This window comes from Elgaria multicarinata, chromosome 19, assembly GCF_023053635.1.
Source record: "Elgaria multicarinata webbii isolate HBS135686 ecotype San Diego chromosome 19, rElgMul1.1.pri, whole genome shotgun sequence".
Classification (NCBI taxonomy): domain Eukaryota; kingdom Metazoa; phylum Chordata; class Lepidosauria; order Squamata; family Anguidae; genus Elgaria; species Elgaria multicarinata.
Genome location: NC_086189.1, coordinates 9,465,045 through 9,537,133, shown reverse-complemented (window position 1 = coordinate 9,537,133; position 72,089 = coordinate 9,465,045). Strand labels below are relative to the sequence as shown.

The window sequence follows — 72,089 nt, the reverse complement described above, 5'->3', positions numbered from 1 at the left end:
AATTGGTATTTATCCTCCTTACGGCAGCTCATTTAGAAATCGCTGAACATTGGAAGGATCCGAAGGGCCCTACACTCACTGGATGGAAAGGGAAAGTGTGGGATATAGCCTGCTCTGAAAAATTAACCTACCACCACAGAGTTTCGTTGGGCCAACTTAGCTATGACCCATTCGATGAAATATGGTCTCCTTTTCTCGATTACATCAATGGTACAGATGTGGCATCCAACTCTCGTTACTCTGACCACAGTAAATTGAAGGAAACAAGCTCAGTTCAGCATCTACAGAAATCGTGTTTGTGTATTTATTAGAAGCGCTGTCTGACTTGTATGTTTTTATATAAATATATAACTTTTTTAACCACTTTGTTAAATAGAGTTTAATAAATAAATTTATTTTAAAAAATCAGTATTTTATGTATTTTATACTTACTGCTGTTCCCCACCTAGATCAAAACGGAGAGGCGGGTAAGAAATAAATGTATTATTATTATTAGCATAAAAACTAATTTGCACAAATTTTGGTTACATTTTCTGAAATTTATGCAGTTTTCGGATGCAAATGACACAAACCATGGCAAAAAAAATTTGCAATACGTGTTGAAATCTGCACAAATTCCTTTTTACACAAAAACAAAACCAAGAAAAACAAACAACCCGGAAGAGTTGCCAGATTTCAGGAGAAACCAGACAGTTTGGCCTGCAAACACGAGCCAAGCTGGGTACTCAGTTGAAGTCTGATGAGCCCCAAAGGGGGCAGATTTCAAGCAATGGACATCCCTAATGGTAGCATATAGCCATTAGGACTAAGAGCCACTGAAAGCCTTCTCCTGCGTGAATTTGTCCAGTTCCCTGTTGAAGCTATTTCAGTTACGTGCGAGTAGCTGGGAAAAGCAGCGGACGGGCCTCAGCGCTCCCGCCACCGCTGAGTCCCTGGCCTCCATTTCCTGCCCCCCCATGTCGCCGGCCTGTGTTGGCCTCCGCCGCCAAGTGCCTGGCCGGGAAACAGAGGCCGGCGACATGGGGTGTGTGAAACGGAGGCCGGGGACATGGGGGTGGTGGGTGGGAAACGGAGGCTGGGGTCATCGGGGGGGGGGGAATTGTGGGCGGGGGACTGGACATCGCAGGGGGGAAGGAGAACGGGGCCGGGGGACATCGGGTGAGGGTCGGACATCACAGGGGGGCAGGGGGGAAGGAGAACGGGGCGTGGAGGGGAGAAAGAGACTTTTTTTAAAAAAAAAAAACCCCGACTTACCTGTCCTGGCTCCTGCGCTGCTGCTGCCTCTTTAAAAATAAAAAATGGCGGCCGCGACAGCTCTCCTCCAGAGCTCGTTGCGGCTCCCATCTGAATAAGGGCGAGATCTCACGTTATTCCTAACACGAGATCTCCCCTCCTGTCCTCCGGTTTATCACACAGGTCTAGCAAGGCCCTTAGTTGCAAGGACTAAATACTACGGGTGTTGTGAGCACCTGACTGGGACCGGAGTCCAGAGTACTCCCCCATGTCCACCCCCTGGACCAAGTTGGGTGCTCCTGGCACGAGAGTGGACCTTGCTTGACCACCCACAAGGCTCCTAGATGCTCTGTTCATGCAATTCTCCTTGCATAGAGGGGGCCTTTATTGCTGCCATTGATGCAGTGGGTTGGACTCCAACTCTACTATTCTACGACTCCATGAAGTGCACAATTTACGGAGGTGCCACAATTTGTGCAATTCCCTCTATTGTGGCAATGCCATTTATACAGGGGGCAGAAGTGCTCTCAGAAGAGGCCGCACAGAAGAGTGGGGGCAGCTATGGGTCAGGGACCTGGGGCATGCGCAGGTGAGCTCACTCCCCCCCCCCCTGCCAAGTGCATTCCAGAGACGAGACCTAGAACAAGCCCTGTTCCTTCACAACTCAGTTCAAAACACTCTCAATGAAAGGGCAAACCATGGAGGAAGACAAGCCTGGAAGAGAGCTTCGGCTATTGGGCGGTATAAAAATGTAATAAATAAATAAATAAATAAATAAATAAATAAATAAATAAATAAATAAGACGTTTCAGTCCCACCTCATTTCTCCTGCCTCCGTTTGCCTTGCCAGTCTACAGCTTGTTGCATCAATGCATTGTGTTTCTTTGGAAATATCTGCCTTTGGAATCTGAACTGCCACAGATCCTCACTTTCCTCTTTCCAAACACCCCTATCCCCATTTGCCGTCATCTAAACCTACGTCTCTGAGCTTGGCATAATGGAAGCGGTGCCTGGGAACAGTAGTCCCTCTTTCTGAAGTGTCATTCAGCAGCCAAAGACAACCACGGTTGGAGGATGTGACAGCTTCTCTCACATACACAAGCAGGCAGGCACTGACACAGCTGCAGGTAAAGATTGGAGGAGGGAAGGGAAAGAGAAAGAGAAAGAGAAAAAGAGAGAGAGAGAGAGAGAGAGAGACCCAAAGAAGAAAAGCTTCAAAAGGATAAGAAATGCACAGAATTGTTTCCCTCTCTTAGGCTGCCCACCTGCCTGCTAAATTGCCCCCCTTCTCCTGTGTCTGAACTTGTTCAGAAGGTAGCTGGTGGAGTAGTGTGATTTCTGCCCACACAGCAGCGCTCGCCTGTGCCTTTCCAGCAATGGCCTCCCCCTTCCCTGCCAAAACGAGTCGCCCTTTCATTCCCTAATGGGAGCGCAAGTGACACATGCGATTAGGAGGGACGAGCAGGAAGGACTGAGAAGGCTTTGGCGAGAGTCGCGCGGAAACAGCCGGTGATGTGTTGTGACAGATGCCTTTTGTGGCGGTGCTTGTTCGACACAATGCCTGCTTCCCTCGCAGTGTTTTCCAAACCTGCTCGGAGGCTTCGTAGACGACGGGAGGAGGCAGAGGCACAGTTGGTGATGCTCAGAGGGAGTGTTAGATGCACAATAGAAGGGCCACCCACAGCAGCTGGAACACCTGGGCCAGAGTGAGAGGATGGAGGCCATCTCTTCCTCCTCTCACCAATTCTTTCTGCCTCGTACGGGCATTGAGAAAGGAAAGAGCCAACAGCTGGAGGTTGGGCCTTGAACTGGTGGAAAAGAAGCTCCAACAGGAGATCTGAGCGGCAGGGCCATAGCTCAGTGGTAGAACACCTGCTTTGAAGGCAGAAGGTCCCATGTTCAATGCCTGGCATCTCCAGTTAGTGAAGTGGGGGATGAGAAAGACCTCTTCCTGAACAAGAGGGCTTTGCACTGCCTCGTGTCCGAGGCACCCCGAAGCAGATAGGAATGGTACTGAAAGCTTTGGGGCAGTGCTAGGGTGACCGTGTGGAAAGGAGGAGAGGGCTCCTGTATCTTTAACAGTTGTAGAGAAAAGGGGATTTCAGCTGGTGTCATTTGTATGCATGCAGCACCCAGTGAAATTCCCTTTTCATCCCACCTGTTAAAGCTGCAGGAGCTCTGTTGTCTTTTCTATACGGTTAAGAGGGCAAGGCTCCTGCAGCTTTCACTATTGTGATGAAGAGGGGATTTCACCAGGTTCCCCATATATACAAATGACCCCTGATGAAATCTCCTTTTCAATACAACTGATAAAGATACAGGAGCCCTGTCCTCCTTTCCATATGGTCACCCTGGGCACTGGTGAGCCATCCCCCTCACCTGCCATGAGGCCAACTGGGAGTTCACTGGACTCCCCACTTTCCCTCTCCCCCTCCACTCTCCCTATTCTCCCTCCCCACTTGCCCCCCCCCACCGAACCCAGAACTACTGCCCCCACCACCCACAGGACTTACCTTAACCTGGCTTCTTTGTTTAGAGCCACCATTTTACATGACAATCAGGGATCTCTAGTTTTTCTTGACTTAAAGCAAACTACAGTAGTCATAAAGAGCCATTTTTTTCCAAGCCACTTTGAGGGAGTCTGAAGCTCTCTTTGGAACCAAATTTGAATGGGATCAGCCTGGTCCTGAAGCACCCCGAGTCGAATTTGGGGGTAATTTGGAGCTTCTGAATCAGCCTCTGGGGTGAATCGGGGAAGGTGGGGCTGTGCACAGCTCTTCTGAAAGGGAAGCTTTGCTGACAGTCAGATGAGGTGTTACTGGACTAAATGAGTCAGTAGTTTGAGGCATCTTCCGATGGTCTACTGCTGCAATTGTCATCTACTGCCAAGTTTTCTGGGTGGCACTTTCTTGGAGGAAGACTGTGGGCTTTGAGGTTCATCCCCATTTTTATTCTTTGCCCTTTACCAGGAAGGGCTCCAGACTGCTCTGATTGGTGCACCTCTCCAGGGCAGAAGGAGGCCTTCCCCACTCTTCTTCCTGGGATGGTCCAAGTGGAGATGTTGAGGATTGAATGTTGGGCCTTATCTATGTTATCATGTTGAGCCTGGGGCCTTATCGATGCTGGGGATGTAACATCGGGGCCTGAACCTGCTGGACTCTTCCCCCCCCCCGCAGGGCAAACTGCCATCTTGGCCCTGTGGGGAAGAAGAAGGACCGAGGGGACAGGAGCAGGCAGAAGTAACATTGGGGCCTGCTCCTGCTGGACTCTTCCCCCCCCCCACAGGGCAAACTGCCATCTTGGCCCTGTGGGGAAGAAGAAGGACCGAGGGGACAGGAGCAGGCAGAAGTAACATCGGGGCCTGCTCCTGCTGGACTCTTCCCCCCCCCACAGGGCAAACTGCCATCTTGGCCCTGTGGGGAAGAAGAAGGACCGAGGGGACAGGAGCAGGCAGAAGTAACATTGGGGCCTGCTCCTGCTGGACTCTTCCCCCCCCCCCACAGGGCAAACTGCCATCTTGGCCCTGTGGGGAAGAAGAAGGACCGAGGGGACAGGAGCAGGCAGAAGTAACATCGGGGCCTGCTCCTGCTGAACTCTTCCCCCCGCCCCCACAGGGCAAACTGCCATCTTGGCCCTGTGGGGAAGAAGAAGGACCGAGGGGACAGGAGCAGGCAGAAGTAACATCGGGGCCTGCTCCTGCTGGACTCTTCCCCCCCCCCCCCACAGGGCAAACTGCCATCTTGGCCCTGTGGGGAAGAAGAAGGACCGAGGGGACAGGAGCAGGCAGAAGTAACATCGGGGCCTGCTCCTGCTGGACTCTTCCCCCCCCCCACAGGGCAAACTGCCATCTTGGCCCTGTGGGGAAGAAGAAGGACCGAGGGGACAGGAGCAGGCAGAAGTAACATCGGGGCCTGCTCCTGCTGGACTCTTCCCCCCCCCACAGGGCAAACTGCCATCTTGGCCCTGTGGGGAAGAAGAAGGACCGAGGGGACAGGAGCAGGCAGAAGTAACATCGGGGCCTGCTCCTGCTGGACACTCTCTCTCTTTCTCTCTCCTCCCTCCCTCCTTCCTTGACTCCTTTTCCTCGTGTGTCATGTCTTTATTAGATTGTAAGCCTGAGGGCAGGGACTGTCTTTTTTGCTAAGTGTAAGCCTCTCCGAGAGCCTTTTTTGGCTGAGGAGCGGGGTATAAGTATGATCAATAAATAAATAAATAAATAAATAAATGGCTGCCCAATAGGATATGGAGGACTCCCCCACGGACTCCCTGGCCTGGCCCCGATACACCACTCACTGAGCTGCAGGGTGGTTGCAAACATGCTTTCAAGCAGTTTGTGGTTTGGAAGGCACCAACGGAGCAATCTTCCCCTGCCGACCCACCATTGTTGTGCAAAATGGCAGCTGGGGGCGTTTCCTGTAAGGTCACGTTGCTTCAATGATGGTTGAAAAATGGCCTTCTATGGAACATTACAGGCGTGAATGGAACACAGTGCAGTGTTGCGTGAACAGCTCCTTTACAGACACTGTTTATGCAACATGACCGTACTGGAAATGCCCCAGCTGCCATTTTGCTCGACAATGGTGGCTCATGGCCCCAAGGCTTCATCAGAAATGGTCGATGAAGCTAGGAGGAGCTTGTGGGCACCGTGGGTTGGGGCTGGTAGCAGCGGGGGCTTGTTGAGCAATCGCTGAGACCGGACCCGGGTGAGTTTGTCCATTCCTAATCTATGTAGTGCATTGATTCTCCATTGAGCAATGACCCCTCCAAAGACATAACCAAAGAGGGTGCTGAAATTGACCGTTTTATCTCTTTCATGTGTAAGTGTCCCCAACCCAATGGCCAGAATTCAGAAATGCTTGATGGGTGGGGGTGGGGTGGGGGAATCCAGCCATGAGCACTAGGGCTGTGCTCTGCTCCATTTCGGATCCCCGAATCCGAAGCGGAGTGGGCCGATCTGGACCTCTGAAGCCCGGTTCTGAAGCAGATCGGGGGAGGTCCGGATCGGTGCGAAGCGGTTCGGGGTGGTGGTGCACAGCCCTAATGAGCACCACATGTGCAGTTCCTGATCCAGAAGGTGATCTTCATGTGGATTCCTGCTTCTCTGTGTAGATTGCCCTTGAGGCAATCATCTATTCATTGGACTTGGCTCACATGTTACACACATTATCCGTTAGTCAACTTTATTTTCTTTGCCTTGGAGACACCTCTCATTCCAAATACGGACTGAAGTGCCCCCAACCTTGACATCTAGCAAGGAGCAAAGACAATAAACCAGTGATGTGTCTCTTCTACCCCTCAGTCCCTTCTGCCTCCACTTCTCTGCCTTGGAGCATGCTGGGAACAAGCCCCCAGGGCGGATGAAAGCCAAGAATGGGCAGGATTGCAGGCACCATGGAACAGATGGCAGCAGTAAAACAAAGGGTGTTAATTGGTGCTATTATTTTGAGCAGAAACATATTGCATATGGTGTGTGGCCCAGCCCCCGTGGGGAGAATGTGAGCACTCTTAACTGAATGGGAATGAGAGCAGGCAGTTGCTGGGGTGATCAAAAGGCACAGTAGATATTGGGGATCTCAACTGGAACAGAAACATGGACTTGTAGCCCTGGAAGCCATTTACTTTGACCTCCAGACCTAAGGCAGACTCCTCCGTCACCTGGACTTTGCATAGAATGTGGCACTGGAAATAACTCACAGGGCATGTCTACACCAGCGCTGTATCCTGGGATCATCCTGGGATCGTTCCTGTGCATCCAAATGCCAAATCCCTCCATTTTCCTGGGATAACCCTTAGGTGTAGAAAGGGCCACAGTCTGAGGCCACACAGAGTGCACATGCTCAGGGCTGGGCTGAGGGCAGGATTCTGAGGTGAGCCAGGATTCAGGAGCATACTCCTTAAATAAAACTCTAGGCATCTTCAGATAATCAGTTACCTAGGGAGGCTGTGGGCTCTCCCACACTAGAGGCCTTCAAGAGGCAGCTGGACAACCATCTGTCAGGGATGCTTTAAGGTGGATTCCTGCATTGAGCAGGGGGCTGGACTCGATGGCCTTGTAGGCCCCTTCCAACTCTACTATTCTATGATTCTATAAACAAGTGAGAGCTTTTCAGGTCTGAGAACAAACAGTTATCAGTATGGAGTCAGGAGTCCTACCGAGAGATCAGAGCCAAAGCGCAAGCCTGACTACACCAGAGCCAGGAAGATGGTTATTGCTCAGGAAAACATCCCAGCCCAAACAGGAAATTCTTTTCAGGTCTTCCTGTGCAGGAGGACCAAGAGCCACCCACAGTAGGCAGGGCCAGTGCAAAGCGCAAAGATGCTTTATTCCCAGAGAGATGCTTCAAACTGTAGTCCTGGTGGCTCATCACGTGGGTGTCTGACCCAGAGCAGAAGTCTGAGGTGGACCAGGAGATAGAAGGTGGACCAGGAGTTATTAGTCAGGGCTAAAGAACAAACCAGAAGACAGGATCAAGGAACAAGACAAAAATTAGGCCTGAAGCACAAGACAGAACCCGAGGACAAATTAGGAGGTAACAGAGTACTACCTATATAAGAATATCATAGAATCATAGAATAGCAGAGTTGGAAGGGGCCTACAAGGCCATCGAGTAATAATGCTTATAACTAGAGATCCACTGGACTAATTCTGCTCATTTTTTTAAAAAAACTGAAGCTCGAGCAGTATAGGCATGCAGAAAATTTTAAAACTTCAAAAAAGTTCAAAGCTCAAGCTTTAACAGTTTAAATGAGTATGTGTATTTGCTCCATACCAAACAGTCTCATGTTGCTCTATGGGACAGTGCTGGTTTATTTCTTCTGCACCAAACAGTAGGGATGGACACAGACTCCTGTGCTGGACTTCATTGGGTGTTCAATGAGCTGCTTCTGCCATTCACCTCTGTCGCCTGCCCCTACCTGGAGATCCTGGGGGAGCTTTAGCAATCTAACACAAAACTATAGCTCCCCAGCTTGTGAGAGGACACATGAATGGATGTGCAACCTCATTGATTAAAGTATATTTGTCACATTTTCGAATGTACATGTGTGAAGGTTGCTGAACACATTTTTTTCCCCTTCTCGTAGGGTGCATTACAAACTTGGAAATATATATAATTCTGCTGTGATTTGTGCCCATTTCCTCATTCAGTTCTGCGAAGACTGTATCCATCAGAAAAAAACAACAACCCTGATGGGGCAAATTACTCAGCCATTTGCCACACAGGGCATCCATATTCAAATCCTGAAATCCATGGTCTGAATTTTACGGTGTCTGCATCAGGTGTAAATCACTGCTCATCTCTTTCTTTCATTTGCAGGAATTCCTTGTTCTCGTTTTCTTCATGTGAAGGGTTAAATTCTGGCAGGGTGGCTAGTTGGGTAGGTAAATCTCATCACTAGTTTGCATGCACAAAGATTAAAGGTCCCCTGTACTGTGCATTCTGCCATTTTCATGTGCCGGGAAGGCTGATCTTGAGTTGTGGATAACAGATCGTAGGGCAATTATCTTTTTTTATACCGCATCTCTAACCAAAAGAACAAAGATCCTTCTTGCTTTTAAAGCAGCACAGGGCCGGGCAATGAATACTGTAACATGAATTAATACAACAGATGGAAGATCATAGAATCATAGAATGGCAGAGTTGGAAGGGGCCTACAAGGCCATCAAGTCCAACCCCCTGCTCAATGCAGGAATCCACCCTAAAGCATCCCTGACAGATGGTTGTCCACCTGCCTCTTGAATGACTTTAGTGTGGGAGAGCCCACAACCTCCCTAGGTAACTGGTTCCATTGTCGCACTGCTCTAACAGTCAGGAAGTTTTTCCTGATGTCCAGCTGGAATCTGGCTTCCTTTAACTTGAGCCCGTTACTCCGTGTCCTGCACTCTGGGGGGATCGAAAAGAGATCCTGGCCCTCCTCTGTGTGACAACCTTTTAAGTATTTCAAGAGTGCTATCCTGTCTCCCCTCAATCTTCTCTTCTCCAAGCTAAACATGCCCAGTTCTTTCAGTCTCTCTTCACAGGGCTTTGTTTCCAGACCCCTGATCATCCTGGTTGCCTTCCTCTGAACACGCTCCAGCTTGTCTGTGTCCTTCTTGAATTGTGGAGCCCAGATATGAAGTAAAGCCTTCAGAAATATATAATCAGGGTAGGAGGATGGAGTTAAGTAGTAATTTTTGCTATGAGAACTGGCGTGTTGCAAGAAGGATATTCCGGTTCTGTTTTTAATCTGTGAAATTTTGGAAAGTGTTAGAATTAGGCTATGATGCCTAAGCCCACTGATTTGCATTAGACTGAACTAAATGTTTGCTAGTAAAGGGGTTTGCTTTTGCTGTGTTGTTTGTGGGAGGGGGAGATCAAAGCAGGGTTTTGGAGAGGAGAGAAACATTTCATGAAAACTAAACTTCCATCATATATTTTATGGTTGCCTTTTCCTGCTTTCTGGCTTGGGTCGACTCAGCCTTCCATCCTTCTGAGGTCGGTAAAATGAGTACCCAGCTAGCTGGGGGAAAGGTAATCATGGCTGGGGAAGGCAACGGCAAACCACCCCGCTATAAGGCCTGCCAAGAAAACGATAGCGAAAGCTGGCGTCCCTCCAAGAGTCAGTAATGACTCAGTGCTTGCACGAGAGGTTCCTTTCCTTCCTTTCCTGCTTGGTTGTGGTCCCAGCTGCGGTGGTACAGCAGGACATAGTTTTGGGTTAACCCACATAGTTTTGGGTTAAGCCAACAGTGCGATATGGCTGCAAGAAAGGCAAATGCTATTTTGGGCTGCATTAATAGAAGTATAGTTTCCAAATCACATGAGGTACTGGTTCCCCTCTATTCAGCCCTGGTTAGGCCTCATCTAGCGTATTGCATCCAGTTCTGGGCTCCACACTTCAAGAAGGACGCAGACAAGCTGGACCGTGTTCAGAGGAGGGCAACCAGGATGATCAGGGGTCTGGAAACAAAGCGCTATGAGGAGAGACTGAAAGAACTGGGCATGTTTAACCTGGAGAAGAGAAGATTGAGGGGAGACATGATAGCACTCTTCAAATACTTAAAAGTCACACAGAGGAGGGCCAGGATCTCTTCTCGATCCTCCCAGAGTGCAGGACATAGAATAATGGACTCAAGTGACAGGAAATCAAATTCCGGCTGGACCTCAGGAAAAACTTCCTGACTGTTAGAACAGTACGGCAATGGAACCAGTGACCGAGGGAGGTTGTGGGCTCTCCCACACTAGTGGCATTCAAGAGGCAGCTGGACAACCATCTGTCAGGGATGCTTTAGGGTGGATTCCTGCATTGAGCAGGGTATTGGACTCGATGGCCTTATAGGCCCCTTCAACTCTATGATTAACTCTATAATATTCTATGATTCTATGATCCCAGAGCTAGGGATGTTGGTCGCTGGGAAATCTGGCCCATTTTGGTCTCACTGGATTTCTGCGGGAAATACCGGGCCACAAGCAGTACCGGTTATCCTGGGCCAAGGGAGGGTTACCCCTGCCTGAGCCCAGGATCCCCTGTGCATCATCTGGATGCACAGGGGCGAGCCCAGGGCTTGTACCGGGCTAACCCATCATCTAGCAATGGCCTGGATGTCAATAGCAATGTGACCAAATTGAATCAACCAGCTAACCTATTTAATACTCCCAAGCTATCTTACACTGTGGAGTAGGCGAAAAACAAACAAACTCCTGCACAATCCAGTACATGAGCAAAAAAAAATCCTACTCAGCTCCTAATGGCAACCAGCAATCCCAAACTGCCTACAGGGAGGGAGGGAGCCGCGCAGCAAAGAGGAGGCTGGGAGGTGGGAGTTGTCTTTTATGGACTCGCAGTCCCCTCCCAGCCCCAGTGGCACCATGATGTGCCCAGCCAATGGCGGGTGAGCATGTCCTGCTCTCTCCCACACCCACAAAGGCCTCCCCATGCCCAGGCTAAGCCGGGCACGGCAGAACAGCACTTCTTTTAAACCTTCTACGTGCAAGTTGTGCGCTCTTCCACTGAGCTGTGACCTCTTCCTGGCATAGGAAGTTGCCTTATACCAGGGCCATGCTATTTGTCCTCCTCGCTCTGTCTTTCTTAGTGGAAGAAGCTTTCTAGAGTCTTGGGCAATGGTCTTTCTCATCTCCTGTTACTTGAGATACCTCTTAGCTGGACATGAAAAAGAATTCAACGGTGACATGCAGAGTAGATGCTTTATCACTGGGCTATCGGGTTGCCATATTCTGAATCCACAAAACTGGGACTGTGCTTTTTTTTTGAGGGGGGGCTTTTCTTTTATTTCTCCCCTCTCTCCATTCCTCTCCTTCACCCCCTCACCTCCCACTCACGCCGACAAAACTCTCTTTCTTCCCCCACAAATAACCCAGCCGCTCTGCCCGGCGCTTACCCTAAAGCTGTGACCACAACCAGCCAAGCTCAGCAAACTCTATTGCGTTGCACGGGCCTCAGGCAGCCTAAGGAGAGCATGTGCGCCTTTCCTTGCTGTTGTTCCTCTTCTATGCAGCTGCAGGTGCAGTAAGGTGCGTTGCGATGAGTGAGTGAGCTGAGCCTGTGGAGGAGCGGTGCTGCTCTGGAAAAGGCACCATAGAATCATAGAATAGCAGAGTTGGAAGGGGCCTACAAGGCCATCGAGTCCAACCCCTGCTCAATGCAGGAATCCACCCTAAAGCATCCCTGACAGATGGTTGCCCAGCTGCCTCTTGAAGGCCTCTAGTGTGGGAGAGGCCACCACCTCCCTAGGTCACTGGTTCCATTGTCATACTGCTCTAACAGTCATAGAATCATAGAATCATAGAATAGCAGAGTTGGAAGGGGCCTACAAGGCCATTGAGTCCAACCCCCTGCTCAATGCAGGAATCCACCCTAAAGCATCCCTGACAGATGGTTGCCCAGCTGCCTCTTGAAGGCCTCTAGTGTGGGAGAGCCCACCACCTCCCTAGGTCACTGGTTCCATTGTCGTACTGCTCTAACAGTCATAGAATCATAGAATCATAGAATAGCAGAGTTGGAAGGGGCCTACAAGGCCATCGAGTCCATCCCCCTGCTCAATGCAGTTATCCACCCTAAAGCATCCCTGACAGATGGTTGCCCAGCTGCCTCTTGAAGGCCTCTAGTGTGGGAGAGGCCACCACCTCACCAGGAAACTGATTCCATTGTCGTACAGATTGATCCAGATTGTCCAGATGGATGTGTCTTTTTCTCTGCTGCTGCCGCTCCACTGAGCAGGCTCAAGGCACCATTTCGGAGGCTGGAATTTCTCCGGCCAGCTAGACCAGGAATCTGGGATTCTTCACTGACCAGCCAGGACATTTTGGAAATGCTTGGAAACTGTGACATTCCTGGTTTTCCGGGACATATGGCAACCCCACTGGGCTACAGCCCTTCATACAACAAAGCAAGATCTAAGTAGCAGTTTGAAAGACCTTCACAAACTACTAGGAAGTGAGTGCTAGGACGCTACAGTAAAACATGGAGGGAAAACAGCCAGCTTGAAGTAAAAGCTATGCATGCACAAGACGTTCACTGAATTAATCAGAGTCGTCATGAACGGCTCCTGCAAAAAACATGATAATAAAATCATTGAGAATATTACTCAAAGCAACCTGAGTAATACATTCATCAAATTCTGCTCAATGAACTCTAGTGGTTGGACTTATTTCTGTTTTCTCATCTAATTTCCACAACAGGACGCCTGCCAAAAAATGGTAAATGATGCTATTAAATTTGTAAAAAAACCAAAAATAAATAGGGAGGTGTCAGTGGGGTGGGTGGGGGTGGGGAAATGTTTGAAGGATCTAGACAATGTAGTCACTTAGTAGCTAGTTAAGACCAGGTTTCTTTTTTCTTTTTAATCTATGAGGCGGTGGGTTTTGATTGGAATGGCAGAAAGGGGGTGGAGAGAGGTATTTGGCAAAGGGTGGGAATTGACTTGAAGGTGGTTTCATTAAGACGGATGGATGGGAGGTGGCAGCTCCTCTATGCTGAGCTATTCAAAGTGAAATGGGATAATTGCCACCGTTGCAACGAGGCTGATCAAGCTGAGAGAAACAAGGTTTAAATTGTACCAATCACTCCTAATCCGGCAGAGTTATTAACAGAGCTCTACCCTGGTGAGACTGCATCTGCTAACTTGAGATAATGATTTATATCACAATTTATGAAAGTTCCAATTTATCCTAATTCAATAAGTGAAGAGCCAGCAAGCTCTGGGGAGACACAGAGGAAGATTCCGTCTCAACGCCCACCCACCCCACCCCAAGACACTTTCTCCAGCTTAGGGGACGTGCTCTCATCACACAAGCTGTCCACTTGGTAAGCCCACCCACTAAGCGAGCCCTGGGAACGAGGATACATTTCTAAATTTTAGATTTTGTTTTGTTTGGTTTGGTTTAAATCCGCCATGTTTGACTACGTGGCTGATTGATCTAAAGACTACGACCTAGGCGGCTTGAAAAGGCTGAGGCCCTGCATTGTTTTCAAATGGGAGTGACACCCTCTATCACATAATTGTGGGAATTGTAAAGTCAGCCCAATTAAATCTCCAGGGTGCATACAGCAGCCTGCACTGGCCACTGACAAAGACTTCGTGTTGAAACGTGTTTGGCCTTTTTATTCAACGTTGTTTCTAGACATCTGTTTTTGTGCAATATACTATTGCACTTTTAATACAACATTACTGTTTATCTTAATTTTATTCTCGTATATTAAATACTATTGTTTTACTGTGTATATATCCTTAACTTTTTGTTTAGTATTAACTGGGAGGGAAGGAAAACCTCTGCTCTTAGAACAGCTAATGAGTCTGCTATGGATTTCCCTTTAAAAAGAAGAAGGTTTTAGCATATCAGGCTAGGCACCCATCATGCATGGGTACATTTCTCCCAATGTAGTTTTCCTTCCTAGCCCAGTCCAATATGACATATTCTGTTTGAGTAATATGCAACTCTTTCGAAACATAAATAGATAGTAATAACTTGGTAGATTGCCCTAATATGGATAGAACAGTTTAACTGCCTGCAATTGGCTCCTCCCTCTCTGCCCCGAACAGTAAAAAAGATCTAGGAGGAAGAAAGTAAGGAGTACACATCTGGCAACAGAACATCTGTCATCATTACTGAGCAGTTCAGCTCAGCACAATTCCTTCTTCTCTGCTTTAGACGTGTACAAATATAGGAGGATTTGCAATCTCAGAGCAATGCCCCATTGTAGAGGGGCTGGAAGCAGGGCCAATGCTATTTATTACCCGTACACTGCGCTCAACATCTAAGGTCCTCCTCTGAGTGCCTACTCCGAGGGAAGCTCGGAGGATGGCAACAAGGGAGAGGGCCTTCTCAGTGGTGGCCCCCCGACTGTGGAATGAACTCCCCAATGAGGCTCTCCTGGAGCCAACATTGTTATCTTTTCAGCACCAGATCAAGACTTTTCTCTACTCCCAGGCATTTTAACAGCATTTTAACAGCATTTAGCAACGTTAAGTTCATTTTTAATGGCCCCCAGAATTGTTGTTTTTAAATGGATACTGTTGTTTTTATACGGTTGTTTTTATGTTTCTGATGGTTTTTTTTAAAAAAAAATTGTATACTTTTTAATGTTTACCATTTTTAACTGTTGTAAACTGCCCAGAGAGCTTCAGCTATGGGGCAGTATATAAATATAATAAATAAATAAATAAATAAATAAAAGTCTTGTTACGCGGTGAGTTGAATGAATCCGTTCCCAGAGAGCAGCTGGTGGACATGTGCGCAGGCAACATTTAAATAAAGAGATTATTGGAAGAATGGCTTTTATCTCCCCACCCCCTCTAAATCATTATTTATTTATTTGTTTCATTTATATACCACCCCATAGCCGAAGCTCTCTGGGCAGGTTACAAAATCACCCATCACCAATCATTCAGGAGCGGGATATTAAAAGACTTGTTCACACAGCAAATAGTTGAACTAGCACAAGACTAGCACAAAACTTCCTGACTGTTAGAGCAGTACGACAATGGAACCAGTGACCTAGGGAGGTTGTGGGCTCTCCCACACTAGAAGCCTTCAAGAGGCAGCTGGACAACCCTCTGTCAGGGATGCTTTAGGGTGGATTCCTGCATTGAGCAGGGGGTTGGACTCAATGGCCTTGTAGGCCCCTTCCAACTCTGCTATTCTGTGATTCTAAGATGTAGCCATGGTTCAATGTGAGAAGTTCTAAAGCGGGACTGGACAAATACCTGGAGGAGATGGATGTCAATAGCTACCAGCCATGATGTCTTGATGTTTTAGGGACAGTATGCCTAAGAATGTCAGTTGTTGTGGAACATGAGTGGGTGCTATGGTTCACAGAGGGGCTCATGAATAATGCAAACGTGTCTCATGCAAAGCGAACCCCCCTCTCAAATTTGCATGCAGTTTGGCCTCTCCCCTTCCTTGTGCACTCTGATTGGCTGCCTCTGTCCTCTCCCTACTGGCGGCGACAGCCTAACCACATGGATGGGCTGGGGCCAGCCTTTGTGCCAAACTGATTGGCCATGCTGGGCTGTCTGTCACCCTGCTGGTGGAGGGCCTGCCCTGCCTGTCTGGCATAGGAGAAACTGATTGCTGAAGTTCTAAAACTCAAGTGTTAATTTTTTTCTGCACATCTACAATACTTAAGCTTCAATTTAAAGCAAAAATGAGCAAAATTGGTCTAAGAGATCTCTAGTAATAAGGCTTACAGTATCATATTCTTAGATGATGCCAGCATTTGCCAGCAGGTGGTGCTGTGTCAGCATCAGAGGTGCAGCATAAAACCAGCCGGTAGCTTCCTTAGGATGCTGTATGGTCTTTACTGACCGTAGCTAGCTACAATTACTTTCAGGTCTACCATGACCCTTGTTCCTTCTTCCTATAGACTTGGGCCTAATCTACACCAAGCAGGATATTGTACTTTGAAAGCGGTATATAAAAGGCAGGAGCCACACCAAGCAGGATATAGCGGTATGAAAGCAGTATACGGTATGTGTCAATGGGCCCCAACAGTTGTCAGTACACTTCAATACCACTATAAAGCAGTAGTGTGGCTCCTGCCTTTATACTGTATACCACTTTCATAGTGGAATATCCTGCTTGGTGTAGATTAGGCCTTGGACTTTTCTGGTCTTTATAATAGATTTCCCCCAATGGTTAGACATTGGCTCTGTCATACAGGACTGTCCTTGCTACTAGAGGTGAGCTGAAATTTATCAGAAGAGATCCCCCCACCTGAAAAAAATGTCTTGGATTTTACTTTTTCTCATCCTTCCCTCATTTAGGGTGACCATATGAAAAGGAGGACAGGGCTCCTGTATCTTTAACAGTTGTGATGAAGAGGGAATTTCAGCCAGTGTCATTTGTATACATACAGCACCTGGGGAAATTCCCTCTTCATCACAACATTTAAAGCTGCAGGAGCTATACTAGACTGACTAGATACAAAAGAGGACAGGGCTCCTGTAGCTTTGAGTATTGTAACGAAAAGGGAATTTCACCAGGTGCTGGATGCATACAAATGACACCTGCTGAAATTCCCTCTTCATCACAACTGTTAAAGATACAGGAGCCCTGTCCTCCTTTTCATATGGTCAGCCTACCCTCATTGAAACAGAATCTTCTCTCAATATTTGCCAGTGTGTGTGTGTGTGTGTGTGTGTGTGTGTGTGTGTGTGTATGTATGTATGTGTAATGTAGCAACTACCAGTTCTATCTCACAATACTAGAATAAGAACAAGGGAGGACATTGAGTTATGTAAAATTGTTATATGTTGAGGGGAGATTGTTTTGAGGAGGGCAACCAGGATGATCAGGGGTCTGGAAACAAAGCCCAATGAAGAGATGCCCAGAGCATGGGAAACAAACAGAATGAACTTGAACTCTTATTACATGAAGGCAAATACGACTTGATAGGTATAACTGAAACTGATGACTCCCATGACTGGAATATAGCAATTGAAGGATATAACTTGTTCAAAAAGAACAAGAAGAAATAGAAAGGGAGGTGGGAGTTGCACTATATGTTAAAAATACCTATCCCTGCACAGAAATACAGGTGGATGAGACCGGGAGCCCCGTCGAGAGCATCTGGATTAAAATAAATGGGGCAAGGAATAAAAAGAATATGATAATCGGAGTCTACTACCGACCACCCAATCAAGGAGAAGACGAGGACGAAACTTTTGAGAAACAAATTGCCAGTGTTTCAAGGAAGTGGGATGTAGTAGTGATGGGGGACTTCAATTACCCTGATATCTGTTGGGAGACCATTACTGCCAAAAGCGGCCCTTCCAAGAAATTCCTGACATGTATGGGTAATAACTTTCTCCTTCAGAAAGTGGAGGAAGGAACTAGAGGATCGGCAATCCTTGACTTGTTATTGACCAATAGGGATGACTTAGTGGATAAAGTGGCAGTTACGGGAACTCTGGGGGAAAGTGACCACGTCGTACTTGAATTCTTGATTATGAAGGAGACAAAAGTCAAGCATAGCCATACACGTACTCTGGATTTTAGGAAAGCTGATTTTAATAAACTCAGAACTATAATAAGTAAGGTCCCGTGGCAAGGGAGCCTAATGAGAAAAGGAGTGCAGGATGGGTGGGAGTATTTAAAAAATGAAATTTTAAAGGCACAGTTACAAACAATTCCAACAAGGAGAAAAGATAGAAGACAACAGAGGAAACCAATGTGGCTCCACAAAAAGCTTAGAGATGACCTGAAAACAAAAAGGGATACATATAGGAAGTGGAAGGAAGGCCAGGCTACAAAAGAAGAGTACAGACAAGTGGCACAGAAGTGCCGAAATGGTGTCAGGAAGGCTAAAGCTGTGAATGAGCTGAGATTAGCGAGGGATGCTAAAAGCAATAAAAAGGCTTTCTTCAGATACGTGAGTAGTAAAAGGCAGAGGAAAGAAATGGTGGTTCAACTGCTTAATGAGGATGGCAAATTGATAACAGACGACAAAGAAAAGGCTGAAGTGCTCAATTCCTACTTTGCCTCGGTCTTCTCCCAAAAGCGGGTCTATGACCCCCCTGGAAAAAGTGAAGCAGAAGTTGAGGGGGCAGGATTGCAGTTTGAGATTGATAAACAAATGGTCAAAGAACACCTAATTTCCTTGAATGGGTTTAAATCTCCAGGGCCCGATGAACTGCATCCTAGAGTAATGAAGGAGCTAGCAGAAGAACTCTCAGAACCTTTGTCTATTATCTTTGTAAAATCATGGAAGACGGGTGAGGTGCCGGACGACTGGAGGAGGGCTAATGTTGTCCCTATCTTCAAAAAGGGCAAAAAGGAGGAACCTGGGAACTACAGACCAATCAGTCTGACATCCATCCCTGGGGAAATTCTGGAGCAGATTATAAAGAAGTCAATCTGTTAACACCTTGAAATCAATGCAGTGATTACTAGAAGCCAACATGGATTTGTCAGGAATAAATCCTGTCAGACTAATCTGATCTCGTTTTTTGATAGGATAACCTCCCTTGTGGACTGTGGGAATGCTGTGGACGTCATATATCTTGACTTCAGCAAAGCTTTTGACAAAGTACCACATGACATTCTGATTAACAAACTAGCTAAAAGTGGGCTAGATGGAACAACTATTAGGTGGATCCACAGTTGGCTACAGAATCAGACTCAAAGAGTACTTCTCAATGGAACCTTCTCAAACTGGGGAGAGGCAACGAGTGGGGTGCCGCAGGGCTCAGTCCAGGGCCCAGTGCTCTTCAACATTTTTATTAATGATTTGGACGAGGAGGTGCAGGGAATGCTGATCAAATTTGCAGATGACACCAAATTGGGTGGGATAGCTAATACCCTGGAAGACAGAAACAAACTTCAAAGTGATCTTGATAGGCTGGAGTGCTGGGCTGAAAACAACAGAATGAAATTTAATAGGGATAAAGGCCAAGTTCTACATTTAGGGAATAGAAACCAAATGCACAGTTACAAGATGGGGGACACTTGGCTCAGCAATACTACAAACGAGAAAGAATTTGGAATTGTTGTAGATCACAAGCTGAATATGAGCCAACAGTGCGATATGGCTGCAAGAAAGGCAAATGCTATTTTGGGCTGCATTAATAGAAGTATAGCTTCCAAATCACATGAGGTACTGGTTCCTCTCTATTCGGCCCTGGTTAGGCCTCATCTAGAGTATTGTGTCCAGTTCTGGGCTCCACAATTCAAGAAGGATGCAGACAAGCTGGAGCGTGTTCAGAGGAGGGCAACCAGGATGATTAGGGTTCTAGAAACAAAGCCCTATGAAGAGAGACTGAAAGAACTGGGCATGTTTATCCTGGAGAAGAGAAGAGTGAGGAGAGACATGATAGCACTCTTCAAATACTTAAAGGGTTGACACAGAGAGGAGGGCCAGGATCTCTTCTCGATCCTCCCAGAGTGCAGGACACAGAATAATGGGCTCAAGTTACAGGAAGCCAGATTCCAGCTGGACATCAGGAAAAACTTCCTGACTGTTAGAGCAGTACAACAATGGAACCAATGACCTAGGGAGGTGGTGGGCTCTCCCACACTGGGGGCCTTCAAGAGGCAGCTGGATAGCCATCTGTCAGGGATGCTTTAGGGTGGATTCCTGCATTGAGTGGAGGGTTGGGCTCGATGGCCTTATAGGACCCTTCCAACTCTACTATTCTATGATTCTATGATAACATATATATTGGCTCAATGGCCTTATGGGCCCCTTCCAACTCTTCTTTCTCTGATTCCATGATTATATGCAAATTTAGAAATATTGTGAAATACAGTCCTTTGCAGTAGGAATGTCTGTCACTGGGGAATGCAGCACTTTGGGGGATTTCAGGATTTCTGTGCCCCCACTCAACTCTGTTTGCATCTGACTACCAAGCAATGAGCTTTCCCCAAAATCTGAGAACTTTTTTCCATTTTTTTTAAAAAAATACATAAATAGAAATTTGTGCAAATTGCAGCTGCAAATTATGCAAATTGAATCCAAAATTTGCTCCAATTATGAAAATTGTAATTTTCTGGAAATTCCTATTTACACTAATCCATCTAACCTGGGAAATCCAGATCAGGCCAGCTCATGGGGAAACTAATTGAAATGTGGGAGCCAAGCCAATGAGAGCTCGGTGATCTCCCCACTCCCAGACGGGTTCTTCTGTCATCCCTATGTTTCACCATGGTGCAGAATGTAACCAGGTGGGTGGCTTTTTACCTTTAAACTGGAACAGAGAGCAGTCCACCAGCAGCCCTTCAAATAGAAGACCATCCATTGTAAAATAGGAGACACAGCTGCCCTTCTGCATCTTACTGGGCATTGTAGAAGGTGCAAAATGGTGGCCAACACAGTTGCTGCTGCTTAGGGTGACCATATGAAAAGGAGGACCGGGCTCCTGTATCTTTAACATAGGGTGACCATATGAAAAGGAGGACAGGGCTCCTGTATCTTTAACATAGGGTGACCCTATGAAAAGGAGGACCGGGCTCCTGTATCTTTAACATAGGGTGACCCTATGAAAAGGAGGACAGGGCTCCTGTATCTTTAACATAGGGAGACCATATGAAAAGGAGGACTGGGCTCCTGTATCTTTAACAGTTGCATAGAAAAGGGAATTTCAGCACGTGTCATTTTTATATATGGAGAACCTGGTGAAATTTCCTCTTCATCACACCAGTTAAAGCTGCAGGAGCTATACTAGAATGACCAGATTTAAAAGAGGGCAGCTTTAACTGTGGTGATGAAGAGGGAATCCACCAGGTTCTCCATATATACAAATGACACCTGCAGAAATTCCCTTTTCAACACAACTGTTAAAGATACAGGAGCCCTCTCCTCCTTTTCATAGGGTCACCCTACTGTTGCTTGAAACAACAACAAACAAAAAAAGCAAAAGTAAATAAAATAAAGCAGAAGGAAGGTGCAGTCTCACTGCTAACGGTGTGCCTCTCTCCCAGAAACTATTGGATTCCTTCTTCTCCTGGACAAATGTGGTGCAAGCGACCTTACGCCCACCCCCATTTCTCTGTCCACAAACACGGTGAAGCATTTGGAACGGCTGTTTCGTGCACAAGCCTCCTTGCTGCTTGGCAGATTGCCTTAACTTCCTGGGGGTCGCGGGCGGTCCCCTGCTTTCCCCCCTCCTGGTGAGTGCCTGCCCCTCCTCTCCTCGTCTTTCTCCCACTTTCAATTCAAGGTTTCATGTAATTGCTTTCAGCTCCTCGTGTGCCAGATGTCATCACTGTTAGACATTCAATCTGTAACAATGAGGGAGACGTTAAATAAATAAATAAATAAATTGTGGAAAAAACCCCGGCGGCTATTAAATATTTATCAAGATTATCTCGCTGACCTTTATTTTTTTTTACAACTGTTTGCACACTGTCAAGGTGCAGGAAAAGAGAGAGAGAGAGAGAGAGAGAGAGAGAGAGAGAGAGAGAGAGAACAAGAGGAACTGAAAATGAACCTGTGCTTCTTTTCAACTCTCTGTGGTTCCTTCTCCCTTACCTGATTTCCATCATCCCCTGCCTTTTTTTATTTATTTTTATTTTATTATTTAACAACACATGATTAATTATATACATACATAACATAACATTCCTCTTATTTAGGGTGACCCTATGAAAAGGAGGACAGGGCTCCTGTATCTTTAACAGTTGTATTGAAAAGGGAATTTCAGCAGGTGTCATTTGTATATATGGAGAACCTGGTGAAATTCCCTCTTCATCACAACAGTTAAAGCTGCCCTCTTTTAAATCTGGTCACTCTAGTATAGCTCCTGCAGCTTTAACTGTTGTGATGAAGAGGGAATTTCCCCAGGTTCTTTATATATACAAATGACACCTGCTGAAATCCCCTTTTCTATGCAACTGTTAAAGATACAAGAGCCCTGTCCTCCTTTTCATTTGGTCACCCTATCTTATTTCTTATCTATACATCCTACTTCTTAACTAACTGACATTAATAAGTGCCCCACCCCCACCCTCGGGATCTTATTCTAGTTTTCAAAATTGCATTGTTTCTTCTGGAGGTGTTCTTCCTCTCCCTTTTAACAGTACATGTTCTAGGAACAATTTCCATATCTCTTCAAAATCATGGTTTCTTGTTATTCCCCTTCTAAATCCCTTGCTCGGCTCCGTCCATTTTCTTCTGCTGCCCCTTACGCCTGGAACGCTCTTCCAGAACATTTGAGAACTACAAGTTCATTCGCAGCTTTTAAAGCTCAACTAAAAACTTTTCTTTTTCCTAAAGCTTTTAAAACTTGATGTTGTGCAGACTTTATACTGTTAGTTTTACCCTACCCTGTGCCTGCTTACCCTACCCTGTGCCTGTTTGCATTCTCTTCCCCTCCTTATTGTTTTACTATGATTTTAGTAGATTGTAAGCCTATGAGGCAGGGTCTTGCTATTTACTGTTTTACTCTGTACAGCACCATGTACATTGATGGTGCTATATAAATAAATAAATAAATAATAATAATAATAATAATAATAATAATAATAATACATGTTAATTTATCATTTATAGCAATATCCCATATTTCTTTATACCAATCTTCTACGTCATTACTATTAACAATTCCAAATTTTCAAAATGGTATAGGCTTTATAAATTTGACCACCAAAGGGCTGTTGACCTGGTAAAGCTTACATCCCCAAAGCTTAGGTAAGCATTTACAGCCCTCCTTTACAAACTATGCCCACAGCTGTGACGGATGGCAGATATCAGCACACCACTTTGGCCCTCCGTCTGTGTATTTGTGGGGCCCCAGAAATTGAGGATCTGTCTCATTATTTGCTCTTCTATTCTTTATACTCTGAACCAATAACTAAATTTTTGGAATCTATTCTGTATCAACTACACTTCAATACCACTTCAGAAAAGATTTCCGATCTCCTGTCTGACACTGACTCTAGGGTAACGCACAAAGTATCTCTTTTTGCCCTGGCGGCAATGGAAATTCGGGCAAGATTTATTACTGAGATTGCAGTTGACTGTGCTGGAAATGCTCTTATTTAACTACAAATTTTATATTCAAATTATGCTTTTAATTGTATTGAATTTTATTCTTTTATTATGCATGATCTGTTTGTGATTATATGTAGTATTTTTGTATTGTTGTTTCTTCATAGGCCTTTGCTAGATGAGGAGTTAGCCCGGTGTGAGGCCCGGTCTCCCTCCTGTGCATCCAGATGACGCACAGGGGATACCGGGGTCAGGCCGGGCTAAGTCCGCCCTTGAACTGGGATAAGCGGATCCGCTTATGGACCAGCTTTTCCACAGCCCTGGGCTGAGGCCAGGGCTGCGGAAGGTCTAGCAGGGTCCGTGGCTTTTCCCGGCTGCTCGCTTACTCGCGAGTAGCTGGGAGAAGCCACGCACTGGGCTCAGCATTCCATAGGAGCGCTGTGCCCATCGGGCCGGGGGGGGGAATTACGGGGGGGGAGATGGGGGCCGGGGGAAAGTACGGACCTGGCAGGAGAGATTGGGGGGGAGAAGGATGGGGACGGGCATGGCGGACGGGGGACAGGCATGGCAAGTGGGGGCAGGGGACGGGCATGGCAGATGGGGGGGAAGAACGGGGACAGGGCATGGCGGACGGGGGGAAGAAGAACGGGGACTGACATGGCGGACGGGAGAGGACGGGCGAGCGAGCGGGCAGGGAGGCATCAAACATTGTGTGGGGGGGAAATCAGGGGCAGGGAGAGCGGGGAACCCTTTATTTTGTTAAAAAATGTGCTTACTTTTTCGTTGGTGCGCTCCTGCGCACATGGCCCTTTAAGAGAGAAAAAATCTGGAGCACGCGACGGGGCTTTCCCTTGCCCCGTCGCGTACGTCTAGCTAGGGGCGATGGTGCACGCTAGCTGCAGCACGGCCTCGCCCCGACTCCCGACCGGATTATCTGGTAGGTCTAGCAAGGCCCATAGTGTATCTATTTTGTATGCGAGTGGCCGATGGCCTAAGCATTAATAAATTACTACTACTACTATATCATTATCTCCTTGAACCTTCCAATTTCTGGATGTCATTAACCTTGCCACCCCCTGACTTTGGGGCATGGAAGAAACTGAACTGGCTGCCAATAAATTCCCCACGTTACCATCACCGCCATAGGTGGCAACGCCAGAACAGACGGTGCCCTAAGAACATTAGTTACTACTATTAATTTTAGTGGTAACGTATTAGAGGCACAAGGTGAAGAGACATCTGGGTGGGTGGGTGGAACGAGGGGCCTCGAACAGTTAAGAAGCAGGTGGTAGCTTCTAGCTGCTTCCAGATGTGTCTTTCCCTTGATGTGCCCTTGAAAAAGCACCTCCTCTTTCAGATGTGGGCTCCTGGGTTACTTAAATTAGGGTGCCCCCTCCCTTTCTCTGCTCATCAAGATTTCAACCGAGAGAGAACTGGACAGACTTCAATTGACCACCGCCCCCCACCCCAACCCAGTTTCTGTTTGACCGTCATACCTAATTGAATTGCCTTCAGTTGCTGCCAGACTTTGATGACTGCCTTAAGAATACAGCTGGCAAAGTAACAGAGGATGACAGCTGTTTTCTGCAGCTGGTTCTAAACTGCGGAACAGGTCAATGGGCAAGGATGAACTGGAGCTTGAAAGCAACGAAAGCATAAATTTGTCTCCTGGCTGTGCACTGACAGACAGGAAACTGGTGTAGTCTCTCTCTCTCTCTCTCTCTCTCTCTCTCTCTCTCTCTCTCTCTCTCCCCCCTTCTCCCTGTCTCTCACCCCCTCTCTCACCACCCTCTCTCCTCATCTTTTGTTCTGGTGATCAGAGGTGCCATTTTGGTATATGCCCCACACCTGCAGTCCAGATTAGTGGGGTGTTGAAAGCTAAATCGACCATTTTGGTTTGTGGAAATAATTTGTTTGGGTTAGTTCTAGAGCGCTATACAAATAGCCTCTTGACTAGGCATGGAAGAAATTGCCTGCACACCAGCAAGCCTCTGCCTGGCACTCCTAAAGCTCATGAGTGCCTCCCAAGGCTCGTGAGTGCCTGGGCAAGGTTAAATGTACTCCCCTTGGCAGATTGCATGGGGCAAATGCAACAAAGAGGTGATAACGTTAACCTAACACAGTCTAAATGAAAACAAGGAAGTTAAGGAAACAGGTAAAAAAAATTGCAATTTTATATACTAAAATATAATGTTAAAAATAACATCCACAGAGCATTTCACAAGTACAATAATACAACAAGGCAATCAGAATGCTAGACAGAAAATGCTCAGTAAACTTGATCCATTTCATAGAATCATAGACTCATAGAATAGCAGAGTTGGAAGGGGCCTACAAGGCCATCGAGTCCAACCCCCTGCTCAATGCAGGAATCCACCCTAAAGCATCCCTGACAGATGGTTGTCCAGCTGCCTCTTGAAGGCCTCTAGTGTGGGAGAGCCCACAGCCTCCCTAGGCAACTGATTCCATTGTCATACTGCTCTAACAGTCAGGAAGTTTTTCCTGATGTCCAGCCGGAATCTGGCTTCCTTTAACTTGAGCCCGTTATTCCGTGTCCTGCACTCTGGGAGGATTGAAAAGAGATCCTGGCCCTCCTCTGTGTGATAACCGTTTAAGTATTTGAAGAGTGCTATCATGTCTCCCCTCAGTCTTCTCTTCTCCAGGATAAACATGCCCAGGTCTTTCAGTCTCTCTTCATAGGGCTTTATTTCCAGACCCCTGATCATCCTGGTTGCCCTCCTCTGAACCCGCTCCAGCTTGTCTGCGTCCTTCTTGAATTGTGGAGCCCAGAACTGGACGCAACACTCTAGATGAGGTCTAACCAGGGCCGAATAGAGAGGAACCAGTACCTCATGTGATTTGGAAGCTATACTTCTATTAATGCAGCCCAAAATAGCATTTGCCTTTCTTGCAGCCATATCGCACTGTTGGCTCATATTCAGCTTGGCTGTTTGGGCTTCCTTTGAATATTTGGACTCATACTGTATATTGTGGGGGAGTGACATCTGATTTTGTTTAATGTTTGGAACTTTTAAGTCAGCCCCGAGAGAAAGTAGCCCACGGTACTAATCAGCTTGGCAAACTGGCCACTGAGGAAGACCAAGGGTCGAAACGCGTCTGGCCAAATGGATCAAGTTTACTGAGCATTTTCTGTCTAGCATTCTGAATGTCTTGTTGTATTATTGTACTTTTGAAATGCGCTGTGAATGTTATTTTTAACATATTTTAGTATACAAAATTGCATTTTTTTACCTGTTTCCTTAACTTCCTTGTTTTCATTTAGACTGTAATGAAAACATTACAGTATCCCCAAGGAAGCCAGAGGTCGCCCTTGCAACCTTTTTACTTTAGAAGAACATCACCCATTTTATTTTAGAATGCAAAGTCTATTCAGACATTAGGAAAAATTATATCCTTCCTTTGCTAGTTCAGATGACGGGAAGATCATCCCTCGAAAAACTGTGTTTTTTTATTGAATGGTTTTAACAAATACGTAACTTTTAGGATGGCAAAGTTTCTCGTGCTGGCCCTGCTCTTGCGCACAAAGGCCAAGGGAATGAATGAATGTATGTACGTACCGCATCTGTTTGAAACTGTATAATGGCTGGTTGCTAAATACAATAAACTTGACTTGGACTTGAACTTGCCTCAACAAGAGCCCAGCAGCCGTCCACAGCAGATGCCACAATTGCACACACACCCCTCCACATTAATGGCAGCCACCACTTGCACCAAAGATGCGTCATTTCTGGAGGCTCTGGAAATTGTGCATTCCCTCCTTTGGCTCCTATGGCGGCCGCCATTAGCATGAAAGGGGGATACGTGGAATTTCCAGAGCCTTGGAAAATCACACATTTCCCCTTTGTGCCAATGGGGGCCTCAGAGGTTCCATGAGGTCTGGACATGGGGGTGGTGGTGGTGCTGCCCTCACAGACCCAGTTGGATGCTCACGGCAACCCTACTATTGACATTCTCCAACCTAGTTGTGAGCCAAGGAAAACAATGACATTCTCCAGGGGGTGGAGAAACTCTCCAACAGTTCCTCGGGGTGGGGTGCTCACCAGGAGCAGTAGTCACAGCTAACTTTATTCCCAACCCCTATGATGGGTTCTGTTGTTGTTTTCCTACCATAGCAAGTGGCTGCAGCACTGGCAACTCCATGAGCAGCCAGGCCACCATTTTGGCCACCATTTTGCATCCTCTACAATGCCTCAGACCTGGCTGTGTGTGTGTGAATGGAGTTTTTCTCTTCCCAGCGCTGCCAGCATCAGTGGAGAAACAGCTCCTTCACTGGGTAGCTCAATGGAAATATCCATCCAGTGTACACCCGCTGTACAGAGGCAAACTCCTGTACAGGGGGGGGAATTCTCACTGAAGAAATGGTTGTGAGTCGATTGAGCATTGGGGACCTAGAAGGCAGTAAAAGTTTACAAAGGGGGTGAGTTCAAAAAGTTTGGGAATGACGGCATTAGGTATTTGGGGTAAATGTTAAGCAAAATGAAATCATGTTCATTTTTATCATTATTTCATGCAGGGCGTTTTTTTTCTTCTGCCCAGTGGTAGAACCGGAATCAGTAATCGAAAAATGCTGCTGCTGAAATCAATTGCAAAAGCCATTAAGCATCTGCGGTGAATACATATATATTTAAAGAAGGTATGCAGCAAACTCTCTAGCTAACTCTATTCATTCCCTTTCTCCACAACAGCTTGTTCTATTGGCTCTGATTGTCCGGTTGGGACTCTATATCCGGAAGATCCATTGGCTGCAGTCAGGCATGACAAAACCAGTCACCTGTTAAATTTAGATTTCTTGAATCTGCCAACAGCTTGACACATTGATAAACAGCCGCAGTTTTTAGTAAAGGTTGGGAAAGCTCACTCACTCGCCTTTAATTGCTTTGTGGAACTGAACCATAAAAACGGCATTGACTCAGTTCTGAGCAATCTCCCCATAACACAGGGGAATGGCGAATAGTCGTACTGAGATGAAGGCCTCTCCATCACTCTCCAGACGGTAGGTCAGCTGACCTCTCTCAAAACAAAGGCAATTTCAGATTTACTGCCAGCCCAGCTGCTGTGTCAAGAGAAAGGAGGAGCAATGGCCACCAGGCCAACGTTGACGAAGAAATAGGCCTCCCAGATGGTGGCCATCAACCCATGCCGTGACTCATAACAAAATAAAAGTGACTTCAGAAACACCCACTACATTTGTGAAGCCATAAGAGGGCAGATTGGATGGCTATTTTGTATGATAATAATAATAATAATAATAATAATAATAATAATAATAATAATAATAATTCCAGCCTCTCCATTTTGATCGAGGCGAGGAACAATAATGAACGATAAAACACACAGCACTCAATCAAAACATAATATACATTGTTAAATGTATATTGAACTGCCCAGAGAGCTCCGGCTATTGGATGGTATAGAAATGTAATTAATTAATTAATTAATTAATTAAAAACATCCTTAAAAAAACATCCTAAAAACATGTTAAAAACATCTTAAAATTCCACTGGATAGGCCTGCCGGAAGAGATCAGTCTTTATAGCTTTCTTGAATGCTAGTAGACTGTTAAGTTGACGAGTCTCCTTCAGCAGGCCATTCCACAGTCTGGGAGCAGCAGAAGAGAAGGTCCTCTAGGTAACAGTTGTTAATCTAGTTTTTGCTAGCTGAAGTAGATTTTCCCCAGAGGACCTGAGTGTGCGGGGCGGATTGTACGGGAGAAGGTGATCCCGCTGGTAGCTTGGACCCAAACCGTGTAGGGCTTTAAAGGTGAAAACCAACACTTTATACTTTGCTCGGAAATGAATTGGCAGCCAGTGAAGAGATTTTGAAACTGGTGTAATGTGGTCCCCCCTAGGTGTACTGGTGACCAGCCTGGCTGCCATATTTTGAACTAGTTGAAGTTTCTGGACTAGGCACAAAGGTAGCCCTATGTAGAACGCATTGCAGAAGTCAAGCCTTGAAGTTACCAGCACGTGCACGACTGTCTCTAGGTCTTCTAACTCTAGCCAACTTTGGATGGCTCTATGGGGTGAAAATGTTGCTTAACACCCCATATAGGGTGGAGATATGACCTTGAAGATGGAAGGCATAGAAAATGAAAGCCCTACATTATTTAGATGGCACTGAACATCTCTCTCTCTCTCTTGGCTTCTATTATATGTCTTTAAATGGGGGATATATGTATTATATATTTTCTTATATAAGAAAATGGCAATGGCTGTATGTTGATAGTCATGGAGCTACCTGCAAAGGATCTTTGAGCTGCTGGCCAGCTTTATTCATTGGTTTCTTATCTATGGTTGTCTTATATCTCCTTGGCAGCTACTTCATGCTGTGGTTCCCCCCCCACCCCCGCTCTCAACCACTAGGGAAAATAAACTCCTAAAGGAGAGATAAGATCAGACAGACAGGGAAGAAAGGATGGCAGTAGTCCTACATTCCTTTTCCTCTTGTCCACAGGGAAGACTTCATTTATTTATTTATTACATTTCTATACCCACCAATAGCCAAAGCTCTTTGAGACATCAGAACTTTTGGCAATCAGGGCCGAACGAAGCATTCGGAAGAATGAGATGCTCCAGTAGTACTGAAGTTGTAAGGTGGGATGTACCATTTTGGAATGTAGACATGGGACACCATTTAAAAAAAAATGTTCTCCATGCTTGTCGGTTTGTTTGCATTTTTGCAAGTAAATCATCATCATCAAGCATATTTTGGAGAAAGACTGTAGAAGGCAGCATCAAAAATATGATTCTTATACTGGCATTCTGAAGAGATATTGTCTATTTCAGGAGCCTTCCAACATATTAAATTATGGAATTCACTACCACAAGATGGCATGATGGCCACCAATCTGGATGGCTTCAAAAGAGGGGTGGATAAATTCCTGGAGGCGAAGGCTATCAATGGCTACTAGCCCAGATCGCTGTATGTCATCTCCAGTATTCGAGGCAATAAGACTGTGTGCACCAGTTTCTGGGGAACATGGGTTGGAGGGTCCTGTTGCACCATGTCCTGCTTGTTCATCCCTGGCCGATGGCTGGTTGGCCACTGTGTGAACAGAGTGCTGGATTAGATGGACCCTTGGCCTAATCCAGCAGGGCTCTTCTTATGTTCTTACGTTCTTATATTCCCATTCTGCTATGCATAGACCAAGGCCATAGCTAGACCTAAGGTTTATCCCTGGATCGTCCAGGGGACAAACTTGTTCATCTAGGTGACACACAGGGGAACCAGTGCTCAGGCAGGGGCAAACCCTGGATGATCCCAGGATAAACCTTAGGTCTAGCTGTGGCCCCAAGTTGCCTGGCTTAGCTACGGCAACTTTCCATATGGTAAGTGTAACATGTAGCCAGGTCCACAGATTTCTTTTAGAGAAGTTAAATGCTGGGACTGTTTCCAAGCTAAACAGCTGGGGCAGTGTAGCTTGGGGGGTGGGGAAGGAGGCTATGGGGAGACATGACAGAGGTGTACAAAATCATGAATGCTGTGGAGAAAGTGAATCGGGAGTCATAATACTAGAACCCGGGGTCATCCCATGGGAGATTCAGGACAGATAAAAGAAAGTACTTCTTCATACAGAGTTTAATTAAACTACGGTATTCACTACCACAAGATGTAGTTATGACCACCATTTTGGATGGCTTTAAAAAGAGGTTAGACAAATTCTTGGAGCAGAAGGGTATCGATGGCTACAAGTCTTGATGGCTATGTGCTACCTCCAGTATCAGAGGCAGTAAGCCTGTATGCACCAGTTGCTGGGGAACATGGGTGGGAGGGTGCTGTTGCATTGTGTCCTGCTTGAAGGTTCCTGGTGAACAGATGGGTTTTGACCAACAAGCGGACTGGTTATGAAATTTGGTGGCCTCACAAGCCATTACTTGGTACAAATGCTGTATATCTATCTATCTATCTATCTATCTATCTATCTATCTATCTATCTATCTCTAGAATTGTGTCAAGCAATTCTCCCATTTTTTACCATTTTCTTTCAATTTTATATAAAAGAAATTACTTTTATAGAGAAATTGTCATAGGTTGGATGCACATTTATTTGTGCTTGACTTGTTTGGATAGTGGCTAAGGAAGATCCGTGAGTGTCCTGTCTTTCATCGTACAATCATCTCTATGGTCATGTGTGTAGCGAAATTAGGCTACCTACTAACTGCAAAGAAATCGACCCTGAATTTTGCAGTAAGAGCTGCAAAAATTAGGAAGGCACAGGTTCAGGTGTCACGGTAGACGTTGGATATGTACGTTGCAGCAGATGTGTGTTGATGGGAGTAACTGCTGTATAGTGCACCGCAAACTGATTTTTTTAATGTAATAATGTGTGATAACATGTGTTTGGCTAAAACCCATTTAGGGTAGCCAGGAATAAAATTTGATACATATGTGGTGGGAATGTGAATTTGTACCAAAATGATGGAAAATGGTGTTTAAAGAGATAAAAGAAATTTTAGGAATGGAGATTGAAGAGACACCTATAGTGGCATTGTTATCAGTGTATGGAGAATTGAATTGCAATCAAGAGACAAAGAGCCTCGTGTGGCGCAGAGTGGTAAAGCAGCAGTTTCTGCAGCTGAAACTCTCCCCACGGCCTGAGTTCGATCCCAGCAGAAGCTGGTTTCAGGCAGCTGGCTTGGGTCGACGCAGCCTTCCATCCTCCCGGGTCGGTAAAATGAGTACCCAGTTAGCTGGGGGAAAGGTAATAATGGTCGGGGAAGGCAACGGCAAACCACCCTGCTATAAGGCCTGCCAAGAAAATGTCAGTGAAAGCTGGTGTCCCTCCAAGAGTCAGTAATGACTCAGTGCTTGCACGAGAGGTTCCTTTCCAAGAGACAAAAGAATTGATAACGAATTTGTTAACAGCAGCAAGGTTAATGATATCTAGGAACTGGAAGGTTCAAGGGGATTATCATATAGAAGATTGGTACAAAGAAATATGGGATATTGCTATTAATGATAAATTAACATGTAACATAAAAGTTAGAAGAGGAATGATAAAAGCAAATGATTTTGAAGGAATATGGAAACAGTTTTTAGAATTTGTTTTATTAAAAGGGAGAGGGGAAACACCCCCAGAAGAAGTAATGAGATTTTGGAAATATGAATAAGATCCCATGATTGGAGGGAGCACATTTATATTAATTATGATTATGTTAAAGAGAATTAAGTTAGAATATATGTTTAACAAATTGTTTACTTTGTATTATTATGTATTATGTGGTAGTGTTTTACATTGTATTGTTGTATAAATAATAATAATAATATTTTTTTTAAAAAAAGGAATAACGTTTGAATTTGTGTAGCATCCTCCGATCTCTACACTTCCATTAAAACCCAGGGGGAGACGTCAGGTAGTAATTCCTCCCATAGAGCTTTTTCAGCAACAGCCTTGGGGAGAGAGCTGCAAAGCACCGGGAAGACAAGAGACACACAACCTCAGGCTGATTAAGTCAGTTAAAAACATAAAATAAATTATAAAACATCCTGAGAATGAGGCAGAAGAACGGAAGCCTCTTTGATTGGGGAAGCAAAGTTTCAGGGAATTAGAGGACAATTTTTGGCACAGTGCTAATGCCAGGTCTTCCTTGGAGCTGGGCAGAACTCCTGCGCTGTGCTGGATGCAAGAATGGGCACCAGGCTGCCAACGTAGTTTATGTTTTTGGCGACATGACCCTCCCCGCCAAATAAATAAATAAACACATGGGGTTGGGGGCGGGAGAGAGAAAGAAGCTGGGCTACAACCTTTGCCAATGGTGAGCCCTACCCATGAGAATGTGTTGAGGATTTATCCTCTCCTGGTGAAAATTGGTAAAATCCCATCCTCCCGCATACAGTTTCTCTGACCACAAATATATTGGAGCACACACTTTGCATGCAGAAGGTTTCGGGTTCGATCCCTGTCTTCTCTGGGCAGGGCAGGGAAAAGAATCCTGGCTGAAACCCTGGAGGGCTTCTGCCAGTCTGTGCCAGTCAGAGAGCTTCGGCTATTGGGCGGTATAGAAATGAAATCAAATAAATAAATAAATTGACACTACCAGGCTAGATGGACCAAAGGTCTGTCCCAGGATAAAGCAGCTTCCTATGGTCCTATGTTCCACTTCATGCCAAAGCCATTCAGGGCCGGTGCTACCATAGAGGCCACTCAGGCAGCCGCCTAGAGCGCCAAGCTAAGAGGGGCGCCGGGCACAGCACAGAACTCACGCGCGTTGGCTGTGAGCCGGCCCGGCCCGAGGATTCAGCTGGGCCTGGGCGGGTGAGATGGCACCCTGCACCCGCCCAGCCGAAGCGAAGCCAGGGACGCTGGGGTGGGGGTGGGGCAGTTCCACATTCGGACTTCCGGAACGCGCCCAGAAGAGAGAGAGAGAGAGAGAGAGAGAGAGGATGCATGGGTGAATGGGGTGCATGGGGTCTTTGAATGCATGTGTTCATGCGTGTGTTTGTTTGGAGTGAGTGATGCTGAGTGTGTGTGTGCGCGCGTGTGTGTGAGTTGGGGGGGATGATTTGGAGGTGATATTCCTATTAAATAATGCATTTTAGACCCATAGACGTTCCTTTCCAATTTGTTTGCTATAATTGGCATGATGTATTTCCTGCACTTTAAAATAAATTTAGCAGTTTCAAGTTTTGTGCTTCTTATTTTTTCCAGGAAACATCTGTTCTTAAAAATCAAAGTTGGCAATTTTTTTTGTAGGGGCGGGGTGGGTGAAAGTAGCTCACCTTGTCTAGGGCGCAAAATAGTCTGGCACCGACCCTGAAGCCATTCTATCCTATGTATGCAAAGGCAGGGTCCGATTTAGATGAATACGTGCTTTCCCCGTCCACTCCAGGTCTCATGGAAATGCATCAGGCTGTTCTTCAAACGTTCTTTCCTCTCTGCTCACCTCCCCAGCTTCTGTCACCTCTTGTCACCAAAGTCTATAATTCTACCACTCTCCCCATGTTGATGGATGGTGCTTTAATCTCCCCTCTGTACTCTTTGCCACTGTGCCAGGTCAAAGACTGTGTAAAGGCCCCGGTAATTAAACCAGATAAATAAAATCACATTGCTTATAATTACTGGGGACAATTTGGTTTAATTAGATGTTAAGCTAGCTAGCCTCTCTCCTTTACGGGCCCAGATAAATACCTGAGCCTCGCCTTTGGAAGGCGGCCGCTTAGAAGCTGTAACGGCTTTGTTGCTCTTTGTGTAATTAATGACCATTAAAACCACTAATTAGGTCGTAAGTTTTAAATAAGTTGCCCTAATTATCTCTGGGTACACGGTGAACTGATTCACAATGGACAAGGCCTTCAGAAGATGAGGAATGCCATTCAGCAGCTTTGAGGGTTATTTCAACTTCATTATTTGCAGGTCTACAGGGGAAGAGAGTCTATATGTGAAAACTTCTGATTCAAGGGTAGTGTGAACCCCGAGAGAGAGATACCGGGCCAGGTTTAAGGTTCTTGTACTTGTGTACAAACCCCTACACAACTTGGGACCAGGATACCTGAGAGAGAGAGAGCCTTCTCCCCTACCAACCTGCCCAGTCACAGAGGTCATCCTGGTGTCTCCACATAGACCCATCCTCTGATTGGAGTCCACCAGGGAAGAGCCTTCAGTGTGGTGGCCCCCCTCCTATGGAATTCCCTGCCTCTGGAGGTCAGGCAGTCACCAACTTTGTATTCCTTTTGGCTCCTCCTGAAAATGTCATTATTCCAGGAAGCCTTTCCTTAATGACCAGCCACGGTTCACTGTACATTTTGCTTCTTTTAAAATCTATTTTAAAGTGTTGTACTTTGCTTTTATTTTACTTTATCTTGTACACCACTCTGGAATTTTCAATGCGAGCGGCATATAAATTTTGTAAGTAAAAGAAAAGAATAAATATGAAGAGGCCCAAGACATGAGGTGCAAGCACTTTCGATTCCGGGCGTTGCTAGACCTACCGGGTGTTCCGTCGTTGAGGAGCGGTGAAAGCGGCTTTTCCCGTTCAGCCGTGACGCCTCATGATCCACACCTGCCTTCGATTTATGGCGGAAGTTTGCGCCGGTTGTGCTGCTGCCGCCGCGAGCACGGTTGCGCAGCCACACCGGCCTGATTGCCGCGGCTTTTTTTTTCGCTCGCTGCACGGTTTGCGCACGTCCGAAAGACCGCAAACTTGCGCAGCCGTCAGCGATGCCGCCGCCGGCCCTGGCGGCGGCAGCGGCGGCAGTGCCAGTGCCAGCTGAAGTGCTGCTGGTGCTGTTGAGGGTCAACATTGATGCGCTCACTTCCTGATGGGGGTCGTGGCGGGTGTCATATGACCCGAGGTCAATCGTCTGCATGGCCACTCTGTGCCTACATCTCCCATCATGCCTCTGAGGTGTCGGCGGCGATGACCGCCTCTGTGCCCTGTGCCCCATCCCAAGGAGCCAACCCACATCTGGCAGAAACAGCTGCGCCAGCGGAAGCGCATTGTCCGGATGCAGCATATCAGGGCAGCAGAGGTGGCTGTGTGTGCGCGTCTGTGCGGGAAACGATAGCCAAGAGAGGGCAACTATGCTCCCTGACGAGGACCGTGACGATCTTTGCGCGGCCATAGCCATGCTGATCTTGCTTCTGTCGGAGTATCAGCGCCTCCGTGCACAGGTGGCTGCCAGGCGGCGGCAGTTGCGGGAACAACTGGGGAGGTGGCTACTCCGCCGCAGCAAGCTGCGGGCCGCCCTCTGCCGAACGAGGCTAGCCATGCTGGCCGCGTATGGCGACTACGTCCGCGAGACACGCCGCCGCTTCTGGGTCCGGCCGAGGAGCAAGGACTGGTGGGAGAACTTTGTCCTGAAGGAGTGGGACGATGAGCAATGGCTGAGCCATTTCCGCATGAGCAGGGGCACCTTTTTTGAAATCGTGGAGGAGTTGCGGCCGCATCTGGACAGGAGGTTGACTGTCATGCGTAGACCTATCCCAGTGGAGAAACGCCTAGCCATCACCCTATGGAGGCTGGCTACCCCTTGCGTCTACAGGACCACAGCAGAGCAGTTCGGGGTAGGCTGCTCTACGGCGGCACAAATAGTCCTGGAGGTGTGCTTTGCCATGGAAGTGACCCTCCTATCTCGTACAGTCAAGATTGGGAACGTGGCAGAGGTGAGTGGGGGATGGGGGATGGGGTGGGGGAATGCGCTGGGAACAGGCACTCACTTTTGCGGAGGTCCGCAACTTCGGAACAATGGCGCTGTCACTAATATGCCCTTTGTGTTTTCTGCCCCACAGATCATGCATGGTTTTGCGGAGCTGGGGTTCCCTCATTGTGTGGGCGCGGTGGATGGCAGCCATATTCCTCTCCAATCTCCGATACACCAAGCCTCAGAATACATAAACAGGAAGGATGAGTACTCCATGATTCTGCAGGGGACCTGCGACCACAAGGGGCGGTTCATCAATGTGGAAATAGGATGGAGCGGCAAGAACCATGATGCCTATGTCTTTGCCAACTCAGGCCTCTGTGAGACGATGGATGCAGGTGTCTTCGTGCCTACCCATCCAACAATCAGATTGCACGGCCAGCAGATTCCACCCCTCATTATTGCGGATGGCGCGTACCCTTTGCGTGAGTGGTTGATGAAACCCTATGGTGGGGCACTCACTCCACAGCAAGCCCACTTCAACCGCTGTCTTAGGCGAGCACGCCTTGTGGTGGAGCAGGCGTTCGGCCGCCTCAAGGGGAGGTGGCGGAGCATAGGCGTGCGCCTGGAGCTGGCCGAAGAAAACATCCCTTCGGTCATCAGTGCTTGCGTCATCCTGCACAACATCTGCGAAACCAAGGGGCACGCCATGCTCGTGGAGGCGGCGGAGCACAATTCTGTTGAGCTGGCTACTCTGGGCGAGCCCTACGTCAATGAGGCCAATCGCCACACCCGGGAAGGGCACAAGGTGCGGGATGCTGTCAGAGAGTTCCTGTGGGCTAACCGCCGCTGACAGCCTGCCTCATAAAATTGGACTGTGCTTCTTCCCCTGTGCAGTCCTTCCAGTCCTTTACCCCAGAGTAACAGCCGTATGCCCACTTGTGTGCAATCAACTCTAGGCTATGTACGCCCACATGTATGCAATAATATATATGCTATGTACGCCCACATGTATGCAATAATATATATGCTATGTACGCCCACATGCATGTTATTTACTGTTTACTCTGTACAGCACCATCTACAGTGATGGTGCTATATAAATTAGTAATAATAATAAACTCCAGTCAAACTGCGCAACGTGAAATCATCCTAAATGTAGCCCGAAGGGCAAACCGTGCTTATCACCATCGTCCGCTTATTTGCGGACGTCCGCAATCTCGGAAAACGTCAACAGGGGGAGCGTATGTCTCCGAAGGGCAAACCGTGCTTATTGGCATCGGCCGCTTCTTTGCGCATGTACGCAGTTCCGAAAAACGTCAACAGGGGGCGCGTACGTCAGGCCTACCCCGGTCAAGATGGAGCCTCGGAGGGTCGCCTACTGGCAGGAGCCCGAGATGGAGATGCTCCTTGAGCTCCTCCTGCAGTCTGGAAGGTCGGAGCGCCTCATGAGGAGCTCCAGCCTCCAGACTATTGATATTTTCAGGAGGGCTGCAAGGAGCCTCTCCATCGCGGGCTACTCCCGCACTGCTGAGCAGTGCAGGAGCAAGTTTAAAGGCCTAAAGGCGGCCTTCTTTGAGGCTCTGGAGTGCTACCGGGGTAGCCCTCCTAGGAGAGCCCAGCCCCCCTTCTACACCCTCCTGCACGAGTTGTGGGATCGGGCTGGGCGACCCTCGTGGGAGGAGCGCCGCCCAACAAGTAAGTACCCTTTGTATCACTGTGCCCCATCCCCCAACACTGCAGCCATGCTGAAGCTGCCCTGCACCACCTGCTATAATCATTGCCTGCCCCTCTGTGTGGTGGTTGCACTCAGCCTCATGCCAGTGCCTTGGCCAACTTGTCATTTCTCCATCCCAGCCCATGTATAATGCATGTTGGCAGCCAGGTGCAAAGCCCATCCCCCATCCTGGTTCCATGTAGGCAGTGGCCCCTAGAACTGCTTACCATGCCCATGTAATGTGGGTTCCAATGTGGCATCTCATTGCGCAATGAATGTCCTGGCCCACTAACTGATGCATACCTGCCTATTACCTTCACAGGGCTTCAACGTGCCCGCCTCCGGGCTGTGTGCCAGGAGGAGCCTGTTGCAGCTGAGGAGGAGCAGCACCCAGCAGAGGAGGGCAGTGGGGAGGGAGGCCCCCCTCCTGAGGCGGCCCCCCCAGAGCAACCTCCCTGCAGCCCACCCACCGCACCACCTGGTAAGTCCACAGCCCTACCACAAGCAGGGGTTGGTGCTGGTTCCACGCACCTTCTGTTTGGGGGCTTGGGGAAGAGGCTGCATTCATTGGAGAGGGAGTGGTGCACATCAGTCTAGTGGCATCCAAATGAACACGTATGTGGCCTCCTCCCTGCCAGGTTGTGCACCATTCCACCTGCCCACCCACTCCCTCACTACAGTTCTGGTTGTGCACTCCCCACTCCCATCCCTCACCTCCTCAACACCCCTTCTTTTCTGTGACAGGTGATGGAGCTGCTGTGGCTGTGACGCCAGATCTCATGCGGTCCTTCAGCCGCTTAGAGGGGGCGGTGCGCAGAACAAGTAAGTAGTGACTCTAGTGTTTGGTGTGCTCATGGGGGGGTGCTGCAGCATACATCACTAATACCATCTTTCCTTTCGCAGTGCGCTCCTTGGAACGGAGGGTCACCCGCCTGGAGCGGGACGTCCGGGCCATAAAGACATCCTGCAGGCAGGATGCTCACGACCAGCAAGGCCCCTGACTGTGGCGTTTTTATTTTTTTATTACTGTGTTTGAAAATAATGGTTTTCATTAAAATAAAGCTTTCCTTTGTTGTTGTTATAAAAAATTAAAAATTTTCTAATGTTTATAAAAAAAAAAAAAATCTAATATATTTTGCTTAAAGGTGTGTGTGCGCTTCTATGCAGTGCTTGGCCAGGGTCCCTGGCAGGAGTAGGAGGAATGGTGAGCCACCCCACCCCACTCCACCCCACACTCAATACTACCTTCCCCCCTTCATGGGGAGTAGGGCTGGCGCTCCTTGGGATTACGCTTCGGCCACTCCCTGCGCTGCTGCTTGGCAGGTGGGCTGTGTGGTTCCCCACGCACTGCAGGGGGAGGTGCTGCAGGCTCCAGGTGCCTGCTCCTGGCCTTTCCATTCCCCCCCACCGCTGCTGGGGCTGCCTTGGCCCTGGTCTCAGGCCCCACAGCCGGTGGGGCTGCCTTACCCTTGCCGTGAGTCCCCCCAGCCGGTGGGGCTGCCTTGGCCCTGGTCTCAGGCCCCACAGCCGGTGGGGCTGCCTTGGCCCTGGTCTGAGCCCCCCCAGCCGGTGGGGCTGCCTTGGCCCTGGTCTGAGCCCCCCCAGCCGGTGGGGCTGCCTTACCCTTGCCGTGAGGCCCCCCAGCCGGTGGGGCTGCCTTGGCCCTGGTCTCAGGCCCCCCAGCCGGTGGGGCTGCCTTGGCCCTGGTCTGAGCCCCCCCAGCCGGTGGGGCTGCCTTGGCCCTGGTCTCAGGCCCCCCAGCCGGTGGGGCTGCCTTGCCTTTTGCCCTGCCTTTCCCCCCCTGGGATGGGGCACAAAGAGGTTGCTCCTGGGGTGGGGATGGGGTGTCCTCCCTCTGGGGTGGGGATGGGGTGTCCTCCCTCTGGGGTGGGGATGGGGTGTCCTCCCTCTGGGGTGGGGATGGGGTATCCTCCCTCTGGGGTGGGGATGGGGTCTCCTCTCTCTGGGGTGGGGATGGGGTCTCCTCCCTCTGGGGTGGGGGTTCGGGAGCCTCCTCCCAGAGTGGGCCAGGGAGTAAGTGTTCCGCTGGGTCCCTGCCTCTCACTCCACCAGTTTGTGGGCCAGTAAGAGGCAGTGCCCTCACAGGGCGATCCCTATGCCTAGGGGGGCCAGTCCTCAGACCACGCATGCCACCGACCAGCTCCTCCAGACAGGTGGCTACCCTATCCACACAGCGCACCATTGCTGCCGCATTTTCAGCATCTACTTGGAGTTGCTGCCTTGCGATGTCCAGATATTCGCTGAAGTTGTCAGAGTCACGCTCAAGGATTTGGAGGATGCGGGCGTTGTCTGCTGCTGCCTGGCGCATGATCTCCAGAGCAGCATCTCCTCCTCTCCTCTGGGAGCGACGGTTGCGAATCTCTGCAAGGCGAGAGGCAGGTGACAGGGTGGCCCTGGGGTTTGCCACCCCTGGATCTGTGTGGAGAAGGTTGGCTATTCAGACACATGCGGCAGCACTGAACAGGGGAGGTGAGGATCAGGTGGAGTGTGCAGTGCCATACAGATACACCACCACCTTAGGCAAGCACACTGCTGCACATCTAGCCGCCCAATTGCACAAGAGGGCACAGCAGGTGAAGTGCCCCTTCCTGCCTGGCAGCGAAAGGGTGTGGTTGTGCGCCTAGAACTGCCCTTAGCAACTAAGCAGCTGGCAGTGGTGCTGGTGGGTGGCTAACTCACAACATTGCATTCCAGCCCCAGACTTCTGCTGTTCTGTTATCTGTGAGAGCCGTTCCCATGGCTGAGGAATGCTGACTCCCACTCCCACTCCCACAGCATCGACCTTGGTGCATCTGGGGAATTGCAGGCTCCTTCCCAAGATCTTCCCCCACTGCTCCCCTCCTGTTGGTGTGATGGACTGAAGGCAGTTCAATCACACCCACCCACCACACTAACTGCACCTTCCCCCATTCAGGGCATTCAGCACAGGGCACCTGCCAGGGTGCCGTGTAGATCCTTGCCTACCTACATCTGGCCACACACCTGTGTGTTAGTGCTGCCATGTCCCCAGCATGTCTGAGTGGTTGCAGGAGCACACATGCACACCTGAGGAGTGCAGAGTACTCACCAGGAGCACGTCCTCTATCTGGGCTGTCCCTGGAGCCACCTTCAGTGGGTTGTGGGGGGCCTGTCAAGGCAAAGTCAGGCCTATGTCACACTCATACCTCACCATTTGCCAGTCCACCCTCTACCAAGGATCAATGCCCATGGTTGTGGGGATGCTGTATGGTGGGCACATACTCACAGTTCAGTCCAGTCTGCCTGCTGGTGCCTTCACCTGCTTCGCTGTCAGAGTCTGCAGCTACATTACCGGATTCTTCATCATCTGGTGGCATGTAGGAGAAAGCATTGGAGGTAGGGGGAAGGGCAGCTTCCCCTCCCCAGAGATGCAGGGGCCTCAAATGCAGCCCTTCCAGGCCCCCCTCCTCCAGGCATTTTGCGTGGAGAAGAGAGGATTCCCACTGGCATGGGATGCTGTGCTGGTGCCCCCACCTCCCGCCCCCTACCAGCAAGCCTTTGGGGTGGCTCTGCAGTCCCATTGCCGAAGTTGGTGGGGAGGTGTAGGGGTGGGCTTGGGGAGGCAGACGGGCACACTCACCAGCTGATGTGTCTTCGTCCACATCCCTGCTGAGTGAGGTGGTTTCGCTGGCGTCCTCACACATGTCCTGGGAGCCCACAGGAAGAGAGGGTGGTGGCTGAGTGGCTCGGGAAGTTACACGTGTGGACTGTGTCCGAGTAATTGTCAGACTGCCTGCCACGCGTTTGGGGCGCGTCGTGGTATCCCCACGGAGAATGGAATGTAATTTCTCATAGTAGGGGCACGTGGTGGCATTGTTGCCTGACCTCTCATTATGGTTCCTTACACGCCGGTACTCTGACCGCAAGCTCTTGGTTTTAGTGCGACACTCTTTGGCGGTTCGGTTATGGCCTCTCCTGGCCATCTCCCGTGCCACTTCTTCAAACACATTAAAGTTGCGGTGGCTAGCCCTCAGCTGCTGCTGAATCCTTTCTTCTCCCCAAATGTCCAGCACATCTAGGATCTCATGGTGTCTCCATGTCACGCCCCGCCCTTTTGGCCCCATGCCTGATACCTATTCAGGGGCTAAGCAGAGAGAACGGGGCTCGTTACTTTCCGCATAGGAAGGGCAGGGGAGTGCAGTGAACCATTTTAAAGGGGCTTCCCTCACCTGCTGCCGGGTGGCCGCTGGAAGATGACCGCCCACCCTCGCTTGCTGCCCTCTGGCAGCCGGTTCCCTCCAGCTGGCTGCCCACCCACACCCACAGTAGCTCACCAGCCACTTTTCCGGTCCTCCGGTCCTGCGCGAAATGTAGTTATGGGAATAAAATAGCCGCTCCGCCGCGCTGCCCCAGCTGGCGGACTGCGCGCAAATGGTGGAGGCGGCTTGACCGAAGCCGCTGGCCACTCCCCTAAGCACGCCTTTTCCTGACCCTACATCTGCATGGGCACTCTGCATGGCCACTCTGTGCCTACATCTCCCATCATGCCTCTGAGGTGTCGGCGGCGATGACCGCCTCTGTGCCCTCTGCCCCATCCCAAGGAGCCAACCCACATCTGGCCGTAGCCATGGCAGCAGCCCACAAACAGCTCTGCCCTCTGCCAGCCTGGTACCCACACTAACAGGCAGCGTACAGCACCGCCATTATGCGGCCACGGTAGCTGCCCACCGCAAGGAGTCACCAGCCACTTTTGCGGTCCTCCGTTCCTGCGCAAACTGTCACTGGGGAAATAAAAAAAAAAAGCCGCTCCGCCGCGCTGCCCCAGCTGGCGGACTGCGCGCAAATGGCGGAGGCGGCTTGACCGAAGCCGCTGACCACTCCCCCTTAGCACGCCTTTTCCTGACCAGTGCCGACCGCAGTGACCTCACATCCTCCCACACGTACTCCGAATTACCGCGGGACAGCAGGAAAAGGCGCACTACAACTCACTTTTTTAAAGTCGGGAGAAAGAGGCTTCACCGCGGGATAACGGCGGATCCTCGTGAACGTCATCTGGAAGCCTCGACGTGGCTGCGGAAGGTAACGCGCGCTAGAGCCTCGTCTAGTAACGCCCTCCGTCTGCCCCAATGTCACAGAGGAGGTGCAGAGAGCAAGGTGGAATTCATGGAGTGGCAAGGAGAAAACTGCCAACAGACATTAATCTTAGCAGAGGTTCCTCCTGAAGGTTCCATTGTGCAGGGTAGAGATGTTACACACTGCAACACATACACACACACCACTCTTAAGACCTTCCTTCTAGTCCAACTCAACTGCTTAAACAAGACCACAGAAGGAGCTAAGGGGTTTAGAAGCACCTCCGATTTTTCACCTCCGAGTCTTCAAGGACTGCTCTGACAGCAGCTCAGGAGATCCTGACTTCTTCTTCCTCTTCGGCAGCCCACCTAAGTGGTGTTCATTTCCTCCCCTGCTCCCCACACCCCTACACAAGTGTAGGGACTCTCACAAAACTAGGCTGTTTCTGAGCAGGGTATGGTCGCTGCCTCTAGCTGGGGAAGTAGGGGAATATTTCAGGCTCCAGTCTGAATGTCCTCATGCTCCTCCCATTCTCAGATCAGCTACTGGAAATTTATTTATCTATTATATTTATATACCGCCCCATAGCAGTATATAAATAAACTCTGGGTGGTTGACAATGGCCCAGCCAACTTCTTGTCCCTAGGACAGGGCTACTTTTTCCTCCATGGCTGATTCAAGTTAGACCCGACCCACTTTTGCCCTCTTCTGGTCTTGTCCTTGAAGCCACACAGCAACTTTCTTGCCATTGCGAGAAATCTTCACCAAAACTATTGGGAAGAGCCCAGAACTGCACCATTCTACATAGCAGCTACAAGATATAGTAATGGCCACCAATTCGGATGAACTCCTGGAGGAGAAGGCTACTAGCCCTGATATTATTTATTTATTTATTTATTTATTTATTTATATAGCAGTGATGTGCTATCTCCAGTATCCGAGGCAGTAAGCCTGTATGCACCAGTTGCTGGGGAACATGGGTGGGTGGGTGCTGATGCACCTTGTCCTACTTTGTTGGTCACTGGTCAACATCCACCAACATAACCCTGTGGTGTTGGAGGAAAATTCTGAGAGTGCTGTGGACTGCAAGAAGATCAAACCAGTCCATGCTCCAGGAAATAAAGCCAGACTGCTCACTTGAGGGAATGGTATTAAAGGCAAAACTGAAGCACTTTGGCCACATAATGAGAAGACAGGACACCCTGGAGAAGATGCTGATGCAAGGGAAAGTGGAAGGCAAAAGGAAGAGGGGCCGACCAAGGGCAAGATGGAGGGATGAGATTCTGGAGGTGACAGACTTGACCTTGGGGGAGCTGGGGGTGGCGACGGCCGACAGAAAGCTCTGGCGTGGGCTGGTCCGTGAAGTCACGAAGAGTCGGAAGCAACTGAACGAATAAATAACAACCACCCCCTCCTGCATTGTCAAAGGAACAACAGCTCCATATCCTTTTATAACTGCTAATCAAAAGAAGAGGGCAAAGAAGCAACACCCCTGATACGTTTCACCTGGCATTAGAATGGGACGAGGTATTAATTAAGGAAAAGGTATTTGGCCCAGTTCCAACATGTTGGCTGTATTAAAGAGGCTTGCTAGAAGAAACCAGGCATGGGAAGGCACCTCTATGACCCACAGGTGAACTCAGCAGATCTGGCAGGGTGGAAGAACATTGGCTCAGCATTGGGCAAAAGGCAGGATACAAATAATAATAATAATAATAATAATAATAATAATAATAACAACAACAACAACAACAACAACAACAACAACAACAACATGGTTGGGTAATCATGATGATTGAGGCCTGCCCCAAGCCCCGCCCCAACAGGAAGTGAGATCAGAAATGGGTGGATACAAAGCACATCCACAAGTACTTAAAAGCAACTGAGCTAAGGCTGTAGAGGATTTGTTTGTGGCTGTAGCTAGACTCAGGCTGTTGCTAGACGAGGAGTTAGCCCAGTGTGAGGCCCGGTCTCCCTTCTGTGCATCCACATGACGCACAGGGGATCCCGGGGTCAGCCTGGGCTAAGTCCTCCCTTGACCTGGGATAAGCGGATCTGCTTATGGCCTGGCTTTTCCGCAGCCCTGGGCTGAGGCCGGGGCTGCGGAAAGTCTAGCGACTTCCGTGGCTTTTCCTGGCTGCTCGCTTACTCGCGAGTAGCTGGGAGAAGCCACGGACTGGGCACAGCATTCCATAGGAGTGCTGTGCCCCTCGGGCCGGGGGGGGGAAAAAATCACAGCGGGGGAGATGGGGGCCGGGGGAAAGAACAGACCCAGCAGGAGAGATGGGGGGAAGAATGGGGGTGGGCATGGCGGACAGGGGATGGGCATGGTGAGCAGGGACGGGCATGGCAGATGGGGGGAAGAATGGGGACGGGCATGGCGGATGGGGGACGGGCATGGCGAGCAGGGATGGGCATGGTGGATGGGGGGAAGAACGGGGATGGGCATGGCGGACGGGGGACGGGCATGGTGAGCAGGGATGGGCATGGTGGATGGGGGGAAGAACGGGGACGGGCATGGTGGACGGGGGACGGGCATGGTGAGCAGGGATGGGCATGGTGGATGGGGGGAAGAACGAGGACAGGCATGGCAGACGGGGACGGGCATGGCGAGCAGGGATGGGCATGGTGGATGGGGGGAAGAACGGGGACGGGCATGGCGGATGGGGGATGGGCATGGCGAGCAGGGATGGGCATGGTGGATGGGGGGAAGAACGGGGAAGGGCATGGCGTACAGGGGACGGGCATGGCGAGCAGGGATGGGCATAGCGAACAGGGATGGGCATGGTGAGCAGGGACGGGCATGGTGGATGGGAGGAAGAATGGCGACGGTCATGGTGAGCAGGGATGGGCATGTTGGACGGGGGGGAGAAGAGGGATGGGTATGGCGAGCTGGGGGAGGACGGGCTAGCAAGCAGGTAGAGGGGCATCAGACATTGTGTGGGGGGAAAATCAGGGGCATGGGGAGCGGGGAACCCTTTATTTTTTAAAAAAAATCTACTTACTTTTACGTTGGTGCGCTCCTGCGCACATGGCCGTTCAAGAGAAAAAAAAACTGGAGCACACGACGGGGCTTTCCTTTGCCCCGTCACGTGTTTACGTCTAGCTAGGGGCGATGACGCGCGCTAGCTGCAGCACGGCCTCGCCCAACTCCCGACCGGATAATCTGGTAGGTCTAGCAAGGCCCTCAGATAGTTGGAGCTTAAAGGGATGAGGTGGAGTATATGGTGGAGGGACCAACCCTAGGGTGACCATATGCAAAGGAGGACCGGGCTCCTGTATCTTTAACAGTTGCATAGAAAAGGGAATTTCAGCAGGTGTCATTTGTATATATGGAGAACCTGGTGACATTCCCTCTTCAGCACAACAGTTAAAGCTGCAGGAACTATACTATAGTGACCAGATTTAAAAGAGGGCAGCTTTAACTGGTGTGATGAAGAGGAAATTTCACCAGGTTCCCCATATATACAAATGACACCTACTGAAATTCCCCTTTCAATACAACTGTTAAAGGTACAGGAGCCCTGTCCTCCTTTGCATATGGTCACCCTAACCAACCCTCTTCTTTTCAAGAGCTATAGTCTAGGAAAGCTAGTGCTAGGATCCCAGTTCAGAGCTTTAACAATTGCCTTCCATGGAAAAGATGACTACCACGTGATACGTTTACAGAGAACAATGCTTTCTTTGGAGGAACATTGGGGGATGGACTGCCTTTGCCTCATTCCCTACAGTAAATAAAGCAATCTGTATTGTCATCTCTGGTGTGTCTTTTTCAGGACACACAGTCAGAACATATTTCTCTACCTTGGGACCATGTTGGTTATTTCATTTTGGGGGAAGAGGCTGCCGGGTGAGAAGATGGTTTTCAGAAAATCTCTCTGACCTTTCAAAGGGGTCCCTGCAAGCCAAGGATGTTTACAGGAGTGAGGAATTCAATTACTTGCTACGTGATACTGTTCAGAACTCAGAGTGGAACTCAACAGAGGGAGAGAAAGATTGTTATAGATTAAAAACAAATTAAGAAGAAGAAGAAGAAGCCATCATTTAGCTCTTGCTTTGGGGATCCCTGGTGGGATCAAGACTGTAGTAACAGTTGGGCAAATGGCAAATTTGCCCTGGACTCAGTCCTGTGGAGTGTTGCTACAGAAAGGTGTTAGGAACATCTCCTGGATGACAGTGCCTCTTGTTCACAGAAGGACGTGGGACAACAGAATGCAATTTGCAGAAATTGGGGTTTACAATTCAAAACCCAAAACATTCCTATGCACCTTCTCTCTCTTTCTCCTGCACCCCCAGCCCAGAGACCCCCCCCCCTGCATAACTGGTGTATTCTCTGGTTGGGGCTGACGGTGGCAGGGAATAAGGGATGGTTGTGTGGTAGTGGAGACAGGGATGGAGAAAAGGGGAAATCCATGAACTGCCCGGACTCAATGCAACTGAGGCCACAGCTAGACCAAAGGTTTATCCTGGGATCATCCAGGGTTCGCCCCTGCCTGAGCACTGGATCCCCTATGTGTCACCTAGATGAACAGGTTTGACCCCTGGACGATCCAGGGATAAACCTTAGGTCTAGCTATGGCCTGAGTTTGGCCAACTTGCATAGAGCCAAGCTGGTGCCTGGGGAAACCGCAAACCTGGTGAACTCCAGCTCCTGGATGGATTCTTCCAACATCCCTAGTCAGATGTTTCAGGGGTGGGGAGGTGAGGATGCAAGCCACCCCTGTAAAGGCCAATGTTTCCTGCTCTGCCCTGGGCATTGCATTTCTCCCCGGCAACAGTGAACGCTCTCCACAATTGCATGGAATCTGGAGAGGTTACAGACATTCCTTGTCCTTGTTAGTCATACTGTCAGAGCGAGATCCATTGGGTGCAGTAGAGCAATGCGTGTAATTACTCCACGGAAGCGTAAGTGATTTTTTTTTTTTAAAAAAAAAAAGTGAAGCAACACTCTGCAAAGGAGCCGATGATTCAGAACTCACCCAACCACTACCGTAGCGGGTCAGGAAGGGCCGTCAGGCTCAGAAGGAGGAACATTTTCATTGGGAGGGTGCAAAACTAACCAGAGTGTGTCGAAATGGGGTCATGCTTCCCCCACCCTTGTTTCTTTTAATTCTCACTGCTTTTTTGGTGAGTCAGCATATTTAAAAGAGAACTGGTTCTGCTGCGTGGGGGGAAAAAGGAGTTGCATTTCATATTCATCCCATAAAAGCAATTTTGCAAGCATTCAAAGGGTCCGTTTACACGCTCACACGCATAAAGCAGTGGATTACAACCAGTAGCAAGATGATCTCCATTCTTCCTTGTGCAAAGGATAGTTGCTTAATTAAGGCAAGCTCCTCCCTGATATCTACCCAATACAGATTAAACTGGGAACTTCAGCTTGGAAGGAAGCTAAGAAGGGGTGTCTAATTCACAAGTTTCCTTATTGTTTTTGGGTTCCATAGACATTTTCTCCTCCCTCCCAATCCCCTTTCCTTTTGTGTCGTGTCTTTTAGATTGTAAGCCTGTGGGCAGGGACTGTCAAGAAATACTTTTGTAAGTCGCCGTGAGAGCCTTTTTTTGGCTGAATGGCGGCATAAAAATGCTCAAATAAATAAATAAATAAATAAATAAATAAATAAATAAATTCATATCCCTCCACCCATATATACTGGTGTGTGGGTGTGTGACGTCAATCCTACGCAGGCATTTCCCCATGGTGGGGGAGTATAAAACAGTGTTATAAAGCAGAGAGAAACCACAAGGTCCACACAACGCTGGTAGTAGGCCCAGGCCAGATGGGAAATGTAGGCCCCATTTCAAACTGCTCATTATAAGACATCACTTCTTCACATTCAGAAATGCTTTACGTGCTTTTGTCTCATCTCTGCTGGAGATGTGGGGGGTGAAGACACCTTGGCTTTTTGGCGATCTCAAAATGGAGTCAGTACTGTTCAGTCACAGGCGAGATACTTTGTAACAAATCCTTACCAAAGGGTCCCCCTTTGCCTCTACCAGGGGGACTCAAAGTAGGCCCCCTCAAAATCGTAGGCCCATGCCAACTGGCCCCACTGCCCCCCCCCTCTGCCCAGCCCTGGTGGGGAGGGTGGCTTATGCGTTTCAAAGAAAGAAAGAAAATTTGCCCTGAGATTTACATCACATATTACATGGAGTCACATGGATGCTGCTGACCCCCCATCCCTCCTTTCCATGTCTTCTTAGAGATGTAGAGTTGAAAAACACACGTGCCATTCTATTCTTCTGCTAGCGTGAAGGATGATGCTGAAAACGCGGTGGCTTCTTTGCGGGGGGGGGTTTGCCTTCCTCATATCTAATAGCCAACCTCCACGAAACACCACTATCCAGTGTGGATACCTGAGACCCAGAGCATTATAAGGCTGCTTTGGTGGAGACCACTAGAGAGAAAAATAAAATACTTCCACCGGAAGACAGCAAACAAGGGTACTGGAAGTGAAGGGCAAAGAAGACATGGAGAAACACCATTTTGCCTCTTTCCCCTTCCATTCACAGAAGAGGGCAGTGGCAGCCAATGACACGGGCATTTCTGTGCCTACTTTTGGCTTCGTTGACCACAACTTGTGTGTGTTGGATGGGGGTTGCCAATAAAGTGATGTTACATTACATCATTTCCCTAGCACACAGTTTTGGTCACCACTGCCCTTATACAAACCTATGGTGCAACCACACTTTGAATACTGTGTACAGTTCTTGTCACCACACCTAAAAAAGGATATTATGGAGCTGGAAAAAGTGCAGAAAAGGGCAACTAAAATGTCCCAGGGGTGGGAGCAACTCCCCTACGAGGGAAGGTTACATCAACTGGGATTGTTTAGCTTGGGGAAAAAGGAGGCGAAGGGGAGACATGATAGAGGTGTACAAAATCATGCAGGATGTGGAGAATGTAGAGCGGGAGACATTTTTCTCCCTCTCTCAAAATACTACAACCCAATGGGGTCCTCCCATGAAGCTGATTGGTGGGAGATTCACAACAAATAAAAGGAAGGACTTCTTCACACAGTGCAGAGTTGAACTATGGAATTCACCACCACTAGTGTGACCATAGGAAAAGGAGGACAGGGCTCCTGTATCTTTAACAGTAATGTAGGAAAGGGAATTTCAGCAGGTGTCAATTGAAGAGGGTGAAATTCCCTCTTCATCACAACAGTTAAAGCTGCCCTCTTTTGTATCTGGCCACTCTACTATAGCTAGTGTAGCTTTAACTGTTGTGATGAAGAGGGGATTTCATTCATTTCAATTGACACCTGCTGAAATTCTCTTTCCTACATTACTTTTAAAGATACAGGAGCCCTGTCCTCCTTTTCCTATGGTCACCCTACTACCACAAGTTGTGGTGATGGACCCCAATTTGGATGGCTTTAAAAGGGGGGTTAGATAAATTCCTGGAGGAGAAGGCGATCCATGGCTGCTAGTTGTGATGGCTAAGTGGAGAGGCAGGTAAGAAATAAATAAATAAATAAATATAATAATAATAACCTCCAGTATCAGAGGCAGTAAGCATAGATAGACCAGTTGCTGGGGAACATGGGCAGGAGAGTGTTCTTGCACCGTGTCCTGCTTGTTCATCCCTGGTTGATGGCTGGTTGGCCACTGTGTGAACAGAGTGCTGGACTAGATGGACCCTTGGTCTGATCCATCATGGTTCTTCTTATGTTCTTATGCCAGAGTCCTGGGAAAACTATATTCCCCGGAGTTACACATACCATGGAGAGCGGGGAAAGGTAGTGGAGAAGAAAGCCTGACCTCCTGACTTTTCAGTCTTGCTTCCATGCCCCCTATTGCTCCTGCTGCCAGATACCCTGTAATGTATGGCTTGCGGGGGACTGGAAAATATTGAATGGTTCTCATTTTGTGTAGATTGAAACTCAACTTGGGGAAGGATTTGGGCACCACAGCGCTTGCCTTGTTGTGAAAGCAAAGGTTGCGAGTCAGGAAGGTGCTTCTTGCACTTCAAAATATTATGAAATATACACCTCTGCTTATAAAGAATTGACACCCTTAAGGGGGGAAAAAACCTACCTTGAAGGCGTCCCATGATTTCTCACTTTCATTTACAGAATTCAATGATCTGAACAGTACCGAAGAAACAAAGCATCAATTTTCATTCATTCATTTTCAAGAGAGCAAACAGATTTAAGGTAAATTAAATTCCAACGGCATGCAGGTGAATCAAATGAAAGCAAATTGAGGTGTGTGGGTGTTTTTTCCTTTTTTAAAAAAATATATATATAAATTGGAGTCACGGAACATTCTCAGAGGTGAGGTAAATCTGAACTCTTCTTCAGGGTAGTGAACATTGAAATCTGATTTTTCTAAATTGGAATCTCTCTTTCTTCTTGAATCTCTGCAAATCAAATCCACCTCCAAGGATTTTCCTTCTTGTTTCGAATGACTCACCCTGGTCTCCCCTCGATGCACTCAATATATTTATTTTTTTCAGAAACAAAGAACAACCATTTCCAGTAAATTCCCTTAATTAGTTAATGCTTCCAAAGTGCACTGATCAACTGCAGTGCTATATAATTGCAGAGCAGTGCTAATATAATTGAGCTGAATGGTGTCACTTCTTCAGCTCACTTGTGGCTTTCAGAAAATCACCTTTCTGTATAATGTTCCTAGCTGATGAAAGATGAAGAGAAAGGGGGGGGACTGTAAGTCCCCAATCTTAAGCATACAGATCCCTATATTCTATAGGCTTCAATTGCCTAGTTTTCATAATAGCCCTTTTGTCACGTACATTAACTCACCCTGGGCCATATCCAAATTAGAGTACTGCAATGCCCTCTACGTGGGGCAGCCTTTGAAGATGGTTCGGAAGCTGCAGCTTGTGCAAAATGCAGCATCCAGATTGATAACCGGAACCAGAAGCTTTGAACATATAACACCGATTCTGGCCCACTTGCATTGGCTGCCTATACGTTTCCAAGCCCAATTCAAGGTGCTGGTTTTAACCTATGAAGCCTGACACGGCTTGGGACCACAATACCTGATGGAACACCTCTCCTGACATGAACCTACCTGCTCACTGCGCTCAACATCTAAGGTCCTCCTCCGAGTGCCTCCTCCGAGGGAAGCTCAGAAGATGTCAACAAGGGAGAGGGCCTTTTCAGGGGTGGCCCCCCAATTATGGAATAATCTCCCCAATGAGGCTCGCCTGGCGCCAACATTGTTATCTTTTCGGTGCCAGGTCAAAACTTTTCTCTTCTCCCAGGCATTTAACAACATATGCTAAGTTTATTTGTTTTTAATGGGCCCCAGAACTGTTGTTGTTTAAATGGATACTGTTGTTTTATACTTTTGTTTTTACATTTTTGATGGTTTTTAATTTTGTATACTTTTTAGTGTTCAATGTTTATAACTTTTGTAAACCACCCAGAGAGCTTCGGCTATGGGGCAGTATATAAATTTAATAAATAAATAAATAAATAAATATTTCCCAAAGATGTGATACAGAGATATATTGTCAGTGTCTGGGTTGAGCCACCCATAGGTATGGTTGGGAACATCACTGCGGGTGAAGGATGGGGAGAAATATGGAGACAAGACAACTGTTTATGGTATCAAATTTGGGCCACATTTATTAAACATCTGCAAAGGGAAGCTGGTTGGGCTCTAATCTATGCCAGCAACTAGCTAGGCATTATATCTGGCAAAGCATTCTATGCCTGGAGAGTGGCATCTGGGTGGTTGTCATCCCTAGGGCCTGATCTACACCAAGCAGGGTATAACACTTTGAAAGTGGTTTGAAAACGGTGAATGAAATGTGTCCCGGGCTCCCACAGTAGTCAATACCATTACAAACCGTTATAAAGCAGTAGTGTAGATTAGGGTGACCAACTGTCAGGATTTCCCCGGATTTTTCCTGGTTTTTGTTCTTTCCATGGTGTCAGGGGGGATTTTCGATAATTTTCAATAATGTCCTGGAATGACACACCTTCCCCTTTAAGGCTGCCATTAGCATGGCAGGAGGGAATGACATGCTTTCTTGAGGCACATCATTCCCCCACCCCGAGCTCCAATTGAGGTCTTAAAGGGGAAAGTGGGTCATTCGTGGACATTATAGAAAAGGCCCCAATTGGAGTGGATGGTGGTGGTGCAGAATGAAATACTTTCCCCTCCTCCACTCCAATCGGGTTCTTTAAGGTGGCGGGGGAATAACGTACTTTCTGCAGGACTCAGAAAGCTGCTTCCCCCCCCCACACACACACACTAGGTGTCCTCTTTTTTGGTTTCCCAAATATGGTCACCCTAGTGTAGATCCTTCTCAGGTCTATCCCTTTTGATTAGAGGAGGCCTTCCCATGTCACTACCCACCAGGCTGCAAAAGACCAGGTGGAGTGAGGTGAGTTGGCCTCACAGGTAACCCTTATCCCCCCACTGGGGGCACAAAACCCCAGGCGGAAGGCCTCAGGCAGAACTGGGCCTGTTTAGCCTGGAGAAGAGAAGATTGAGGGGAGACATGATAGCACTCTTCAAATACTTAAAAGGTTGTCACACAGAGGAGGGCCAGGATCTCTTCCCGATCCTCCCAGAGTGCAGGACATGGAATAACGGGCTCAAGTTACAGGAAGCCAGATTCCAGCTGGATATCAGGAAAAACTTCCTAACTGTTAGAGCAGTACGACAATGGAACCAGTTACCTAGGGAGGTGGTGGGCTCTCCCACACTAGAGGCCTTCAAGAGGCAGCTGGACAGCCATCTGTCAGGGATGCTTTAGGGTGGATTCCTACATTGAGCAAGGGGTTGAACTCGATGGCCTTGTAGGCCCCTTCCAACTTTACTATTCTATGATTCTTTGATCTCCATCCCTTTCCTCTTAGCCTGCCTGCCCCGAACCAAATGGGACCCAATTCACCTAATGTCAAAACGAAAAACAACTTCCTAAGACACACTCTCTCTACTTACAGTGTGAATTAGGTGAAAAGACTCATAGCCCAGGCCAATCCGACTATGTGCCAAAAATTTCAACTTGGCCACAAGTATTGCAACATGGATGTCAGAGCACAAAGGCATGTGGAGACTGTGGTGTTTGTCAACACTGGAGTTGTAAGAGAAGGTTTCCTCTGCACATTAAGAGCATGGGGATACACCAGTCCACCCCCATATACACCATGGGTTTGCTCAGAAGAATATTGCAATAGATCCCGCCTCCAAGTCCTAGGCCGGATCTACACTATTGCTTTAAAGCGCTTTATAACAGTTTTATGGCGCTTTAAAGCAGTTAAAGCGCTTTATAACTGTTATAAAGCGCTTTAAAGCAATAGTGTAGATCTGGCCTAGGACTTGGAGGCGGGATCTATTGCAATATTCTTCTGAGCAAACCCATGGTGTATATGGGGGTGGACTGGTGTATCCCCATGCTCTTAATGTGCAGAGGAAACCTTCTCTTACAACTCCAGTGTTGACAAACACCACAGTCTCCACATGCCTTTGTGCTCTGACATCCATGTTGCAATACTTGTGGGGAGACAACAGTGAAATGGGAGGTGTGTATGAAAAGGACGTGCCTTTAAAACTTGCTTAACAAACCTGTGATATCAGTGGCCAAATGTACAGTGCTTTGTGAATCATGGTTGAACTGAATACACAAAGAACATCATCACAAGGGGGAAATCGCATTTCCTTACCGTCGCTTCTCTGCTCCTGCGTTTGTCCTTCATTACTTCCTCATTCTGCCCTGAGGGGAAAGAGGAAGTAAACAAAGACCACATGGCCCATTCAGAGGCTGTTTTTATTGCGCCACTTTTCCTGCACACAGCATGGCACATTCTGTTTTTTTTTTTTAAAAAAAATAGTCGGATTAAAAGGGGTCTATTTTGTGATGGAAAAAAGAAGCAAAGGAGAGGGAAGGTGCACTGGAGGTGGACGCCATTGTCTAACAACATGTGTTGTGTTTGTTTTAAACTGACCCCAGAATAGTTGTTTTAAAAGGATATTGTTTTTATGCTTTTGATGGTTTTAAATTTTGTATATTTGTTTTCATATTCACTGTTTTTAACTTCTGTACACCACCCAGAGAGCTTCAGCTGTGGGTAGGGTGACCCTATGAAAAGGAGGACAGGGCTCCTGTATCTTTTAACAGTTGCATAGAAAAGGGAATTTCAGCAGGTGTCATTTGTATATATGGAGAACCTGGTGAAATTCCCTCTTCATCACAACAGTTAAAGCTGCAGGAGCTATACTAGAGTGACCAGATTTAAAAGAGGGCAGGGCTCCTGCAGCTTTAACTGTTGTGATGAAGAGGGAATTTCACCAGGTTCCCCAGATATACAAATGACACCTGCTGAAATTCCCTTTTCTATGCAACTGTTAAAAGATACAGGAGCCCTGTCCTCCTTTTCATAGGGTCACCCTAGCTATGGGGCAGTATATAAATGTAATGAATAAATCAATAAATAATAACGGATGCGTTCACATCCGTAAGTGGGTAGTAGCAGGTGTACGATAAAATGCTGGGCTGATGAACCTCAAAGCCTGTTGAATCATTATTCCAAGGATAATGCCAGCCACCTTTCAATCCATGACATGTATTGGGCAAAGGGACGGCCATATGTCTGGCAAGCAGTGAAGGTCAGGAGTTCATTGACTCACACATGTAGTTTGCAGAATTGCCTGTGCCACAGTAGCTTTCAGAACTGATGTTTTTATTGTGTGTAATGGGAGCTATTCCTTCTCCACTCCGTCCATTCAATGCCCCCCTCCAACCCCTGTTTGCTGAATTTTAGTAGAAGCATCAAATTACAATGCCTTCAGCGGACCAGAAAGACATAATGAGGCCTTCAGGTATTAGGTGCATCCTTAGCCTATTAAATATTATATATGCATATTACAGACATGCTTGCTTGGTGTCATTTGGTTCTGGTAATGTTTATGCGGATGAACACAGCATGAATCTACAATGAATGGAAGTCCGTGATGATGATGGAGAACAAATCGAATTGCTAGCTTGCATTTGTGCTGGCCTCTGCTGTTTCCCCACAAGGATTCCTTCTGCCATCCAAGCTGCAAATGCGAGTTCTAAAAACCAATCCATGTTGAAAACTAAGAATGGCAAAATCCTCCAGAGAAATTCCACTCATCTAAGCAAAACTTTTTAAACTTCTCAACTGGTGTTGGAGTCTCCAAACATACCTCAAAATGTGGCTTTAGACAACCCCCCCCCCAAAAAAAAACCACATTTTTTTTTTTTTTGCAGTCAGACGAGGACAGGCCATTAATTTAGTTTAAATGGAGTATAATGGATCATTTAATGCCTGTAAGTAGGTATGAGAGGGAATTGTTCAGTTTGGATTTTAAGGAGAGCAAACTTACTTAATTTCACACTTTTGAAGTACTATGTGAATCGAAACCGAATTTATCAAAACTCCTCTTCTCCTAATTTTGCAACGTGTTTTTTTAAAAATATATATATTTAAAAATGCCTACAAAATAACATTAAAAATGCATCCTATTGAGAAAACAGCTGGCAAAAAATGTGTACAATAAACAAAGATGTGCAAAACACTGGTGTTAGGAGAAATATGCCCCCCCCCCAAAAAAAGTGTATTAATTTTTATGCAAACGTCACGGACAATTTGGACAAAGCAAATTTAAGAGTAGAAAAGCTCTTGCAGTTCAAGATGAACCCAATTTAATCCATTGTCTTTGACTTTGTGATATAACTCATGCTGCCTGGACCCTGCTATTCTTTTGGCTGCCACCAATGGTGGATCCCTGATCCAAAGAAAACTGAAAGGTATTACAGAGCTGCTGACTCTCTCTCTTTCTTACTGACTCTCTGGGCCTTCCTAGACGAGGGTTTAGCCCGGTGCGAGGCCCGGGCTCCCTGCTGTGTGTGCAGACAACGCACAGGGGATCCTGGGGTCAGGCCGGCCTAAACCCTCCCTTGACCCGGGATAACCAGATTCGCTTGTGGCCCGGCTTTTCCGCAGCCCCAGGCTCAGCCCAGGGCTGCGGAATGTCTAGTTAGCTCCGTGGCTTTTCCCGGCTGCTTGGTTACTCGCGAGTAGCCAGGACAAGCCGTGCCCATCGGGCCGGGGGCGAGGGAATCGCAGGGGGGAAAGGTGGGGGCCAGGACTATCCTGCTTGGTGTAGATGTGTCAATGGGCCCCACCAGTGGTCAGGGCACTTCAATACTACTATAAAGCCATAGTGTGGCTCCTGCCTTTTATATACCGCTTTCATACCACTTTCATAGTGGAATATCCTGCTTGGTGTAGACGAGCCCTGAGTTTCAAAAGAAGCTCACAAACACGACAAGTGCCCGGGGTGGGATGGGGTGGGGTGGGGAAATAGCAATGGCGATAAGGCAAGCATCTGATGAATTGGACATGGGTGAGTTCAGCCATCCCTGTACCCAATCTCTCATTGCATGACCAACATCCACCCACTCCACTAAAAAGAAAGCTAGTTACAGACCGAATCAACAACCACGAATTACTTTCCTCTCTCTCATAGAATCATAGAATAGTAGAGTTGGACGGGGCCTCTAAGGCCGTCGAGTCCAACCCCCTGCTCGATGCAGGAATCCACCCTAAAGCACCCCTGACAGATGGTTGTCTAGCTGCCTCTTGAAGGCCTCTAGTGTGGGAGAGCCCACAACCTCCCTAGGTAACTGGTTACATTGTCGTACTGTTCTAACAGTCAGGAAGTTTTTCTTGATGTCCAGCTGGAATCTGGCTTCCTTTAATTTGAGCCCGTTCTCTCTCTCTCTCTCTCTCTTCCTGCACGATAAAATGGCCCCATGCACATCTTCATGCCAGCCTTTGGTTTTGTTGTCAGACGACTTAGTTCCACTCCAGCTCCCCCATTTAAGCCGTTAAACAAATGAAAAGCAAAAATTGTCACTTTTAAATAGAGTCTGCACATAATCACATTTTGAAATGGTCCTCTGATGCAGGAAGACCAAGTTATGAGCATTATAATATTGAATTTTAAATAATATATTACACCAAATAGCTTCCAATTTGATTTGGGAGGGGAATATATTTTCATGAATTATTGAATATCTGATTATTGTAGAAGGCTCTTGCTATCAGGCATGGCGGCTGCTGCCATTCTCCGAAGCCGGTGATATATGACTTTCGTTATCAATATTTAAAGCAACAGCCATAGTATGCACAGGGTGAGTGATACAAGAAACATAGATTAATCTGCAATGCTCTATGCGTGGCTTTATGCCTACCCCATATTAGCAGGAAGGACGAGTGAATGCAATTTCCGGATGGGTTCCAAATTTCTGGCCACGGAAATAACAGCTCGTATTTACTTACTTGCTGCATTTTTACTAGAGATGTGTATGAACCACCAAACCCTCTTTGGAGGCTGACTCACACCTGTAGTGTTGCATACATGATGGCTGTGTGGCTGCCATTTGCACAGCATTTAATTTGAAGAAGAAGAGGAGTTGCCAAAGAAAATAGCAACCCCCTCAAAGACCTTGATAGCTGCAGGCACTCCTCTGACTGGTCCAGGTAAGGAGTAGAGGGCTTGAACAGCTGGGTGGGCAGCTGTCCAGATCAGTCCAAAGGAATCCCAAGTGCTTTAGACTGACCCAACCTGCTTCGGACCGAATCGGGCTGATTGATGACCTGCTTCAGACCCGGGGCAATTTGCTCCATATTGGCCTGCCAGAGTTGGAGTGTTACACAGCCCTATTTTTCACACCATCCAATAGCCCAAACTCTCTGGGTGGTTCACAAAGCAAGCACCAGAAAATACCGAAATATAATTAATCATACCATAAACTGTAAATGAAATTAGAACTGCCATGAAAGAAAATCATGGAAAAATGACAACAGGGGATAACAGTAGTGCAAGGATCTAAAAGGTTTCAAAAGCCTGGAGGAATAAAATAAGTTCTTCACATGGCACCAAAAAGACCACCACATAGGCACCATGGGGGGATTCCACACGTCGTACTGAGGGCGCTTCCATGCGCCCCCAATGCGCCCCCAAAGCGATTGTGTAGCTTGCCTGGAGAAGAGACGAGGAAGAGGCGTCCTTGCCGCTGCCGCCACCCACCTACTTCCTCGGCGGCCGGGTCGGAGAGCTCGGCGGAAGAAGGCGGGCCTTCTTCCGCCGAGCTCTCCGAGCCGGCCGGTGAGGAGGTAAGTAGGTGGCGGCGGCGGCGGCAACGACACCTCTTCCTCGTCTCTTCTCCAGCCTCTTCTACACAATCGCTTTGGGGTCGCACTGCGGGCGCATGAAAGCGCCCTCAGTACGACGTGTGGAATCCCCCCATGTGAGCTTTTCTGGGCCGAGCAGTACCATTGAAGAAGCCCCCTTTCAGTAGCCACTCATCACACCTCACTTGGTGGGGGCAACCAAATGATTGAATCATATCCAGGGAGTTATATATAAGAGGAGGTGATCATTCAGGTAACCTGCCCCCAACTACTATGGGTTTTAAATGTTAATATCAGCATTTTCAACGAGCCTGGACGTGGCCTGGAAGCCAACGCAGATGGCAAAACACTGTCATAATATGATCATATCATCCAATCTCAGTTAACGGTATTGCTGTCCTATTTTGGGTTAGCTGAAGTTTCTGGACCATGTTCAGAGGAGGGCAACGAGGAAGATCAGGGGTCTGGAAACAAAGCCCTATGAGGAGAGATTGAAAGAACTGGGCATGTTTAGCCTGGAGAAGAGAAGTTGGAGGGGAGCCATGATAGTACTCTTCAAAGACTGGAAAGGTTGTCACACAGAGGAGGGCCAGGATCTCTTCTCGATCCTCCCAGAGTGCAGGACACGGAATAACGGGCTCAAGTTAAAGGAAGCCAGATTCCGGCTGGACGTCACGAAAAACTTGTTAGAGCAGTACGACAATGGAACCAGTTACCTAGGGAGGTTGTGGGCTCTCCCACACTAGAGGCCTTCAAGAGGCAGCTGGACAACCATCTGTCAGGGATGCTTTAGGGTGGATTCCTGCATTGAGCAGGGGGTTGGACTCGATGGCCTTATAGGCCCCTTCCAACTCTACTATTCTATGATTCTATGATAAACACACCTGTTTGGCACTCAGGTGGGCAGGAAGCTTGAAGCAGGAAATGAGTGGTTGCTCAGGCCAGAGCCTGCTGATACCTTTCTCATATGTGTGGATGGTGCCATTTTGAGAGAGAAGTAGTATGTTATTGTATGCAGGGCTCCTCAATTCCAGGTGGGCGATTCAATTCACCACTATTGGAATGAGAGTCTCTGCCGGCTGCCACCAGCAACCCACTTTGGATTACATGTTTCTCCATTTGAATTTATGTATTTATTTCATTGTGTGCTACAGGGCTGGCCTGCGACATATTTTTTTTTCTGCTTGAGGGGCCAGAGGAGATCATTTCCTCTTCCCACTCCGGGTCATGGTGCACAGTACCCAAGACTGGCCATGTAAGTTATCTTGGTGTCTGACATAGAAAATCCCACCCCATTGCAACTGGCAATGAAACGACAACAATAAATTAAATCGCTGATGGTTTGTTGCCCTTTCAAAATGTCCCAAACCATTTGCCTGGGGGGGCAAAGGGGAGGGGGGGTCTTACCTGCATCTGTCGCCACCTTCACTAGAGCCCGCGGCTCAACCAGGAAGTGTAGGCCGCAATCGGGGCCTACATAGGGTGACCAACTGTCAGGATTTCCCCGGATTTGTCCTGGTTTTTGTTCTTTCCATAGTGTCAGGGGGGATTTTCTATAATTTTCAATAATGTCCTGGAATGACACACCTTCCCCTTTAAGGCTGCCATTAGCATGGCAGGAGGGAGTGACATGCTTTCTTGAGGCACATCGTTCTCCCACCCCGAGCTCCAATTGAGGTCTTAAAGGGGAAAGTGGGTCATTCGTGGACATTATAGAAAAGGCCCCCATTGGAGTGGATGGTGGTGGTGCAGAATGAAATCCTTTCCCCTCCTCCACTCCAATCGGGTTCTTTAAGGTGGCGGGGGAATAACGTACTTTCTGCAGGACTCAGAAAGCTGCTTCCCCCCCACACACACACTAGGTGTCCTCTTTTTTGGTTTCCCAAATATGGTCACCCTAGCCTACGGTTCCTGGTTGAGCCGTGGGCTCTAGTGAAGTTGGGATGGGCCGGGACGGACACAGGTAAGGGGGAGGAGGGAGGGGGGCCTTACCTGGCGCCACTCCCTGCCACTGCGGGGAGCCACCTTGTGACTCCACCATTTAAGAGCCACCTTGTGACTCCACCATTTGCCACAGCAACATTGCTCCTGTGGTGCTTGGCTCCTGTTCCTGGTTTCCTGACGCCTTGTTTGTTCCTGACCTTGGACTGCTCTTTGGACTACGCTCTTGCTATTGCCTCTGCCACGCCTTGTCTGTTCCTGACCTCGGACTATTCTTTGGACTATGCCACGTCGTGGTTATACCAGTAAACCGATCTATCCTAAACAGCTTGTGTGTGGGTTAGTCTTTGTACACGTTGGCTCTCCCGGGTCCCGGCACTCAGTCTGCACTCCTAGTTGCCCACGTCCCGGACTATTACATGGGGCCAGTGTGTTGGAATTAGTATGAAAAAACCTTACAAGGAAAATGACCATTAGTTGGAAAAGCTGTAGAAACACTTCCGACTCTCTCGGTCCCCTACCCCCCTTTTTTTTCCTGCTGACTCCACACCTTTGCACTAAGACGCCTTTTCTCCCGCACTACTGATTGTAGCTGAGTTCAGGAAAGTTTAAACGCATTGCAAAATGGCTTGGTTAATGACTCAGAAAACCGTGGAATGGACAGGATGGAATTGTGGCTTTTCTTCTGCATAAATTCTATGTCACTGCTCTGGCTCCACTACCCCCTCCCTGCCAGCTTCTCCATCTCTTACTTATACATCAAGTGGATTTATTTTATGACTAAGGTCAACTCTGCTGGCTTAATTTGGTTGATTTGCATAAACCCATTGAGAGGGAGTGAGTTAGGGGAGGGCTCCCTTTCTGTTGCAATTTTTCCATTAATTCATACTGTTAGCTGTGAGTGGACCTTTGCGGGAGGGTGGAGGGGTGGTGGTGGCAGCTTTCCAGATGACATACTATAATAATATGCACATAGGTTTAATGCTGAAAAATGCCGAGAGGTGAAATAACGGCATTGTATGGGTCAGCAGCTCAGCCGATGGCCCACATGGTGATACCGCAATGACCCAAAACAGGAAGGGACAGTTGAAAGAATGTCTTAAAACAGTGGTTCCCAAACTTTTTCAGGTCACCGCCCCCTTGGTTCCACAAACTCATGCCCAGTGCCCCCGACCCTAGACTATAAAAATAATTATTCAGAATAGCGGTTTTCAATTACCACTAAGGAAAATAATAACAATAAAATTAAAAACAGTAACAATTAATTGAATATTTATTCAAAATCTGAAGCACCTGCCGCAGGCTTGCCGAGGGAGGGAGGAAAAAGATAACAAACACCTCTGTTTTGCAGCCGGCGTGGCGGGGCACACCAAGTAGGATATGTCTCTTCATTCACGTTTTGGTGCTTTTGAAACATTTCAATTCACCGTTAAAAGGACTAATACATGTATTAATACATGTGTGGATTCTTCTCCTATATGGCTTGGGACCAAACTACCTTCTCCCATAAAAATGTCCCTGGGTTTTAAGACCTTCTGGAGAGGCGCTTCTCGGAAAAGACCACCTCGAGCACCCCCCTGCTGCCCTTTTGCCTCTTAGTGCCCCCTTGCCTCTTAACGCCCCCCTATCCAATCCCATCGCCCCCAAGGGGGCGATACCGCCCACTTTGGGAAACACTGTCTTAAAATGTTATCGTTTCCATGTGAAGTTTTGGGATGTGACATTCTGTAGGCTTTTTTTATTATTATTATTGCATTTATTTATATCCCATCTTCCTCCTCTCCACTTTATCCTTACAACAACAACCCTGCGGGTTGGGCTGAGAGTCTGTGACTGGCCCAAAGTCACCCAGTGGGTTTCCATGGCTGAGTGGGGACTAGAACCCGGATCTCCCAACTCCCAGCCTAACACTCTAGCCACTACACCACACTGGCTAAGGATGTGCATCAGATTGAGTGAAGCCCAAAGCTTAAATTTAACCAGGCTTTCCCCCCTCTGAAGTCGCTGTAACCGAAGCCAAAACCAAATGAGGCTTTGTTACCAAGTCATGTTTTGGAGATGTAGGTTACATGGAGATTTTGTCTCCTGCAAATATCATCTTTTAGTTTCAATTTTCTAAAATGCTGAGTAAAGGGATGTCGGGGGGTATGGCTGTCAGATCGACCTTCTAATCCTGGGGCACATTTTTCCAGGGGCTGCGATCATTGTGTTTTGGGGGAAAGGATTGAATTCTATCAAGTGTTTCAATAAAATTGTCACTGTTCTCTGTTTTGGCTCAGTTGCACGGTGTAGCAGCTTGAGAGTAGAAGTTAAGTGATAGGTTCTTGTGTGTTGTGGCAGGGTCACTTGGCTTTACGGTTTATTTGTCTGGTACTAAATCCTTCTATTTCCCCTTCCCTAGTTGTGAAAAATTAATTAAATAATTTGAATTTGGTTCTTGTTTTCCTTCCCTCTCTCTGTGTGTCTGTGTCTCTGTGTGTGTGTGTGTGTGTGTGTGTATGTGTGTGTGAGAGAGAGAGAGAGAGAGAGAGGCTTTCTCACCATGCAGTTCATCACAATGTAGGTCATCATCATGGTTAATTAGCGGTTTAGAGAAAAAAGAGGCTTCCTTCAGAAACTGAAACTCTTGTCCAAATGAGGAGAACAAAAAGTAACACAAATTTCCACAAACAAAACACCAGCAAAACACAAACAGACAATAAGAGATTGTCTGTGAACCGCCCAGAGAGCTCCGGCTATTGGGCGGTATAGAAATGTAATAAATAAATAAATAAATAAATAAAAGAGATGCAAAACAGGATTTTGAGGAGCACATCACTAATAACAGCAAGACCAACAATAAAGAATTATTGAAATGTATCAGAAGCAGGAAATCAGCAAGGAAGGCAGTTGAACAGCTGAATGACAGTGGAGTTAAAAGAGTACTGAAGGAGGTTAAGGAGACTGCAGAGACAAATTAATTCTTTTCATCTGTCTTCTGGGCAGAAGATGTACAGCAGATAAAGTGGCATTCCTGCCCTTCGCCAAGTGAGAATTCCCCTTCTTTTCCACCTTTCTCACCCCTGTAGGAACCATTTTCTCTCTCACACACAAGTTTTTGCTATGGCCAGGACCTTTAAGGCTTTTTATCCTGTCTTTGACCTGTGAGGACACGCAGATGTTATTCCATAACCTTGTGACATTCCCTTATGTAGCCAAGAGCCGAGGGTGCAGGATTTTATAAACAAAGAAAGCTTTATTAATTACGTGTAACACTTATTGGGGCTCTCAGGAGATGTTCCCTCATACACAATACTCTAGATCACACTCTCGAACAATTTGTTTATTTATTTATTTTATTTATTACATTTTTATACCGCCCAATAGCCGAAGCTCTCTGGGAGGTCCACAAAAATTAAAATCACGAAGAGCGTAAAAACAACCAACAATCTAAAAACACAAATACAAAATACAATATAAAAAGCACAGTCGTCAGATTGAGGGGAGATATGTTAGCACTCTTCAAATACTTAAAAGAGTATTTTAAGAGGAGGGCCAGGATCTCTTCTCGATCAGCCCAGAGTGCAGGACATGGAATAACGGGCTCAAGTTACAGGAAGCCAGATTCTGGCTGGACATCAGGAAAAACTTCCTGACTGTTAGAGCAGTACGACAATGGAACCAGTTGCCTAGGGAGGTGGTGGGCTCTCCCACACTAGAGGCCTTCAAGAGGCAGCTGGACAACCATCTATCAAGTATGCCTTAGGGTAGATTCCTGCATTGAGCAGGGGGTTGGACTCGATGGCCTTGTAGGCCCCTTCCAATTCTGCTATACTATTATTCTATGATCAGGAAAAACTTCCTAACTGTTAGAGCAGTATGACAATGGAACCAGTTACCTAGGGAGGTTGTGGGCTCTCCCACACTGATCAGGGGTCTGGAAACAAAACCCTATGAGGGGGGATTGAAAGAATGTTTAGCCTGGAGAAGAAAGATTGAGGGGACACATGATAGCACTCTTCAAATACTTAAAAGGTTGTCACACAGAGGAGGACCAAGATCTCTTCTCGAACCTCCCAGAGTTCAGGACACGTAATAATGGGCTCAAGTTACAGGAAGCCAGATTCCAGCTGGACATCAGGAAAAACTTCCTGACTGTTAGAGCAGTATGACAATGGAATCAGCTACCTAGGGAGGTTTTGGGCTCTCCTACACTAGAAGCCTTCAAGAGGCAGCTGGACAACCATCTGTCAGGTATGCCTTAGGGTGGATTCCTGCATTGAGCAGGGGGTTGGACTTGATGGCCTTGTAGGCCCCTTCCAACTCTACTATTCTATGATTCTATGATCACAGGTTCCCCTTCCTCTCAGTTCTGAATCCTATCCTTGGGTCATCACAAATCCTAACTCTGATCTTATCCCTCATGTCTAATCCCTCTCTCTATTCAACTCACACAACACAGCACACAGTTTATACAGCACACACATTTCTCGCCCACTTCACTGACTCAGCCATTCATCCCCCATATGCAAACCCACCATTCTTCCTGCCACTTATCTCTCTCTCTCTTTCACCATAGACCTACTCACCATAAAATACAGGTATATAACAGGAACACATAATCATAACAATAGACTCCTAACAAGAACACATTACTACAGTTACAGGTTATATAAAGGCATGTAACATCACAGATACCTGTACCTAAATTCATATTATTCAGAATGGGAGTTTGAAGAAGAGAGGCAAATGGTGGTGGCAAGAAATAAAGAGATCTTTGACAGCTAAGAAATCACCAGGTCCAGATGGCATCTATAACAGTGTCCTTAAAGAACTCAAATGTGCAATTGCTGTTCTTCTAGCAAAATAATAATAATGTGCCATGTCCCTAAGATCAACCTGTAACAGGGGGGTGGAGAATGGCCAACGGAATGCCAAGCTTGAAAAAAAGGGGATCTAGGAAGTATCTGGGCAGTTACAGGGCAATTATCTCAATGTCTGTTCTGTTTAAATTGGTGGGAAGCATTATGAAAGATGAAATTAGTAAGCATATAGAAAGAAATGTCCTGGGGTGGAAAAAACATGGAACCTGCTCTAATCCCTTTTGAGTCCCTTATTTACACAGTCAAATTTCCTTATCATCTCTTGGCTGGCTGGGACATGCTGGGAGTTGTAGGCCATCTTTCTATCAAAAACACTGTATATGTGTGCTGCACTTAATCCTTGTTTTTATTCTGTTACTGGCCTGTTCAGATGACACATAAACTAGGGCTGTGCACCAGCCCGCCAAACCGGTTCGCGGCCCGATCTGGAACTTTTGGATCAGGCCCGAACTGGTCCGCGCCGATCTGACCCTCCCCCGACCCACTCCGGATCTGATCCCGGAGCTAGATCCGAAGGGTCAGCTCATGATTCGCCCGCCATTTTGCCCCTCCTCCACAGGTAAGTGGGGAAGGGGGGACAAAATGGGGGTGAATAAGTCCCCCTCCCCTTACTTGGCTCCACTGTCTGCTGTCACACTAACCATAGCAGCGGCGGGCAGCAGAGCCAGGTAAGGCACCCCTCCCCCCCACTTACCTGCCTCAGTCGCGGTCCAGAGCCAGCTTCAACTGAGGGCCAGGCTTCAAACCGGAAGAGTAGGCCACAGCCGTGGCCTGCTTTTCCAGTTTGAGGCCTCAGCCTCAGTTGAAGCCACCACTGGACAGCGACAGAGGCAGATAAGCCCCCCTACCCCCTGCCCCCTTACCTGGCTCTGCTGCCGTCGTCGCAAGGACTGTGGCGGCGCCAGGTAAGCCCCCCTCCCCCCACACTTACCTTTTTTTCTGAGCTCCGGATCGAGGCGAAGGATCCGCTTTGTCGCGATCCGCTTTGTCGCGATCTGCAGCTCCCCCAGCCCAGTCTGCTATCGCTTCTACAAACCGAAGCGAAGCGGAGCACAGCCCTGACATAAGCCATGGTTAGGCTGCTTACGCTTTTGCAGCAAATGGTTTGTGAGTGAGTTTAGACCATAGTTATGTAGCCACCATGGTTAGGAATGGTTCACACAACTTGCTAAGCCATGGTGCTTAGCTCAAAATGCTTAACCACCCTTGCTTAGTGGGCTGAACAGGGTCATTGTGTCTTTCATAGTGCTTAACGCATTTTATTATCATTTTAATCAAATGTTATTTATGATTGTAAGCTGTCTTTAATACCATTTCTTTGGTAGAAAACAGGAGTATAAATCAGTTACTCATACCGCCAATCAATCAGTCAATCAATCCATCGAACAAACAAAACTGACATCTGTTTTTTCACTCTGCATAGACTTCTGGAACAGATAGATAGATAGAAAGATAGATAGATCATATGTTTTATATTGTGGTTTTAAGCTTTTGTATTATGATTTATGCTGTATAGGGTGACCCTATGAAAAGGAGGACAGGGCTCCTGTAACTTTAACAGTTGTATTGAAAAGGAAATTTCAGCAGGTGTCATTTGTACATATGGGGAAGCTGGTGAAATTCCCTCTTCATCACAACAGTTAAAGCTGCAGGAGCCCTGCCCTCTTTTTAAATCTGATCACTCTAGTATAGCTCCTGCACCTTTAACTGTTGTGATGAAGAGGGAATTTCATCAGGTTCTCCATATTTATGCTGAAATTCTCATTTCGGTGCAACTGTTAAAGATACAGGAGCCCTGTCCTCCTTTTCATAGGGTCACCCTAATGCTGTACATGTGGTTTTAACTTTTGTGAACCACCCAGAGAGCTTCGGCTATTGGGCAATATAGAAATGAAATAATAAATGTAATGTGATTTTAGATTGTAAACTTCTGGCAGGATATTGTTGTTGTTTTATTTGTACATGCTGTACAGCACCAAGTACATTGTTTGTGCTATATTATTATTATTATTATTATTATTATTATTATTATTATTATTTATATAGCACCATCAATGTACATGGTGCTGTACAGATAACACAGTAAAAAGCAAGACCCTGCCGCATAGGCTTACAATCTAATAAAGTTGTAGTAAACAATAAAGAGGGAAGAAGAATGCAAACAGGCACAGGGAAGTGTAAACAGGCACCGGGTAGGGTGAGGCTAACAGTATAGAGTCAGAACAAACTCAATATTTAAAAGCTATAGGGAAAAGAAAAGTTTTTAGCTGAGTTTTAAAAGCTCTGATTGAGTTTGTAGTTCTCAAGTGTTCTGGAAGAGCGTTCCAGGCGTAAGGGGCAGCAGAAGAAAAAGGACGAAGCCGAGTAAGGGAAGTGGAGGTCCTTGGGCAGGCGAGAAGCATGGCATCAGAGGAGCAGAGAGCACGAGCGGGGTAATAGTGTGAGATGAGAGAGGAGAGATAGGCAGGAGCTAGACCGTGAAAAGCTTTGAAGGTCAACAGGAGAAGTTTATATTGGATTCTGGAGTGAATTGGAAGCCAGTGAAGAGATTTCAGAAGTGGAGTGACATGGTCAGAGCAGCGGGCCAAGAAGATGATCTTAGCGGCAGAGTGGTGGACAGAGACCAGCGGACTGATGTGAGACGAAGGAAGGCCAGAGAGAAGAAGGTTGCAGTAGTCCAACCGAGAGATAACCACTGCGTGAACGAGAGTCTTGGCAGAAGAGACAGACAAAAATGGCCGAATACATTCTGTGTAACACTCCTTGTGATATTTTAAGGCAGGTATGATGTCTTCTCTTCTCTTAAACATGCATAGCTCTTCCCAGCATGGAGCGGGTCAAGATGTATCTGTAAGTGTGATACTTTGGGTGTGCTTTGAGTCTCAGCCTCATTATCCATGATTCTATGATTTTTGTATGCTTTTCTATTGTTATCACTCTAGTTATGGGATAAAATACAAACGCGTTTAAATCCTGTTAAAGTAGGGTGACCATATGAAAAGGAGGACAGGGCTCCTGTATCTTTAAAGTTGCATAGAAAAGGGAATTTCAGCAAGTGTCATTTGAATGCATGCAGCACCTGGTGAAATTTTGTCTTCATCATAATAGTTACAGTGGCAGGAATCCTGCCCTCTTGACCAGATACAAAAGAGAGGAGGGCACGTGCAGCTTTAACTATTACAATGAAGAGGGTATTTCACCAGATAGTATATGAATACAAGGCCACAGCTAGACCTAAGGGTTATCCTGGGATCATCTAGGGTTCGCCCCTGCCTGAGCACTGGATTCCCTGTGTGTCACCTAGATAAACAGGTTTGACACCTGGACGATCCAGGGATAAACCTTAGGTCTAGCTATAGCCCAAATGACACCTGCTGAAAATCACTTTTCTCTACAACTGTTAAAGATACAGGAGCCCTGTCCTCCTTTTCATAGGGTCACCCTAGTTAAAGTAAAGCTGTTGGTTTGCTAGGTGGAGGCATTGATGTCAGCACCGTGCCTTTGAGGTTTTTTTTTTTATGGCATTTTAAAGAGGTGAGTATCCTTTAAAACATTAATGATCAGGTCCATTTCCTGGCTATTAATGAGTGACTGTGAGAATTAATGGCACAAGACATTCCCCTACTTTAAACCTCTCAACCCCTGACTAGGGTGACCATATGAAAAGGAGGACAGGGCTCCTGTATCTTTAACAGCTGTATTGAAAAACAAATTTCAGCAGGTGTCATTTGTATATATGGGGAACCTGATGAAATTTCCTCTTCATCACAACAGTTAAAGCTGCAGGTGCCCTGCCCTCTTTTAAATCTCATCACTCTAGTATAGCTCCTGCACCTTTAACTGTGGTGATGAAGAGGGAATTTCACCAGGTTCTCCATATATATAAATGACACCTGCTTAAATTCCCTATTCTATGCAACTGTTAAAGATACAGGAGCCCTGTCCTCCTTTTCATATGGTCACCCTACCCCTGACAATCCTTCAGCAAGGAAGTTTGGGTAGACATGATGGTTACAAGCCAATTTGCAAAATGAAAGAGGTGAATTGATTCAAATGACTTTCTTTTTATAAAACACACACACACACACACACACACACATGTATCATTAAATGGAAAAGTTTTATTCCTCTGGCTTGATGCCTTGAATCAGGTTGAGCTAGGGGATGCCATTATAAATCGGGGCTGCCCTAGAATAGTTCATAAAGTAATCTCAACACTTCTCTGTTGGTTGGAATCTTGGACAGCATAAAGATGCAGCAAAGTCACTGTCCTCCTCTGTAAGGACACCTATGTAATCCTGGCTTTGTCACCCTACAGGAAGGATTTGCTCTTCAGAGAATGTCTTATCTCCACCATCTTAACCTCTCCTCCAGTTTACCCTCATAGTACTGGGATTATGGAACAGATGGAGATGACTCCTTTGTAATTCTGGATTGGGAAGCATCTGATATTGGAGGTCATTGAGGCTTTCAGTATTCTTCCTTGAAGTTTGATTAGCCTCAGTTTGGCCATGGCTAGGCAAGGGGGTAGTAGGACGACGATCTCGCAATTTTATGATCATGAGATTGTCACCCTGGTCTACATGCAGTGCGTGATATCACGGCCGCCATTTTGGGTGGTTTCTTTTAAAGGGAAATGAGCGTGGGAGCACTTGAACACAAGCTGGAGCATGTTCAGAGGAGGGCAACCAGGATGATCAGGGGTCTGGAAACAAAACCCTATGAGGAGAGACTGAAAGAACTGGGCTTGTTTAACCTGGAAAAGAGAAGATGGAGGGGAGACATGATAGCACTCTTCAAATACTTAAAAGGTTGTCACACGGAGGAGGGTCAGGATCTCTTCTCGATCCTCCCAGAGTGCAGGACACGGAATAACGGGCTCAAGTTACAGGAAGCCAGATTCTGGCTGGACATCAGGAAAAACTTCCTGACTGTTAGAGCAGTACGACAATGGAATCAGTTACCTAGGGAGGTTGTGGGCTCTCCCACACTAGAGGCCTTCAAGAGGCAGCTGGACAACCATCTGTCAGGGATGCTTTAGGATGGATTCCTGCATTGAGCAGGGGGTTGGACTCCATGGCCTTGTAAGCCCCTTCCAACTCTGCTATTCTACGATTCTATGATTCTATGATTCTAAGTTACGGGGGGTTTTTTGTAAAAAAAACCCTCGCCCTCTCCCCACCCCTGATGGGTACAGAGGTCCTGAGTTGCTCTGTGCCCCATGCCCAGGTCCTCGGGGTTACTCGCAAGGAGCTGGGACAACCCGCGATGCCTGCCCACACATTCTGTGGTCTGGGGATCATCCCGAGTCTGCGGAAAAAGTGGGCTAAAAGGGTAGGGTGAAATCCTGGCCCAAGGGGAGGGATCACCCCTCCCTGCTCCCGGGATCCCTGTGTGTCATGTGGATGCACAGGGATGATTCCAGGATGATCCCGGGATATAGGCCTGGTCTAGCCATGGCCTTAGGCAGGATCTACGCTACTGCTTTATAACAGTGTTGAAGTATTCAGGGAACTGTTGGGGCCCATGACACATTTCATATACCATTTTCAAGTGTTCTGTCCTCCTTGGTGTAGATCTGGCCTTGGGCTCATGAACATGAGTGTCTTTTTTTGTCTTTTTTAAAAAATTATTATTTGGAAAAAATGAGGGAAAACACACATTTGTAAAAGTACACAGGTTTCCCAATGGAAGGGGAGATGCAAGTGTTTCAAATGCACTTTTTCCCGATCATAAATGCACATTTCTCCCTATAGGCTAAAGTGTGCAACTGCAGGTTTGAGGGGTGGAGCAATTGTTCATTTGTGTACATGTGCAAATGCACTTTTGTATGTGAATGCAAGTTCAGGAAACAGCAAATGCTTCGTGAGAATTGCATTCCTGCTCATGTGCTTACATTTACTCACGGTTGCAAATGGGTTATAATCTCATGATTTGCGAGGAGGAACAACATCTTCATACATTCCTAGATGTAGGTACGGACGAATCTGTCAATTTCACTTCTTCTCATTTTCTGATTTTTACAGTCTTAAGTTTATTTCATGCCATTTCTGCATCATTTCACGATCTCTCTCTTTTTTTAAAGTCCACGTGAGTCCACACTTCTCCTAATGC

The 72,089-nt window shown here is 47.5% G+C and overlaps 1 protein-coding gene across 1 annotated transcript; it reads left to right on the top strand.

Annotated features, from left to right (window-relative positions):
• Positions 1-35,327: 35,327 nt before the first annotated feature.
• Positions 35,328-38,970, top strand: LOC134411150 (uncharacterized). Its single transcript, XM_063144800.1, has 5 exons — positions 35,328-36,280; positions 36,407-37,066; positions 38,298-38,456; positions 38,720-38,797; positions 38,879-38,970. The coding sequence occupies exons 1-4, from the start codon at positions 35,699-35,701 to the stop codon at positions 38,741-38,743; spliced, it is 1,425 nt and encodes a 474-aa protein (XP_063000870.1). The 5' UTR covers positions 35,328-35,698; the 3' UTR covers positions 38,744-38,797; positions 38,879-38,970.
• Positions 38,971-72,089: the final 33,119 nt, after the last annotated feature.

What these genes read in the sequence shown, in the direction of transcription:
- LOC134411150 (XM_063144800.1), top strand. Translation starts at nt 35,699, where the DNA reads ATGCTCCCTGACGAGGACCGTGACGATCTTTGCGCGGCCATAGCCATG. An exon ending in AGATTGGGAACGTGGCAGAG is followed by an intron (nt 36,281 to 36,406) that starts GTGAGTGGGGGA and finishes TCTGCCCCACAG; the next exon opens with ATCATGCATGGTTTTGCGGA. An exon ending in CCCACCCACCGCACCACCTG is followed by an intron (nt 38,457 to 38,719) that starts GTAAGTCCACAG and finishes TTTCTGTGACAG; the next exon opens with GTGATGGAGCTGCTGTGGCT.